General features: G+C 41.5%; 3 protein-coding genes across 5 annotated transcripts; 2 read left to right on the top strand and 1 right to left on the bottom strand.

Annotated features, from left to right (window-relative positions):
- Positions 1–1,061: 1,061 nt before the first annotated feature.
- Positions 1,062–19,880, top strand: BEND3 (BEN domain containing 3). Of its 3 annotated transcripts, none has more exons than XM_050315798.1 (4): positions 1,062–1,239; positions 9,534–9,578; positions 9,966–10,186; positions 15,046–19,880. In XM_050315798.1, exons 2-4 carry the CDS (start codon positions 9,545–9,547, stop codon positions 17,317–17,319), a joined length of 2,529 nt encoding a protein of 842 aa, XP_050171755.1. In that variant the 5' UTR covers positions 1,062–1,239; positions 9,534–9,544; the 3' UTR covers positions 17,320–19,880. The 3 variants fall into 3 exon arrangements, with proteins under 3 accessions (XP_050171755.1, XP_050171756.1, XP_050171757.1); XM_050315799.1 differs by lacking the exon at positions 1,062–1,239 and adding an exon at positions 2,141–2,485; XM_050315800.1 differs by lacking the exon at positions 1,062–1,239 and adding an exon at positions 6,801–6,817.
- Positions 19,881–27,903: 8,023 nt separating this feature from the next.
- Positions 27,904–32,230, bottom strand: MTRES1 (mitochondrial transcription rescue factor 1). The gene is made up of 4 exons (XM_050316343.1): positions 32,149–32,230; positions 30,256–30,688; positions 29,374–29,446; positions 27,904–28,329 (listed from the first exon to the last, which is right to left on the bottom strand). The coding sequence occupies exons 2-4, from the start codon at positions 30,678–30,680 to the stop codon at positions 28,153–28,155; spliced, it is 675 nt and encodes a 224-aa protein (XP_050172300.1). The 5' UTR covers positions 30,681–30,688; positions 32,149–32,230; the 3' UTR covers positions 27,904–28,152.
- An 11,482-nt stretch (positions 32,231–43,712) lies between these two features.
- On the top strand, positions 43,713–48,538 carry CD24 (CD24 molecule). Its single transcript, XM_050316332.1, has 2 exons — positions 43,713–43,874; positions 46,488–48,538. The coding sequence occupies exons 1-2, from the start codon at positions 43,806–43,808 to the stop codon at positions 46,671–46,673; spliced, it is 255 nt and encodes an 84-aa protein (XP_050172289.1). The 5' UTR covers positions 43,713–43,805; the 3' UTR covers positions 46,674–48,538.
- Positions 48,539–71,227: the final 22,689 nt, after the last annotated feature.

Genomic DNA, 71,227 nt, shown 5'->3' on the forward strand with positions numbered 1-71,227 from the left:
TGAATTAAACCAACTTACTTTTTTTCTTTTTTTTTTTTTAAAGTACAGGCTTAAGCCTAAAGCGGCACCAAACACCGGCCTTTCCTACTTGGCGATAAGTAGAGAAACCCTCGTTAAGGTCACACAAAGGCGGGCGGGCAGCGCTCCCACGGGTGCCGCCAGCTCCGGGCAGCGCCGGCAGCTCCGGGGGCCGCAGCCTCCCGGTGCGGGCAGGGGCTGCGTGCGGGTGTCACGGCCGGCGTGTGCGGGGGACCCTCGGCGCGTCCCCCCAGCTCCGCCCGCGGGGCTGCCCCGGGGTGACCCGCGGACAGCCGGCATGGAGAAGGATGTGCGGGCTCCACAGCGGTGCGCCCGCGGCCGGGGGCTGGGGAGGCGCCGAGCGGTCCGTCCGCCGGCCCGGCCGGAGCTGGCGCTGCCTGTGGATGTCGCGGATGCCCCGCTCGTGCCCGGGCCGGGTGCTGGCGGGACGCGCGTGGGCGGGTGGGTGTCCGGAGCGCGCGGGCGATGCGGGCCCGCGTGCGGCCACGTGCTCGCCGCCACCTCTCGTCACCTGCCGTGGGCACGCGGCCGCTCGTCTCCCCCGCGCGCGCACGTGCGCGGCCCGCCACCGGACTCCGCGCGCCGCGTCCACGCGACACCGCGCGGAGCGGCCCGGCCGCGCGAGCCGGCTGGGGCGGGGGGGGAGGCGCGCGCTCTCCACGCGGCGAGCGCGCCCCGTGCCCGGCGGTCCCCGCGTCCGGTCCCGGTCCCGTCACGCGGGGCCGTGTCTCCGAGCGGTGGCGGCCCCACGTGCGGGCGCGGGGAGGGCGTGTCGCGGAGCGGGCGCGCGGCCCCCCCAGCGGTGGGGGCTCTGCCCGCGCGGCGCCGAGTGGGCGGCGGAGCGCGCGCGGCGCGGGGGCGGGGGCGCGCGGGGACTCCAGTGGGAACCGCGCGCGTTCCCAGTGGCAGCGCCGGGGAGGGCGGGGGTGGGGAGCAGGGGAGGGGGAGGAGCGGGCCGCTCTCCCCTCCCTCCCTCCTCCCGCCCCTGCCCCTGCCCCGGGGCGGCGGGTGGCGCTGGCCGCGGCGGGTCGGGGCTCGGTGTCCTTGTGCGGAAATGACACACGGTCCCGTCACGTCACGCGAGAGCGCAGCGCGCGGACCCTCGCACACAAAGAGCGGGGGGGAAGCGCGGGCACCAGCGGCGGCCGCTCCAGCCGCCCCCGCCGCCCCGGGGCTCCCGTGGCCCCGCGCGGAGCCGAGGTAAGTCCCGCTGCCGCCGCTGGCGGGGACGGGCGCCGCTCCACGCACCCCACGGCGAGCGGGGAGCGCCGCCCCGGCGGGTGGGGAAGACCGGGGAGGGGGGCCGAGCGGGGGCGCGGGAGGCGCGGGGCCGGCCCCTCCCCGGCCGCCCGCGGGCCGGGGCCGCGCTGCCGGGGGCGGGCGGGCGGGCGGGGGCTCTTTGTTCGCAGCTCCGAGCGGCGGCGGCGCGGGTCGCGCGCGTCCGGCCCGGGTGCCTCCATCTGCGGGGCTGGGCAGGGGGAGGACGGGGAGCGGGGAGCAGAGTGGAACGGTCACGGCGCCGTCACCTCCAGCCTCACCTTACCCCCTTCCTCCCGCCCCCCCTCCGCGCGCCGGCCACATAGATCCGCCCGGGCAGGGATCGGACCGGAAGCACCAACCGCCGCCGCCGCCGCCTCGGGCTCGTGGGTCTGACCGCGGAAGCGGCCGCGGCCGCGCCGCGTGCGGGGCGCGCGGGGCGTCCCCCGCCGCAGCGCCCGCCCCCGGGCGGGGCCTCCGCGCCGCCACCGACGCCGCGCGCGCCGCTCCCACGTGGCGGCCGCTCCGCCGCCCCTCAGCGCGCGCGGGGGGGAGCCCCGGCCGCGCGGGCACCGCCGGGCACCGGCACGCGCCCCCCGGACCCGGCACGGGCCGCCGGCCCCGCGCGAGCGCTCCGCGGGAGCGGCGCTGCCGTCCCGGGGCGCGCGGTCCTGCTGGAATCCGTGTGGAGTCGGGGTGGGTCACGCGCTGAGGGGCCGGGGAAGGGCACTGCGGGGGAACTGCCGCCCCTGTCCTGAGCACCTCCCGCTGCTCCTGCCCGGGTCACCGCTCGCTGCCTGCACCCAGATCGCCTCCCGCCGCCCCTGCCCTCATCATTGCCCGCTAACCCTGCCCACATCACCGCCCACTGCTTTTACCCGGGTCATCGCCCGCTGTCCCATCCCAGATCACCCCCTGCCTCTACCCTACTTTTCCCCGCGGTGTGTCCACACAACCTTTTGTAAATAGAAGGGAACAAACTCTGAACCAGCAGAATGCGAGCCGGCGACAGGCCAGCAGCCATGTGACGGCTTCCACATAGCGTTGACGCAGTCCCAGAGCTTTTTGGATTGAAGTGCAAGTAGGGTTTGTCGCTGCCACCTATAAACGCAGTGTATGCCTGACCCTTGGGACAGAGACGTTTAAACAGGGAAAGAAAAACCTTTTCCCTGCTTCTGGCCAATACCTGGTAATCAGATAATGAATTTACTTGAATGATTGCATCTAATAAAACAATTAATTACCAGTATATGTTAATACATTTTGATCTTCTCTCCTGCTAAATCAAACTCAGCGTTGGACCAACTAAAATTTTTGTCTTTGCTAAGTGTTTTCATAGCTTAGGTAAGTCCAGTGGATAAAAATGAAGGAAAGTTGAATGCAGTTTAGAGGAAATTCTAAATTATCTGCACAGGATTTTAGAATAAAAGCAAAGAAGGAGACAGGAGAGAGGAAAGTATTGAAGAAAACAAAATCTAAAAGACCCAAATTAAGAACATGCCCTCTAAGTCCTATTGGCAAAATGCCCTTGCTGCAGGCTGGCTTCAGTGGAGGCTTGAGGCTTCCTGTCCTATTCCCCAGGGCAGCAAAGGAAGTTTTCAAACTATGTAAAATATAGGCGTTTTTATCGTCCATAAGAGTAGTGCTTCCAACATCTGCTGGTTCTTTAAAAATATTTTTCATAGTTTTAGGACTTGTTATACATGTATTTGTAGTCAGAACATGTTTGTAATGTTAGAATGTTGTTTCCTAAGGTATTTAATATTTCAAGTGTCAGTACTAGATGTCAAGAATAAATTTTACTCAAAAACCGCACTATTGGGTCACTTACTAGCAGCACCCTAATACCTCAAAATGGATAGAATAGAAAGCATCTGCTTTTAGTGTTCTTTATATTGTATAGTTGCATTTTACTCATTGTTCAGTTAACCAAGGAAACATTTTATTTCACAGTTTATTTAAGATGGGTAGTCAATTTGAAATCAGTAATCTGTTCTGTTGTTTTGGTTTTGTTTTGTTTTTTTTTTTTATAAATGTGCTTTCAGGTGTCAGACTTCTTCAACCTTCTACCTCTTCAAAATTTGTAAGGCCTTGTAAAAATTGTGTAATATTTAAGGTCAAATCGTTGACCAGTACCTGAACAAAAGGCAATATTGCCTCTAAAAAATACATTTTCTGGCTCAGTCTTGGAGTAGTATTTATGTGTAATTCAGTTGAATTGAATTTGAGTTGCATTGTTTTTTACAAATTGGAGGAACCAAATGTACCCCGAGGATAATTGCAATATTGAAATTATTGAACCCAGTGCTACAACTAGGAAGTAAAAGATGCAGATTACTTGCCTCCCAAAGCAGAACCCAGAACTCACAGTTCTCTAGCCCAGCAGGAGAGCTTTCCAAGAGACAGCCTGGAAAGCAGCACGCACCCTGAACAGGAGGCAGCTCCTAGGCAGCCTGAGCAAAGGGCACGTACCTCCAGTCCTTTTTGCCTCTGGGACTGCAGGGGCCGGGTGTTGAGAATGGTTTCTTCCTCTCATTATTTCAAACTCTTACGTAGGAATCGTTCTTCTAAAGCATCACGAGGAACAGAATTTCATACTGTTGCCAGGTGAGCTCTTTGCTCACCTGCTCCATGGAACAGGGCTACTTCCACCTACCCACACCAGCTTTCAAGGCTGTGGGCTTCGCTTGGGAAGCACTGGTCGCTTTGTGTGGTTTATCCAGTGGGCATTTCTTATGAAATACAGGCAGAGACCCAGAGATGGGGAGCAGGACTTGAGACATTTGACTGTCTGCTGAGAGTCTAACTGCTGCATCATTTTCATTTGCTGAGAATGAATATGTGTACAATACTTTTGGTTGGCTCTGGGTAAACCACACTCTAATTACGTAGTGTAATACCATTGCAGTTTTGTGATAAACTCCTGTTGCAGGATGACTTGTGTAAGAGAGATGCTACTTTTGGCTGTTCAACAGCAGTTCAGTGTATACATCTTGTAAAATTTAGTCAGTGTTATCTCCTTAAAAGATCAGCTTTCTTTGGTGTTTCTGTCATTTATTTATTTCATAAGTTACTTGTGCTTTAAGGGATGTATCTTGTATCTTTTACTGCATGCTGAAAGCAAGGAAATTGAGCAGTTTATTCTGCATATGCTATTAAACACATATTTGATGTTATTAACAAACATATAGGTCTTAACTTCTGCCTGAAATGTAAAGAACAGTTCACCTCTTCAGAAACAAGTAACAAGTGTTACAAAATCAGAATTACTTTTCACATACAGCATGTGTACATTTTTATACTTTTCTGTATGGCTTTCACACTGTTTGTTTCAGTTGTCAGGACTCAGTACATTAAATATGGGAGCTCAAAGACTAAAGTTACTCCTGTAGTTACAAAGAGCAAAGCAGCAATTTTTTTTTCTAGTGGAATTTGTTTGTTTGTTTTTTAAGTCGGGACTTGAGAGTGATCAGTCGGGCTTTCTTTAAAAATTATTGCAAAGGCAGAGAGCTGCCTTCATCTTGCATTACCAGAAAGATCTTTTCTCTTTGCATTGTGCTTTTACAATGGTCACAATCATAAGACAGGGTGAGAAAGCATCCTCTGAGGCCAATGCATTGGTAATTGTTGGATGGGAAACAGGAGGAGAATGCACATTATGGGATGATTTAACTTAGGCTTGTGATTCAGTTTTGGTTTATAGATGAAGAACTAGGTACACTTCTATGCTATTTTTAAGTACCAGTATGCATTATACTAAATTATATGAGACTGAAATACAGTTACACTATGGGTTGCAGTTTGCTGCCTTATCGTAAAGTCTTTTGTACCCAAGTGCTTTAAATCCTTAAGACTTCAATGCATATTTCAGGTAGGCGCATTTTTAATAAATGGATCTCATTTTTTACTCGCAAAAGCAGCGTCAGGATGGTAGTTTTCAGTAAATGCACAAACATTCCAAAACCTCGTTTTTAAGGAGTTCTGTGCTTTGGAACTTGCAGCGTTGAACTTCTTTGAACTTCTCTGTTTGAACTTCTCTGTTAACCATGGTAATACCATTTCAGTGTTGAATGTTGTTACCAAAATGATACAATGATGCAATTAAGTGTCAAAACCTGGTAAGTTTTTTGCCTAGAGGCACGTATCTGAGCAAGAGTAATGGAAGTAGGGAGTGTTAAGTCCCTTCCCTGAGCTATCTTGTTCATTGTCTAATCTGATGAGAAGGGAGAGCAGGATCTGTGGAGAGCATGATTTTTGGGAAGGAAATTCAGCAAATAGTGACAGCCAGGCTGTACTGGGACTCTACTTTCTTTCCTTTACCTCCTTGGATCTGGTTATTGATATAATTACTGTCGTAGGTGTTTGGTGTGTTTTGGAATCCTCCTTCTAGAGGATTCATCAGAAAATAGGATGTACTGCAGCATCTGTCTGTATCGTAGGAAGAAAAAGCTGCCAAGGCTGTTTGCTCTGCCAGTCACAGTTGCAGGCCTGGTCTCCCCACTTCAGCACAGAGTGTTCACACTTTCCTAGAACTAGGTGACTGCTGTCCTCTAGATAGCATTGAGTCATTATTAGGCTGAGGGTGATAAGTATGTTTATCTACTGTTTTGAAAAAAGATTGAAATATGTTTTGTATACTTAACATGACAAAGAACAACTGCCAGGTGTTTGCTTTACTGTACGGATTTCTTACTCAATTGTTTTTTGCAGTACTTTGCCCCAAGATCTTTTAGGTCTTTTGTTAGTCCAGCTTTGCTTATTCTGGGCCACAGTGCTACCTCAAAACAAGTTTTACACTGATACCTCTTTTAAAGAGGCAATAATTATTATTCATAAGTACTGATGCACAGCAGAAAGTATTTTAAAGAATCTGAAATGTTTTATCTTTAGTGAACTTTAAACAATCAACAAAATTACTGTTAACCTTACACAGACAGGCATACGTGCATGGACATGCTCAGGCAGAGACTCAGACTTTCCCTCTTCTCATAAACCCTAATTTCCTATGGAAGCAATTGCTCTGTTGATACGTCTGTGTCCCTTCACTACTCACTGGTGGATCTATTGTGACCCAAATTTGAAGCAAGATGGTGGTATGATAGATAAGTCAGGTTTCATTGCCCCTGAGATTGACTCAGTTGGTTAGATCCTGGTGCTAATAACACCAAGGCTGTGGATTCAATCCCTATATGGGCCATCACTTGAGAGTTGGACTCAATGATCCTTGTGGGGCCCTTCCAACTCAGAATATGCTGTTATTCTGTGATTAAATGTTTGAATCAAGCCAGTGGCTTGCTGGTATATGGAGAGATTTTAATTCTTCTTTTCCATCCCAACCCTTGTGCATACTCCTTAGCTGGGCCTGGTTAGTTGCCTTACCCCTTGCCTCTCTGAATCACAAGGAAAGTAACTAAAAAAAAAAAAAGTGAGGTGTTTTTTTTTTTTTTTTTGCAGTTTATCAAGAAGATTCAGGTTAAGGTGGGCACCCATGCTTCACTGAGGGAGCAGGTGGGGCTGTGAGGTAGGAAATCCAAGAGGCAATTGAATCCTGTCTCTTGACAGAGGCTGTTATATGTGCTTCTTTTTCTCATAATACACGAGTTCTTACAAATCTCACAAAGAAGACAGGAAACTAGATAAGGAGACAGGCATTACTAGGTCTCCTAAAAGGGAAAAAGTTGGAGCTTGTGCTTTTTTTGGCACCAAAGAGTTCAGGTATGAAACCCCATCTTTTTAGGCCTCATTGGTTCTGATACTGGTTTTGACGGTTTGCTTTAATTGTATTCTGACAGTTTTTAAATAAAAAGTAATAACATCGTGCTTCAAATTCGTGAAACAACATTTTGACTTAATGTTATTTGACCTGAGTTCAGGATAGCTTCGATCTTCCTGATGTTGCCTCCTTCAGAAAGTTAACTGTTAACCAGGGTATATGCTTTGGTTTTCACTTTTTTCCAGTTCTGTAGAGTAGCTCTTCAGACCCTCATTTTTCTTCTCCTTCCAGTTTGATTGTATTCTCTGAGAGGAATTCTTCTTAAGCATTTTTCCTATTTAAATAGCAATAATAGCAGGAGTTAGAAAGAAAATATAATTCCATATATACCCTCCTAAATATTTAATGTTATTCTATGCGCTGCCACCTTTGTAGCCCTTCTGGCTCTGCGTTTAACATTTTTTAGTGTTTTGCTCTGATACATCAGCCTAGGATTATCTGGAAAACTATTTAGCTTTCCATTATAGAATATTCTTTAGTGGTAGCAGTGGATTTGCTTGCTGTCACCTCAGGCCCTCACCAAAAGACTGGGTGTTGCACTCCTTGAGCACTGGCACATGTTGGTCTTGTACCACAGCCCTCAGGGCTAAGCCTAGTGCAGGATGGAAAAGTGCAAGAAAGGTCTAGATGCTGAGTATCAATGTGTCTAGGATATCAGGGCAAATATGAGCAGTTAGTATGTTGTGCTTTTCTTAAGGTCCAGCATAGCTTTTTGATGGTGCTGTACAAAGTACACTGCTGTAGGATTTTTCATAAAGAGCTGTAGTGGCTGTGTTTAAATTCATAAATATTGTTCAGTAAGTAAGACTCGGTATTAACCCATACCAGTGCTTATCAGGTGGTTTAGAAATTGGTGTGGGCCACTTAAGTTTCATGCTGTTATGTCTCTACAGAGTTTGCAAAGTTAAAGTGATGTGATTATTGTACTGTTAAGTTGTCATAATTTGTATACAGATCAATTAATAAATGTAAATTGTGAAATAGGGGATTATGGTGGTAAAAGGAATAGATGTCTGAGGGGTTTGTAGTAGCTCTGTCCAAGCAAGAGAGACTTATTTTTATACATGATGATGAAGACAATTACATGTCCCTTGAGGATGCCCTTTTCAAGGCTTTATATGGGGGCCCTGTGGAAGATCAGCACATCAAAGAGTATTTTGGCTTCTAGGGTGGCCCACTATGAGCTGGTTTTGTAACTCTATACATCTTTTGTGTGGGTGCTACCCATTGTAGTGCAATCATACAAAATCTAATCCAAAATAGGACCTCATACTTGCCATTACAGCCATCAATTGCTGACAAATTAAAATTCATATCTATGCAGCATTCAAGTGTTTACAGAGGTCTTTAACAGTATCTTGAGATTTTTAAAAAAAAAATGTCATTCAACATCGTTCAGGAGAGCGTACAGACTTTTTTTTCTTCCATAACAGATTCTCTTTTTCTCCCCATCTCTTTTAAATTTCATTAAAATTCCCAGTCCTGGGCTGTATGTACACTTTTGATTGACTGGTTTTATTCACTTGCACTTGTAAAGTAGTAATATTGTGGGGCCAAGTAAACATAACACTGTGTAGATGAACATGAGCAGAGCGTGACAGTTCACCAGTCACCAGTTTAACAGTTGAGAGTGTCAGTTTGCATCTGCATGCCCTGTAAGGGTCAGTGAGATCTGATTAAGTTGTTTGTGTTGTAGATCTCCAGAGATTTAGAATATCTTTCAGGAACGTGTTCAGAGATTGATGTTTGAAGCCAAGTAACTTGCAAAATTAGTGTTCAAGTAAATAGAAGTACAGCTGAGTTTTTCATGTGAGAAGTAATGCTAAAATCATGCTAGCATAATATGTATATTTGTTTTTCCTTGCAAGAAATACTTACATTTTTTAGAGGCTGGTAGAAAAAAAGGACTCATTGTAGATTTATCTGCATTGTTTTGCTTGAGTTGATGCAATCCGCATCTAAAGATCAAAGATTTTTAAATGAAAAGTTACTCTAGCCATGTGTATTACAGTTTATGATGAGTTTTCTTTTTATGATGACTTTGTGTTACCCACAATGACAATATGAAAACATTTGACTGTAATAAGAAGAAGTGACTTTGTACAGGATGGAGAGTTTAATACAGTTAACTTCCATTTATATACTGCCAAGGTACTTTATAGAGGAGGTTAGAATGACTTCCACTTTTCTCCATAGCAGAAAAATAAGTAGGATTTGAAATATTTTCCTGACTGCTGTCTGTTGTCTGCAATGTAGTTTGCATGTTGACAGTTCTAGAGATGGCCATGAAATTTACTGAAAATAGGTAGTTGCTACAAAAATACTGACTGGAAAGACTGGAAATTATCTGTGGGCTGTTAATGCCCAAGGCCTCTAGATGAAAAGTAGTTATAAGAACAGATGTATTTTCTGATTCCAGAAGATGCTGATATTTATTTTCATATTTTTGTTTTGGTTTTTTTAGTGAGATAGAAGATGAATTCAGCTGAAATCACTGATGATGATGAAGGTAAGATATTATACTCAGTGTAATTTTTTATCGGGCAAAAACTCTTGTTGAATTAAAACCTTTGTCATCTGATAAAGAATAAATATGGATCAAGATGAATTACATTAATGTTTCTTAAAAAGCTATCTAAAATACACCATTATCTTCATTATTCATTATATTTTCTACTTGACATCCTTTATGCTTTAGATTCTTCTTTAAGGAAGAAAGAAACTGTCACTTACTGGAAAACTGAATCATTTTGACATATCATAAAGTCATAAAAAATGATGATGCTCTTCAAAACATGTTTTCATAAAAAGAAACAAACCACAAAAGATTGTATTAAGGGTGTCATGGTTTTCTGGAGAGAGTGCTTTATCTTTACTAAACCTTCTCTTTTTCCAGTAAAAATTCCTAAAAAAAATGTGAAAGTAGAAACAGAAAATGAAGATGAAGCTCTAGACTGCTCAGTAACATCCAGATCTGCTGAGAAACACTCACTGGATGGTGCAGTTACTTGCCTGCAGGATTCCAACAAACGGAAACAGACCTCAGTTGGTTGTGATGGTTCAGGAGGCCAGCCAGATGCCTTACCCAGTGTGAAGAAAAGACGCTTTACGCAAGAGGTGATTTCTCTATACATCACTGTGATTTTTCGGTTCATATTTCTTAGGCTGAATTCATTGCTAAAGTAAAATGCAAGTCTTTTAACTAGGTTTGCATTGATAATGAATTTTATGCAAATATGGCTAATCTTAAGCCAGTTTGCACGTCTGGTATTCTCTAAATAACATGGGAGCAATCATATTTGTGAAATACAGTTATAGGGTAATTCATTCATGTGAAGTATGTTTTTGTTGTTCATCAGAGAAGTAGGAGCAGGCAGTGATTTGGAGTAACTGGGCTTGACTGATTACAATCCTTCTCATGTCACACAGACCTTCAGCTGGATCCTCAGTGGTAGAATCAGGGCCGTAATTCTTCCCCTCTGTGACCTGGATTTAATGTCAGTGAGAGAAGTATAAATTTGCATATTATTTGAAAGGTAAAAATGCAGGAATGCAGAAGACTTCAACATTTCAAAAGTGGAATGTATTACATTTTCTAGTGCAGCATCCCACTTGTGGCAGTCCAAATGTTTCTCCAGCTATGAAGGAGATGCCCAGTGTCTTCTGTTACCCTGATTTAGTGTTTCATCTCTTTAGCAATGGGAGATTTTAATTAATCTTTGCTGCAACTGAGCAAGTTTCTTTTTGTCCTTGTTCTTTTTAGTAGAGGGAGCAGTGATCATCTGTTCCTAGAAGAGTCTTCTGCATGTGGGAAAATTCATGTATGTTGTCCACCCTCAGCCCTTCCTGCCCAAGACTAAAATTCTCTTTCTTCAGGTCTTCTTCAGGAGACACTTTGTATTTTTGTTGCTCCTTTTGAGAGTCCTGAAAGAGTAGTGTCCAGTGTTAGATAGTCACATCTCTCCTGACACCCTCTAGAGCAGTATAATGACCTCCTGTTTTCCACACTCAGCACTTTATTAAAATAACCTAGATTCAAATTCATCCTCTTTTGAATAACTTCAGGCCCTGGGTTATATTTAGTTTGTGACCTACTCTAATGCACATATCCTTTTCTGCTGTTCTGCTACCTAGCCAGTTGTATTTGCACATTTCATGTCTCCTTTCTAGCCATAGCTCTCTGTATTTCTTTTTCTTGACTGTCATCTCTCTGACTTCTCAGGGCTGTTTTTATCCCTGAATGCCTGTGGTAGGTAGGTTTTAATCTTATTACACGGTTTCTTTCTTTTCCTTTATCTTTTTCTTTTTACAATTGTTTCCTTACATTCAGATTCTTAAAAGAGCTTTATAATGGTCTCTGAACTGTGCTTGCTTTGTATTTTACTGTTTTCTGCTTGCCATTAATAAATTTTTTAGTTTAATTTGAAATGAATTATAACTTTGGATTTATAATATCACCAATTGACCCAGTAATAACGATGAAAATTCATTCTTGGCTGACCCCAGTGAATCAGCATGTTTAGTTAAATAAAACCAGAAATAGTCCTCAATCTTAACAGCATTTTTTAAGTTAATTACTTTTTTAGTACCAATATTTTGTTTTAATTGATGACTTCATTAACTATTTCTGTTTAAACAGTGGACAAAATCTTAATTATTTTCAAGAATGTTGGGCTCGTAGTATATTTTTACCACACATTGCATAGGCATCTATGTATAATACAAACAGAGCTGTATTTTTTATTGGGCTGGTGATCGTATTACTAAATTATTTTCTATCTGAAGACATTTCATTTTTTTAAAATTCTAAATGCCACTGTATAAACAGAAATTAATTTTCTCCGATTTTCTTTTAAAAAAAAAGATTGTAGGTTTAAAAAACTTATGGGCAAGACTTTTTGAAGTTCTTATGTATTTGATAAAATTTTTCTATGTTTCTCGCTCGTATATTTTTTTTTCTTTATTTACATACTAGAATATTATGTGCTGTATTCTTACAGATATTTAGACTTTGTTTATTAGGCATATTAAAGGTCATAAATTAGCTGTACTTGAGCACTGAACAGAACAATAATGAAGCAACTTTTAAAACTTGGCTTAGGACTCTGAGAAAGAATGCGAGAGACTGTTTCCCAATTTCTTGTATTGGTCAATGCTTTCCAAAATACTGCCTTTTGCAAATGTTCAAAGAATGTTTAGAACATAAAAACTTACTGTGTAATTGCAGTAGAAAAAGCAGCACTATCTTGTGTATGTTCAGTCTCATAGAGCAATATCTTTGCTTCTTTTTTGATGGTACGTGAGAACTGATCATCTTAAATGGGTGTAGTATTATCTGAAACACATGGATGTTTACAGATCAGTGTTACAGAAAACAAATTAAAAATATAAATTACTGGTTTAATTGGAGAATTTACAAACAGCTATGTATTTATGGTATGGGTAGTGCTGTTCCTGGATGGAAACTGTAGACAAGATAATTAAAAGCAAAAAGAAGGAAAATAAGAATGCATCTGAAGTAAACAATCCTTAAATACAGGCCCAAATGTTTTGTTTTCTGTTAGCCGAACACTGATGATGTGTTTCTCAAATATAGATAACCAAATCTGTCACAGAACCAGATCCAAACACTGTGAGCTGCATCAGTGGAAGGGCAGAAGTTCTGATGCCATTGCAGCAAAGATCTGCTGTAGTTCTTAGCCTGAGCTCCAGAGCATCGTATCCAAAACTGAGAATGCAAACTTTCACAGTCTCACTGTCAAAGTTCAATAAGATACTTCAGGCAATGAATTTGTGTTCTTTAATAGACATTTTAATATTGCTTTGCCCTGACATTGCGTGTGAGGTGTGCATTCATAGAAGTTACTCCCACATTGCCAAGTTTTATTATATAATTAATTATTGAAAATAAACAGCAGGAGGTTAGATGAGAACTGACAGACACCTGGTGGCCCACGGCAAAGCTATTTGTCAGAATAGGAATTGAATGAGTTATACGCTGTATGTGAAGGAATATTTGGGATATTCTCTGTTAACAAGAGTGTTAGTGGAAGAACTAGCTACTTAGGTAGCAGGTCTCAGTGTAAGAAGTGTTTTGTTTTGTTGATCTAAAACAGTAAAATAATTTGTAATTCAGTTTAGGTGTCTGACTGGAAAGCAGTACTGTGTTTATTGTCAGTGGACATTATCATGGGCTGCTCTCAGGTAATGTCTATTTGATGGAGCTCTGTTACCATCTGGAAATACCACTGTTTTTCCACTGACAAGTATAGGTGTATGATAACTTCAGTCCCAGAATAGGAGCCTACAGTTAGGTGGGAGCAATGTGGGTCTCAGTTTGCTCACAATTTCGTCTGTGTTCTGCTATTTTACAAGTCACAAAGAGCTGTTTTAGTTAGTGTGTCATACCACTCTGGGGTAAAAGCCACTGTTTAATAATTGGTGGTGTTACAGGCCTCTGGTTCCTCACTGTCTTCATAGCAAATGTGCTTTACTGCAAGTGGGACAGCCTTCATTTGATCATCTCTCCATCCACACAGCTTTGGATGTGAAAAGACAAGGTTTCATATGTAGGGTTGTATGATGTGAGTAAGAGCAGAACTTGGAAGCATAGCTTCAATTTAATTGAGGGCTGGTTTCTAAACTTGGAGTGGAAATGAGCTTGTTCTTTCTGAGCCTCTTTTGAGTATACTTGCATTAGAATTTAAAAAGTAATTAGATTCAATTTGTCACTGCAGTAAGTAGATGCCAAGTGGGAGTACACATGGGGACCACATTGATTTCATGAGTTACAGTCTATTTTCTTCGGAAAGAAACCTTAATTCAAGTTCCTCACTGTAGGACATAGTGGGATCTTCACTAGAACTTCAAATTTCTTGTGGCTCTCAGCTCAGACCTCAAGTCTGTGTTTTAATACTTGAATGCAAATTCTGTAGTTTTTTAGCTAATTAATGTTCTGTAGAACGAGCCAAGAAAAATGTTTCAGTACAGTCTTTTCTAAAATATGGGAGTGTTTGCTCATGTTTGAATTATGTATGTTGGATTTTGATTCTGTTGTATCTGCATAACTTCCTAAGAATTATTTGCAATAGTTATATGTTTATAAAAAGAAACAAGCTCTGCATATTTGCTGTGAGATGCGACAGTGTTTGGCATTTCAAGCAATGAGGAAGAATTACAAATTATTGAGAATATTAATTCTTTAACAGCTTATTACTGTTTTTATATAAATAATTTAGGAAATTAGAAACCCATGAGTCTAAAATTCCCTGCATTTCAGAAATAAGGAAATCTTAGGCTTCCTTTTTAAAAAGATAATACCAAGGTACTTTTCACTGTAAGTTTTTATCATTTAAATAGAATACCTTTTAAAAATTCAGTAATTTTTAGAATTTGTTTAGGAGTTGTGCGCCATTATAAAGATTTTTTTAAAAAGCTCTATATAAACTTTTCACATCAGAAAGAAGAGAATAAGCATCATTTTTGTGTTTTATAGCCTTTGTGACATTTTAAAAGTTACCATAAAGAGAGTGCTGGAACATTTGTTGGAGTTGTTGGAGGCAGTGGCAAGGTCACAGGACTAGGAGTCAGAAAATCTAGATGCTATTCTTGGCTCTGTTGCTGACTTGTTGCCACCCAAATTCTCTACAGCCCAAGGTCCTCATATGCAAGGTGAAGCCTAATGATACTTAATTTGGGAGAGTATTTAGAGCTCTGGTTAGAGAATACTAAGAATTATTACTGCGTTTCTATTCCATGGAGAAGGCCATGAGCTGAAAAGAAAAAGAAAACCTAAATAATACTTTACTGTGTTTTTATTTTTACTAGTGAAGTTACTAATTTTGATTGTTTATCACAAGTCCCCTGAAGAACGTTTGACTTTGCATATTTATGTAACAGTGCCTGCTTAAGGGGCACATATCTGTAGCTAATATTTTTAAGGCAGTCTTACTAATACATTGTTTATTCATTTGAAGGGCTCCCTTTCAAACATGAGGAACAGAGATACTGGCTCACCCACTCAGGTAAATGCAGAGCAGCCAAACAAGAACAAGAATTCTAATGTGACATGGCTCTCTGAAGAAGAATCTTTCAGTGACATAATCACTCCATCTTATAAAAAACCTCTCTATGGCATCTCACACAAAATCACAGAGAAGAAGAACCCACCAGGAGCAGAGCAATTTGCTTCTTACGAGTTGTTTGAAAAAATCAACCCCAGCAGTCCCTCACAAATTCGGACTTTGAACGACCAACGCAAAAGAGACTCGGCCACAGCCATTGCTGTAGCAGCAGCCACAGCAGATTCAGACTCAAATATATATTCTTTGATACAGAAAATGTTTTACACACTTAACACCCTCAATACCAATATGACTCAGCTTCACAGTAAAGTTGACCTGTTGTCTCTGGAGGTTAGCAGAATTAAAAAGCAAGTCAGTCCAGCAGAGTCTGTTGCAGACTTCAAGCCTCCCCCGGAGTACCAGCTGACTTCTACGGAACTCAAACAAATCATGGATCAAAGCACGTCAGGCGGAGACCTGGCTTGCCGGTTGCTAGTGCAGCTCTTCCCAGAGCTCTTTAGTGACGATGAGTTCGGCAGGAGCTGCAGTGCATGTGGCTTTCTCAACAAAAGGAAACTTGAATCTCTTCATCTGCAGCTTATCCGTAACTATGTGGAAGTTTGTTATCCTTCTGTGAAGAATACAGCTGTGTGGCAGTTGGAATGTTTGCCTCAAGTTAATGATTTTTTCAATAGATTTTGGGCTCAAAGGGAAATGGAAAACAGTCAGCAGAATGTGCAATCATCCAATTTTTATGAGACTGAGCAGGTTGAATCCTCTCATTTTATGGAGGATAAAGAGCAGGAGGAAGCCTTATCCTTGGACAGAAATAATGTCATTGCCTCAGATTACATGCTGGATGCTCAGGATCTCAATGAATTTTTAGATGAAGCTTCTTCACCAGGGGAATTTTCTGTTTTTTTGTTACATAGACTGTTTCCAGAACTCTTCGACCATAGAAAATTAGCTGAAAGGTATAGCTGCTTTGGAGAGTCTGGAAAACAACTGCTGGATCCTCATCGGCTTCAAATAATCCGTAGGTACACTGAAATTTACTTTCCAGATGTGCAAGAAGAAGAAGCCTGGTTGCAGCAGTGTGTTCAGCGAATAAATGATGAGCTTGAAAGTACGTATATGGATGGAAGTGAATGTGATCAGATGAGAGATGACTGTTACGATTCTTCTAGTTTACCAGATGATGTATCAATCATAAAAGTGGAAGACAGTTTTGAATATGAAAAACCTGGCAGGCGGTCAAAAAAAATTTGGCTTGTACCCATAGATTTTGACAAACTTGACTTTCCCCCTCCCGATTTTGATGTCCCTGTCCCGGATTACCTGCTGAACAAAGAACAGATTAAAAGCATATATGAAAGCAGTCTTTCCATAGGCAACTTTGCCTCTCGATTGCTTGTTCTCTTGTTTCCTGAACTATTTACTCATGAAAACTTACGAAAGCAATACAACTGTAGTGGATCTTTAGGCAAGAAACAGCTCGATCCCACTAGAATTAAATTAATTAGACATTATGTGCAGATACTGTACCCTAGAGCAAAGAATGACAGAGTGTGGACATTGGAGTTTGTTGGGAAGCTTGACGAGAGGTGTCGACGAAGAGACACAGAGCAAAGGCGCTCATACCAACAGCAACGGAAAATCCACGTGCCAGGGCCTGACAGGAGGGAATTTCTCACCTATGCAATAAACCCTGAGAGGTTTCGAGAAGAATTTGAAGGGCCGCCACTGCCGCCGGAAAGAAGCAGCAAGGATTTTTGCAAGATACCACTTGATGAACTTGTTGTTCCTAATCCAGACTTCCCTGTGCCTTCTCTGTATTTACTGTCTGATAAGGAGGTAAGAGAGATAGTGCAGCAGAGCCTGTCGGTCGGCAACTTTGCTGCCAGGCTTCTCGTAAGACTCTTTCCTGAACTCTTTACTCCAGAGAATCTGAGACTGCAATACAACCATTCAGGTGCTTGTAATAAAAAACAGCTTGATCCCATCAGACTGAGACTGATCCGTCATTATGTGGAGGCAGTTTATCCTGTGGAGAAAATGGAGGAAGTATGGCATTATGAATGTATACCGAGCATTGATGAAAGATGCCGGCGACCTAACAGAAAAAAGTGTGATATACTGAAAAAAGCAAAGAAAGCAAAAAAAGTGACAGGCTCCTTAAATTGCTAAGACTTTGACCACTAAATTATTGTCAAGATTACGCTTTGGCTTAGACTGAAGGACCTGTCGGAAGCTGAGGGTGCTCAGCATCTGGGACAGTCAGGCACTAAATTTGTTGCGTTTCAGTGTGTGTGTTGCATCTCTGTTGGCACCGCAGCAGTGGGAAGTGGCTTACTACATTTGTACATGGGTAAAGACCATCAGTGACAGAGCTATCAATGACTCACTAAGAGCATGATTTTCACTGGTGCAAATACGTGTATTGAAACTATTACTCCACTCCCCATTTCTGCGTCTTCTTTTTCTATCACTTTCTAATAATAAAGAATTTTTTTTTTAATGGTTGTGCTCTTCAAGGGCAGTTTTTCATTATACCTTATAAACAATATCGTTAATTTGGATTTTGAAATGTCAACTAAACAATTTAAATTTGAAAGTGCCATGTTCATTGAAAATCATTGGAATATTAGACTTTGCTTCTACAGTAGCTGCAGCTTCACATTTGTTTTGTTCTTCATGAGGTACTATTGAGGTACTGTAATAATACTGTGTCAGAGAATGGGTCAGAATGGTGTCATTTGCATTTTTGACTGTTACCCAGGTTTTGTTTCTAAAATTTTAACTGTTGAAGAATTGAGATGTTGAGCATAGACACTATGTGAATTTTTTTTTTTTTTATATTGACACCACAAACTTGATCCTGCCCCTGAGATTTCTTTTACTGTTTTGTCTGGTGTAATGCCTGGAGTGACTGAGGATTGCTCATCTGAGTAAAGCCAGCAGAACAGACTCAAGTCTATACCCATGCAATGTCTTCCCATCACTTGTTTGTAAAATAGTAACAACAACAACAAAAAGACCTGAAACAAGAACTTAAAAAAAATAACCTTACTTTCTATCAAAATCACGATTCCAAAGGTTTCCAGTGTGCTTATATTGAATTGCATATATAGAAAGTATGTGCAAAGTTTGTTTTTGTGATGAAACTCAGTGTTGCAGGGTCCCAACATATGAGCTGGGGTAATGTAACTCCTTCTTTGGGTGAATGCAGCAGTATCTGGATATTTTGGGTGTAGGGACACCGAACTCCCTCACTTTGCCAAATTGTTTTAGTGTAATTAGTAGCTATTTGGAGACATAACTGTGTATGTATAACTTAGGTTCGTACGGTCAAGTTTGCATCATTAATATGTTCAAGTGTAACAGAGACCACGCAGAACCCAATGTGAATTTGCTGTATGACTTGTCACTGGAGAGTGCTGCTTTAAAACCTGTTTTCTCTTTCTTTTTTTTTTTTTTCTTTCAATATTGATAGAAATGGTGAGAGAGAGTCAAACATGGATTTTTAAGACAGTAAAGACAGTGATTGCTTACAGACCATCACTGGAACACCTTGGAGTAATTGTTGATGTTCTTTGTGGTCCTTTTCTGTTGTTTACTTAGATGGGTCATAGTAGCAAATTTTAAGTCAGTTCCAGTGTAATTTTCTATTTTAGTATTTGTAAGAAATTACAAAATACTTGATATTTTTACTTCAGATTTTTAGAATTTATTGTTTGTAGACTCATACTGATCCCTTTAAAAGGAAAACAAAATGTTTTTCCTGGTGGCAAGAATTAGTAAAAGTATTATATTAATTCAGGAGTAAATCATAGGTAGTAGCATTTGCTCGTTTTGCCCATATGGTAGTAACATTCTTAAAGAATGTATGAAGAAAGTCATGAATGTACTAAATAACACACTGATACTGTTTATATCCATTTAAATGTTTCCTGTTGGTTTAAATAATAGCAGACCATGCTCAAAATGAATATCAGAGCAAATATGGCTATAATAAATCGAAACCATTTACCAAAGATAAAGAACTGATACCACAATGTCTGCATCTGTTCATTTTAGTGCATAAATTTAGCAAATTGAATGTATCAGAAACCAAGACTTTCTCTTGTATGCTACCTAGAACCTCTGTGAATTTTTTTTACATGCACTTTTATGGGAGATACAAAATAACAGAAGATATTAACAACTGTTTGATTTGTGGTTGCAAATGGCTGGCCAAAAGGTAAGAAATGCAATTATATTTTCTTATCTTAATGTCATACATGTTTTAATACTTAGTGATGTCAAAGCTCCCAGAAGAATTCAATATATATTACACTTTTATACAAGTTATAGACGTTACTAGCTAGCATGCAAGTTTGAGACATACTGGCTTTTACTACACATGTTGATATTAAGTCAAAAAATCAGTCCATTCATATTATCTAGAAAGTAGTGAAAAAAACAATTTTCCCATCATAAAATGACATTTTTGAAAGTGAGTATAAAAATATTTTTGTTGTACTTTTCTCTCTTCTAATTGCTGTGTACATTCCTTTTGTCTCACTCTTTACAACCCTTTCATGATTCATTTGATTGTATGTTTTATAACTGATACCAAGAAAATGCAGACATATAAATAGTGACATAGTTCACTAACAAAAGCTCTTGCAGTGCATCTGAAGTACAGCCACTTCATCCAGCTGGTCAGTCTTGTAAATAAATTAAAGGTATATTATTTTCATACAAGGGGAATGTTGTCTGGTGATTGATTGAGTACAAGCAGGATTTTTTCCCTGTAAAGTCTGTTACTAAGATCTGAGATAACCTTAGTTAGTCAGACAAATACGTAAATGAAAACATCCCAGTTTGCTGGAGCCATTCTAAAATATTTTTCTTTCAGACTTTTTCTGTTTAAAAGAATAAACCTTGAAAGTGAAGCTATGATAGGGGAGTTGCTAGATATTGAAATGTTTGGCACATATGTAGCCATGCTCTGACTTATGGATGGGCTTTACTTTCTACCTACCACATCAGTAAACCCTGTTAAGGTGAATATCAGCTTTCAGTAAGTATTGAGTAGCCCATTTCTAAGCTTTCTAACAGAAACAGCGTAGTGTATCATAATGATTTTTGCATCTTACGCATTTTCTACGACTTAAAAAAAACCTGTAAAAAACTTAAAACAGCACATCAAAAGGGAGATGCAGTATGCATCAGTTCATTGCCTGTTAACTGTGTTCAGCTGACAGAATCAACAACAAACGTGTTAGCAAATGAGACAAATCTTTACTTGAAATCACTTTGTTGTGCTGATGCAGCACAGCCAGTAATGTTTCGTATTCTAAGACGTGTTTGTGACTGGGTTTTTTCCGTATCTTCAAAATGCATATGATTTATTTCTAGGTTCATTTTTTTAAAATCTATCATTTGTGTCTTTTCAGTTATTGTTTGATATTCATGTTATAGCAGTAAGAAACAGAATTGTGTGCTCAATGCTCTGAAAAGGCACACCATGTCTAATTTCATGCTGGAAAGGGATAACATGAATTCTGCATCCCCAAGAAGCCCAGAAAATAATATGCAGGTTTTATTAATAATTTACTTCTATTCAGATTTTGTTTCACTAATTAAAGGGATGTGAAACAGATGGAAAATTCAATGTCTTCAGCTTGCTTTGAGGACAGGGCATAAACTGACAAATGTTCTTACTTATCAACCACATTTTATTTGATTGCACTTAAAATTTATGGAAGAACAAGTGTGGCAGGTACAAGTCTACAGTTTTTCTGAGTAAGTGAAACAAACTCTATCACCATCAGTGCCAACATTTCTGTACTGCCTTGGTTTGCCTTTCTGATATTTTTCCATTATGACTGCAACTCTGGGCCAGTGGACTCACAGTTCCTCAGGAACATTCTGAAAGCTGCTTTTTAAGTGTACTTGAAGTGATAATGTCAATAGATGAAGTGATGGTTTAGTTTCCTCTTTTAATTCTCTCTTTTAAAATTGACTTTCATACGAAAGGCAGAAAAAGTAAGAAATACACATTTGTTTCTCTGCATCCTTTCCTACCTACTTTTTTGTTCTAGTAAATGTTAAGATGGATAAATTTCTAGTGGTAACAGTGCTTTTGAAATCCTCATTTTGCTCCCTCCATTGTAAAATCATCCATCTAAACTTCTCACTGCTAGCGATTGTCTTAATTTCTTACAGAAGTGTCTCACAGAACACGTAATACCCATCTTTGCTGCAGGAGAGATGACCTCTCAGAACAGGATTTATGTGAGATGTGACAGAGTGCTCGCTGAATGAGCTGCCCTGGGTTGGGCAGTTCCAGTGCTGGAAGCAGATGACTCCTGTGAAATCAAAACTCCATCACATTAACATTTTCCATGTACCTCATCTGATTGGCAGGAGATTAGCCCTTGCATATATTGTATTTTTTTTATTAAACATACCCTTTTTCATTTTTGTAATTTTTTATATGCTGTCTTTTCTAGCTAGTGGCTGTAAAAGCCTGTGACATAAGCAGACCACTTGCTTACTCCATTTCCTCATGTGTTCTGTCATGGAACTGCGGTCCCCACTGAGCATTTTTCTCTGATTAACAATTTGGAAAGAAGAACTTTCCCTCCCATGGGAGGGGGGAAATAATAGAAGGGAAATAAAGCTGTTCTTTCTCCTCTTCTTCCCTTCCTTCCCCTCCATCCCAAGACAAAAGTGAATAGAGCAAACCTGGTTTGTTTAACTGTTTTCCTAATTTCTGTTTTCAAATTAGGTGGAACTTCCTAGTCATAAAATGGGCAAAATCACTGCATGTCCAATCACACTAAAACTGATGTTAATAGATGTTAATAAGTTGTTACTGAAGACTGCAGGAAGATCAGCTAATTAGTATCTACAGACACATATCACATGCACAAATGTCAAGTAATCATTCCCAATTTCCTTCACAAACTTCATTATAGCAAAACAACTGTTTGTTGTTGTTTCCAGAGGCATTTTATAGTCTTTTGTATTAATGCTCACTTCTCTGGAAGGCAAAATATTCCTTTAATCGTTACACTTTCAGGAATGTACCGCTTTGGTTAGCTCCTAAGGTAGTTTGTTAGCAAGGTCCACAAATGCTTCCTGTGAAAAGAAAATCCCAAGGTACCTGTCAGCAGTAGGAATGAGTCACTTAATAGGATCACATCCTGCATTTGAAATCAGACCCCTTGTATAAAACTTAAGAGTTTGGTATTATGTCATGTAATGGGCCTTGTTTCTCTTGCTCCCTATCTCTCCTCTTTCCAAGAATTAGAACAAAGCAGGGTCTCCCTCGTTGCAGTGCTTGTCTACCTGCAGAAGCACTGGAAACCAATTAATTTAATAGTACTCAGATTTGCATGGCTTACACATACAGCCCTTTTGCATTCCTTTCCCTGGCATGCCATCATAGAGAGACCATCACAACTGGCCTGCACAGGCTGTTGAACACTGTAATTTGGTACGTGATTTAGGCAGACTGTCCTCTTCTGACATGCCATTACAGGAGAAAAACAACACCAAGGAAAAAAACCCCAACACTAAGACACAAAATGACAAAAAACCAAACCAAACAAACACCAAAAAAAAACCCTAAGCAAACAAAAACACACACACACAAAAAAAAAAAAAAAACCAAACAACAACAACAAAATAAAACACCAGAAACACTTTGGTGCTTTTCTGTTCTATGAAAAAAGAATTTTCCATTTTGGGTGGCCAGAGGAGTAAGGGTATACCCCCTCCTCTCTTCTGCCAGACCCAAGTCCAACTCCTGTGTGAGCAATTTCCTGCTATTCCTTCATGGCACCTTCCCTCTCACACCCTGCTCCCTTAGCACAGGCTGTCCCACGTGCAGCAGGTGCTGCAGGTGTGTAGCGTTGCTCCTGCAGTGGGTGAGACACACAAAGCTGCCAGATAATGCTGCATGCTGTGCCAGTGACAATGAGATCCTGTACCCACCATCTGAGTGCCTGCCTCTTATGGGACAAGGCACAGTCATCTGGATCAGGTCATCCCTCTGCGAGGACAGACAGGCTGGCCATTCTGGGCTCCATGCCTGACAGGCAGCGTGAGGTTGGATTTGTCTGTGGTTAATGCAGAGGTGGCTTGGACAGCACAGTCATCTGGGCAGCCTCCTGTGAACTTGTCAGTCACTTCTCAAGGCATCCAAGTCTCTCTTTGACCTCAGCTCTCCAGGAAGGAGTCCTTTCATATAGTTCCTCCACCATGCAGACTGAGAAAGGCAGAAACAGTGATCACTTATCCAATTCACTGTATGTGACCTGAACTCGCAGGAGTAAAGGCATTTGAGTGTCTCTCACTACTCCATGGAGAGTGGGACTGGAGGTTTGGTAGTTGACCAGTGGCAGATTCTGTGTTTTGGAAAGATCATTAAATTTTTCGTTTGATCACTTCTTACTATTTTACCATGTCATCTGACCAGACACTTGACCATGTTATTGATGGACTCCATAATGTTAAATTCGTGGTTTATGAAAGGAAGATGCTCGGCTGACTCCCAGATCAGTTTCTATGTGCTTTACATGCACACAGTCTGTCTGAGCCCACCTTGTCTAAAAGTTGTCTGAAGGTCTGGCAAAAGCTGTCTGTTCCTACACCTGCCAGAATGCATGCTGCCTCCACTCGCTCAGTCAGTAACCAACCCTTGCCTTTCTTTAGCTCACAGTTTTAGCTCACACAATGTTTAAAGGCTGCAGAAACAAGCACAACCTGCCTAGCAGTGTCTGACCCCAATAAAAATGTCTGATCAGTAGAGAAACCTATCCAGGACAGATCCACATAGCCAAGCGGAACAGCTACTTAGCTTCCTCCTGTCATAGTTTTCCTCTGAGATCACCCTGCCTTGTGACTGAAGCTTTCTATTTTGAAGCACATGGGTACAGTTCCCTCTCCAGCCATTTCAATCCTGAAACCACAGAGGGTTGTCTCACGTGTCACAAGACTTCTTAGGAAGTCTGCCTTTCTTTTCCTTTGCTCGTACCACTAGTGGATCAACACTTAAAACCTATAAAAGCCTGTTTCTACCTTCCACTGTCAGTGAAGACCTGGTTTTGGTGGCAGATAGAATCACAGAATGGTTTGTGCTGGAAGAGACCTTTAAAGATCATCTAATTCCAACCCTTTCAACTCCCCCTGCCATAGGCAGGGACACCTTCCATTAGACCAGGTTGCTCAAAGCCCCATCCAACCTGGCCTTGAACACTTCCAAGGATGGGGCATCCACAATTTCTTTGGACAACCTGTTTCAGTGTCTCACCACCTTCATCATAAAAAAAAAAAAAAAAATTCTAAATTTATCATCTTGTGGTTTAAAACCAATGTCCCTTGTCCTGTCATTACAGGCTCTTATTAAAAGTCTCTGTCATCATTAAGAAAGGGCTAGATCTTGATTGCTTGTGCTCTTACCTACTTTAGTTTCCAGCAGGCTGTCCCAAACACTAAAAATCTGAGATTTTGGCCTAATATTGTATTCACATTCTGTCCAGATCAAGAAATTACCCTGCTAAGTGCTCTTTCTTATGTCACTGGCTTTCAGGGATGCAATTTACCTGCCCATCTTGGATTCCAGGAAGGTGTTGACTACTTTGTTGTTATTGTTTTTATCCTACAGAGAACAGACCCTTTCAGAAAGTTAATTTCTTCACATCCATACCTTATCTATCATCAAGCCCCAAAGCATTCCTGGCGTTCATGAGTGAGGCCTTATTTTGTCTGTGCAGTCACTGGTGTAAGTTACTGCTGCTGGAGGTGACCAGCTGACAACCATTTGACAGGTTGCTGACCAGCAACTGGAGCTCACTGACATATTACAACACACCTTTCTACTTGTTTCTCTCAACATCCCTGGAAATTATGGGAGGCACTTAGAATAGCAAGGGTAAATGCAGCTGGGGAACAGAGGATCCATCTCATTTATTTCCATAGCAGTACGTGCAAGCTCCAACAGAGTGGAGAGAGCAATGCCCACAATGGAAGTACAGCCTGCTGTCTTCCTCTGGGTGTTTGCTATGCTGAATCCCTTCACTTCTGCAAGGATCACCAAAATCCCCTATAAAAGCTTTCCAGGATCATGTCCTCTCAAGAATAATTTCTTTTAAAGGTAAAATATTAACTAGACATGTGTCTGCATCTGTAAACTTCTACACAATCAGAAAAACAAACACACCAAACCAAACCAAAACCCAAAAACCAACTATATAAAAGCACGCAAAAAACCCCAAACCAAAACCTCACAGATTTTAGCTATGCCTGAAGAAAACTAGAAATTATTTTAAATCCTACACTCAGCAGTCACCACTCCTGAGGCTGTGGAGAAGTACAGCCTGCTTGAACACAGCCATCAAGTAGCTGTTGGCATGAAAGAAGAATTGTCCTGGAGTGTGCTCCTGCTGCCTATTCTGGGCTACCTTCTTCCCTCTGGGCAGACTGGATGAACAAAAGTTATCTACTCCTACTGTCCAGCTTTCCTGCAGACACATACCTGCATGTGGCTGTCTAAACATATATAAGCAGAATAAAAATTCTGTGTGCTTCACAGTTCATTCAGCAAGTTGCCTGTGTTAGGGGAAGCATATGTTTAACGTCCCCAGTGCTTGTGGTTAGTCCTGAAATGCCTCTCCTAACCTGACAGTATTTTCCTGTAGTAATAGAAACACGAGCTTTTCATCCCAGTATGGTCTGACTCCCAGGTAACAAGCGAAGGCTCTTTACAGCACCTAAGTATTAAATATCCTGTTAGATGCCACAATGAAATTATTGTGACAATATCAGAAATTTCATTTTCCTCTGCGTGGTTACTTAAACAGTAAAAATCAGCAGTACTACGCACATCTCCTCACTGGTCTGTCTTCTCCATGAGAGCAGAGTATCGCTGCCATGCTTCACTTGTAACGTCCTGACACACCTGGTGAGAGACTAGCCTGGCTGAACAGAGAGCTTTGGCTGGATCTCAGGATAGAAAGGAGAGCTAATGACCTTTGGAAGAAGGGATAGGCAACTCTGGAGGACTACATGGATGTTCTGAAGTTATGCAAGGAGAAAACTGGAAGAAACTAGAATTTAATCTGGCTCCTGTCATGAAAGACATTAAATAATGTTTCTATAAATGCATTAGCAATAAAAGGTGGGCTAAGGAGAATCTGCATCATTTATTGGATGGATGCAGAGGGAAACGTAGTGACAAAGAAGGCTGAGGTACTTAATGCCTTTTTTGCCTCAGTCTTTAATAGTAAGACCAATTGTTCTGCAGGTACCCAGTCCCCTAATCAGTCCCTAATCCCCTAACAGGGACAGGGAGCAGTATGAAGCCCTCATAATTCAAGGAGAAATGGTCAGTGACCTGCTACCACTTAAGACATACAAGTCAATGGTGCTGAATGGAATCCACCCAAGGGTACTGAGAGAGCTCATGGAAGAGCTCACTGGGCCACTTTCAATCATTTACCAGCAGTCCTGCCTAACCAGAGACATCCCAGATGACTGGAGGGCACCCAGTGTGACACTCATCTTCGAGAAAGGTTGGAAGGTAGGATCTGGGAAACTACAGACCTGTCAGCCTGACCTCAGCGCTGGGGAAGGTCATGGTGCAGATCATCCTGAATGCCATCATATGGCACATGCAGGACAACCAGGGGATTGAGCCCAGCCAGCATGGCTTTGTGAAAGGCAGGTCCTGTTTGACAAACCTGATCTCCATCTGTGATAGTGATTTCTTGTTGTCTACCTGGACCTTAGTAAAGCTTTTGATGCCATTTCCCACAGCATTCTACTGGAGAAACTGGGTGCATGTGGTTTCGATGGGTACACTGTTCCACTGGGTAAAAACCTGGCTGGATGGCTGAGCCCAGAAAGTGCTGGTGAGTGGTGCCACGTCCATCTAGTGGCTGGTCACCAGTGGGGTTCCCCAGGGCTTAGTACTGGGGCCAGTCCTGTTCAATATCTTTATCAATGACCTGGAGAAGGGGATCAAGTGCTCCCTCACTAGTGCACGTCAAAGGCTGTGTTCAGCTTTGGACCCCTCACTACAAGAAAGACACTGAGGTGTGGGAGGGCAGTGGAGCTGGTGAAGGGTCTGGAACACAGGTCTTAATGAGGACCAACTGAGGGAGCTGGGATTGTTTAGCCTGGAGAAAAGGAGGCTTAGAAAGGAGGTTGTAGGACGTGGGGACTTGGTCTCTCCTCCCAGGTAACAAGCTACTGGACAAGAGGAAACAGCCTCAAGTTGCACCAGCAGAGTTTTAGATTGGACATTCAGAAGATTTCTTCACTGAAAGGGTTGTCAAGCATTGGAACAGGCTGTTCAGGGAAGTGGTGGAGTCACCATCCCTGGAGGTACTTAAATGACACGTAGATCTGGCACTTAAGGACATGATTTAGTGGTGGACTTGGCAGTGCTGGGTTAATGGTTGGACTCTATGATCCTGTCTCTTCCAACCTAAAATAGAATTCTGATTCTATGATTCTCTGTCATCATGAAGTTTCCTGCTTAGAAATACACCACTGCAATCAGTATCACCCTTATGTATTTTTGGTATAGCAGCTGTGGGGTTGATATTATTAACTAAGACTAGACTAGTAATGAAAAAGGAAACAATTTGACATAATTGGGGCTTTTAGCCCTAACTACTTCATGAATACAGAGATAAAACAAAGCCATTCTGCTTGTTGTGATGTCAGCTTTAATGTAATCTTTCTGATTAACAAAATTAGACAGCAGTTAAATAGTGATCAAATTAGTCTTTATTGATTCATTATTTATAAGAAACTGCCTGGAAATGTAAGTGTTGGATCTTTTACCAGCAAAAAGTGACAGGTTTATTGCATGATTATTGATGTACGCAGCAGAGGGAGATAACATTCTGACACAAGCCCTTAAAAAAGGGTACTGCAATTTTGTTTAACCAAAATTCATATTTAACAAAAAAATATGGTTTTCTGCAAAAATCTTATGCTACCACATGCAACCCCCTGTTACTTAAGTACATCCTGTTTGGGCACTTTTAAGTTTTTCCAACGCCTCAAAATTACTTTGTATTTTTCACTCTCCGTTTTTTCAGATAATTTTTTTAAGACTACCCGCATAACCACAGCAGTTCCTGTTTCTTTGTCTTCGCCTACTAAGAGATCCAGTGTGTCACCAACTTTCACCTGGAAACAGAAAGAGAAGACGAGTGATTATAAACATTCCTGGGGGAAAATAAATCCCCGCAATCTATATCCAATTTAATTTTTGTTCCTTTTTTCCATTTAATATTCTTATCTCGCAGGAGAGGAGGAAGGCAGCCAATACTACACCCTTATAGATCCTCCAGCTATAAACTTCTAGGAAAGCCAAGGCAATATGCAATTAAATGTCTCATGACCTTCCCTGCCAAAAGTTTCACCCTTCGTGTTACACAACCAACACCTAATTTGTGAAAAAGGTGTCATGTATGGGGGTTTTGTCCTGAAGTGTGCTTCCCACCAATCTTCTCTATCAACACAGACACAAAACAGCAAAATACAAAGTTCTCACTCCTGCCTTTAAAACAGTTTAAAGTGTTTTAAAGAACAGAGGGCTCACCAACTGCTTGTGCTCCTCTCAAAGGTCACAGAAGCAGCACACCTTTCGAAAACTAGCCTTAACTTTATGGGATCAGGAATCAAAACTTCTCATCATACTGCCCTTTGATGACCACCAAGGATCACCCTTATATAAAGTAAGGGTGGGCAGAAGTATGTTTGCCACTTTGAGCTCTGCTGTCAAAGGAGTATGGGGCCTGCAACCCTTCTGGCTCTTCTCCTAACTGGTCCTGAGTGCTCTATTACAGATACAATAACCTTCCCTGAGTTACCACACTTTCAAACCCTTTCTATCATCAAACTTTGCCTTCTTCACCAATATCTCAGATGTAATCATTTGTAATCCATCAGCCTCATGTATATACCATCACTTCTTTCAGCAACTTAAAACGTTCTGTCCTTGCTGCTTTCTCCTGACTTTCAGCCTTAGATTTTAATCTCCAACAACACAAGTCTCCTGTCTGCCTTAGGGAATAACGTTTAACCAGGGGAATCACAGTCACAAATACCCCTCCAAAGCTGGAATGGTGCTATGCATTCACATGTGCAGGGTGACTTAGAGGGAGAAGGTCATGCCTTAACTATTTTCTTGTACTGTATTAAAAGGATTTAAATTTTAAAAAGTCTTACAGTTCTACTTTTCTTCCACAGTTTTTCTCCATTCAGCCTGAGTTCGTTATTGTAGAACGCATCTTCTACTTTACTGAAGAAAAACAAGGTCTTATTGCAGTTACAGCATGCAGCAAATAAAATGCAATTGCTTTTCTGCAGATACACACCACCACTGAATATTCGCATGCAAGGCACATTTCCACAACTCTAATTTATGCATAAAGGACACCTTTTTTATAAGGTCAGTACAGACCTGAACTGGAAGAAAAAGTCTTTCACAGATATTAAATGAAATAATAGCACATAGTTGCTCTGTGCCAGAAAAGCTGTTTCTAAAGATCTGTCTCCTGAATACCCAATGAATAATGTACCCTTTCCTGCACCAGCCAGCTTAATAATTTTTAAGTGATCAAGTTATATTCTGTTCTAACAACATTGAAATACAAGGCTTCTGTAGGTTGCATTAAGATCAAACGCGTGACACGTTTACAGACTGCACATTTACCTGTTGGACCTGGTACATTAGGTCTGTATTTACCATCACCTATTTCTCCAGCCATTATTTTACTCCCTCAGTCTCAGATTAGATCCTTTTTGTATTACTCAGTATTTTGCATTTTCTTCATTTAAAAAAAACAAACAGTAACTGATAGAGAATGACTCCTCAGCAATCTTAGAAATACTGCAGACAGGAAAAAGCAAAGTCAGGCTGTTTCAAGGGAGGTAAGCTGAAACAAACAGGAACAGCCATACACCCAAAACATACATTTAGACAATCAAAACATCTACACCAAAAGAAAATCCAAAGACTGGGTTATTCCAGCAATAAAAGGTTATCAAAAGTCAAATTTCAGATGCATGACATCTTTCTTACCAGCAAGTTGTTTCTTCTGTACTTACTTTCTTGCCATGTCTAGACCAGCTTTCATGATCACATCATACCGAAGAGACTGCACTACTTTTTCAAGATCCTTGTAATCTTTTACTATGTTGGGGTCGTTTTCATATTCATCTTCCAAATCGCTTTCCTCTTCATCCTCTTCTTCCTCTTCCTCTTGTACAGTTTGTGTGCTCCTTCTAGAGCTTTTATTACTTTTGTTCCGCAGGGAAAATACTGATATATACTCTGGAGAAAGTCTTAGTGCGCTGAGTTTGACTGGGGAAAAACTGAAGCATCTTCTGTAGTTTACTGTGCTTGCTTGACAGCTACACAATATGCTTCTCCTCCAAGTGGGATACAGTCTATTTGAGGGGAACTTCTCCCACAGTCCGAACCAGACATTTAGTTTTCTGAAAGCAGTGATGGGGAGTCTGAAGCCAGTCATAGCATACCCTAAAATAAATCAAACATTCATATGTAAAAATGAGCAACTGCTTTGACTACTGGAAGGATTTCCCCACATATGGAAGAGTAGTTACTACAAAAAGACGATTATCTAGTTCCCTGTACAGCAGTGCACCACCTAAAAGCACAAGGCTTTAGGTGGTTTTATGATCTGCCTTTCTCATACACTATTCACCATTACAAAGAGCTAAAACACCAGATGAGAAACAAACAAACAAACAAACAAACAAAAAAAAACCAGTGGAAAACTCCTTTTCTGGTGTTCAATATTAAATGTCAAAACACATTGGTGGCACTTTCCTCCCTACATCTGAAATACAGTTCACAAAACAAACAGAAATTAAGTTAACGATGTCATAAAAAGCACAGGGAGATCTGTATCTCTCATGAGTCATTCTCAAGTTCCTGAACGCTGAAAGCAAGCAAACACAGAAAAGCCAAAAAGCTGCTTAAGTTCAGTTTCTGTTTGGGCCACAACACTGCTGTGTGGCAGAAAGCTGCACAGTGTCCCCTGTTTCTCCAAATGGTAGCTGGCACCACGGCAGAGTTTGGGAGAAATAACACAGTTCTGTGTACTGGTACAGGGCAGACGCCAGCAACAGCAGCCTCATGGGCAAGCTCCCCGGCGCTGCTCCCCTCCGGAGCCATTCCCAACCTGGGACGAGTCGGTGGAAACAACCCACAAAACCCCCGATGTCTTTCAACGCCCTGAGAACATGATTTACAGTCCTTACTGCGTAAGGGTGCTGCGCTGGCTTTTATTATGGTCTATAGTCTTATATCCGTGGAAATACGTGTTTCTCCATGAGACCGGAGTTTTCCCCACACCCAAATGACCTCTGCTGAAACGTGAAATGAGGCGGTTTTTGTGGTTGCGGAAAAAGCCCTGATCAACGAGGGCAATTACTGGCCAAAAAAAAAAAATAACCACACCACCTCCCCTCTTTTTTTTTTTTTTTTTTAATTTAAATGTAAGACATATAGCTCAAATTCTAGGATGGTACAATCCTCGCAGAAGACATCCGCCTCTCCTTAATTCGCGGACAAATTCCTTGAGCAGTTACATGAGCGTGCAAATAATTATTATTATTATTGCTTATTTTTAGCGCTCGACCTTAGCTTGTTCCCCGCTGGCGAGCGGGTACAAGCGGCCCAAGGAAGGCCGTGAGGAAGGGTGCCCCCTCTGCCTCGTTAGAGCCCTCGGGCGGGCAGAGCCTCACCCACCACCCTCTGCCCGGGCGGGCCCCTGACCCGCCGCCGGGGCGCTCGGGGCCCGGGCCGGGCAGCTCCGCCTTCCCTGCCCGCTGCCCCGGGCGGACCGGGCCGCACAGGCCCCACCGCCGCCGGAGGGGCCGCGCCGGCCCCGCCGCGCCCCGGCCCCGCCACCTCGGAGCGCGGCGCGCCCGCCCCGGCGCTGCCGCGGGGCGGCCCGGCGGGCACGGCCTTACCTGGGAGCCGCGGGCGCCTCGGGCCCCGCCGCCGCTGCCGTCCCCGCGCCGCCGCTCGCCGGCCGGAGGCGGAGCCGGCGCAGCCCGGCGGACCACACGATTCCTGAGTCTCTCCAGTGACGGAGAGTTCGCAGCCTCCTGAGCAGCCCGTTCGGTGCAGGGTCACCCCGCACACTCAAGAAGTTCTTCCTCGTGGTCAGGTGGAACTTCCCGTGCATCAGTTTCTGCCATCGCCTCGTGTCCTAGTTAGTGGTTGGCACCACCGAGGGGAGCCCGGCTCCATCTTCTCGGCGGCACTCCTCTGATATTCGGCGGTGTCTCTCCCCTTCTCCTCCCCGTGCCCGCCGGTTCGGGAGCGGAGGCCGGAGGGGACTGGCGGAGAGGCGGAGGGCGGTGGGTACCCTGCCGTCCCCTCATCAGCCCCGGCACGGGAGAGCCCCAGGAGGAGCCCCCTGCGCTCCAACCTCTGACCCTCCTCGGCCGGGAGACCTGCCCAGCCACCGCTGCTCTGCCGCCTCACCGTCAAGCCTCCGAGCTGGTTCCCTTTTTATTTTTTCCCGGTTTTCTAGGGATTTTTCCCCCCTGTGTTTTCAGACCCTCATGCTGCGCCCACATGCCTAAAACAGAAAACAGTGGAAATGCTAGATTCCCGACCACAGATTAATTTGAAAGGCTTGGTCAGCATGACAGTGTAATCCAAACCCCACTGTGGCCTGGGTTCCCTCTTATCTTTCTTTCCTTCACACTACATCTCCCTCTTTCACTCCCCATCTAATTACCGATGGTAATTCCTTCTCTTCGGAGTTCAGAAACTAGGAGAGGTCCATTCCTTCTTCTACCTTCTCCCAGATTTCTCTCTGCCGTGCAACAGCTGCACCCCTCTCTTGGTGCTTCTGAATGCTCCGATTGCTTAGCGTTTGGGGAATTCTCTGTATACTAACAAGCGGGTAGAAAATACATCCCTGCCAGATTGGCAGCATCTTGCCCTGAAGTAAATGGCTGCACAAGGTCGAGGGTAATTCTGGCAGATGAAGCAGCTCCTTAGCTTTACAGTTCTGCTTTAAAATGCTCCTGACAGATCAACCCTCCCTTGAAAGATTATCGGCAAATCTGAAAAGTGATGTAACTGTGGAGCTACTGCTGCACAGCAGCTGTGCAATGAGCACATTATAAGTGATTGCTTAATTTTACACCTGTATAAATTTTGCCATAAAATGTTTGAATGGGAGGTTTTTATGTCAGGGGTATTTTGTAATGGAGTAAGTCATTGACAAAGCTATTTCCCCTCCCTAGAAACCTCACTGGGAAGGAAGCTTTGAATGTCTTTATGTCTTTATCTTGAATGTTCTGGTGCCTCGCTATGAGACGTTCTGACCAATATCAATTGGGAGTATAAGTGCTAACTTTTTAGCACTTTTCCCCTATATGTCTTAAAATATATATACATATTTACTGAGGGGAAAAAAAAAGTCAGTAAGAGTAACTTTCTTGCATTCATGGTGGCACGTAGTGAGTCAGAACAGAAATTAATGTCTAGAACAGCAGGGAATCCCTGAGCAGAAATGTTACCTCCTCTATGGGGGAAAAAAAACCCACAGAAAACTGAGCGAAAACCACCCGAAACCTAGCTTTCCATACACCCCATTCTTTTCAGATCTCTTGGAATTTGATTTGTCTCATGTAAGATAAAAGCCATGATCTAACGTTGATAAGAGTGAAGTTAACTTACTCTTAGTAAAGAAAGGTTAATCACGCATTATATATTTTATTGTTCCTTCATATTGAAAGGCAAGGTAAAGAATGTGCCTAAAATCACTCTATCTTCTACGTTTTCAAGTATGATGATACAGTGGCATCTTACAAAAGCAGAAATTAATCAGCCACAGAGCAAATGTGACTTGGATGTCATGAACAGGCATCATTCATCTGATTTATCTCATCATTGCACAACCCCAAACAGGGACATCTTGCTTCATTTCCTAGTCCAGCTATGTGGGTGACTGTTCTAGTTTTACTAGCTAGAAGGTGCACCATGTTATTATTATGTCTCAGCCATGAAAGCAGATGCTTACCGAGCGGTTGTTTTCAGGATTCATTCAGACTGGGACCACAGAGGAACTTCAGTGTCCCTCGGATCTTACTGTTAGATTCTCTCCATACCACAGAGCGCAGGGGCCATGAAACCCCTAGCACAAGATTTGTACTACAGTTGTGTGAGGGCTTGGGAACTTCCAACCTGAGTCAGTTAAGCGCATTTTTTAATTTAAAAAAATGCAAAAAAAAGTTAATAATCAATAATTCTTCTTTAATTATATGGAACTGTAATTATAACCAAAACATTCTGACAGGGTGAAGACCTCAGTGTAATTTTTCTCTTCTCCCGGTTTGCCATTAGATGGCAGTGAAAAGCTCCTCTCAAAGCTTCCACGGGCTCAGGCTTCCTTTGCAAGAGGCTTTGCTCAACCACAGACCGGTCATACCTATTTCTGAGAAGGATGTTCTTTAAGCTGCTTTCAGGTCATTTGATTTTTTTTTTTTTTTTTTAAATCATATGACACCTCAGCAACATACAGTCGAATGTTTCAGCTTTGGTAAGAAACAGTGATCATTCATCTCTGGCAGATTAGTGGCAGTCTAATTTTTTTTTTTAATTAATTAGTCTGACCAAGAGTTATTCTTCTTCCCAGAGCTATTCTCATAGAAATGCTTCTTCTTCTTTTTTTTTTTTTTCAGTAGAGTCATCTTCTCTCTAGGAAGGGTAATTCCTGTCTTGTTTATAATTTTCTTGTTGTGTATTTCCATATACTCCCTTTGACATTCACTCACAAGAAGGCTAGTCTTTTAGGTTTGGCTACTCAGAGGGAAAATTCTCAATAGCTTTTGACCTGTGTGTTGGGTTCTGTAACTGGGAATTCCCTCCCCATTGCTTGGGGTTTTTTGTTGCCTTTATTTTCCTGCAAGGTCTGTCAGGAACAGGCTCCCCAGGGAACTGGTCACAGCACCAAGATTGACAGAGTTCAAGAAGCTTTTGGACAATACCCCCAGGCACAAGGTGATGTCTTGGGGATGGTCCTGTGCATGGCCAGGAGTTGGACTCGATGATCCTTATGGGTCCCTTCCAACTCGGCGTATTCTGTAATTCTGTAAAGTGACAGCAGTAGATCTGCTGACACTCATTGCCTCTCAAAGTAAAGAGCACCATGTTGCCATTCAAGCCCTGTGAGTAGCTCTGACTAACATTCTGCAATGCACATCTCACCAGATTACTTGTCACTGCAGATTTAGCTTCAGCATTGTGTTGTTGAGACCACATGCCTTTTAAGTTGCACCGCTTATTTCAAGGTGTACTGAGAAGGTAATTGGGCAGTGGTTTATGCATGTTTATGCTGCCTGGGAAAACACAGTGTCCCCATGTGAGCATCGCCTTTAAGTTTGTCCATATTCATTTGAATAATGAGTTCCCTGACTGCTAATTCACCTCCTCCAGTGTTACACCTATTGTAATTGCATGGATATTCTCTTTTCTTAGTCCATAGTCTAGCAACAATTCCCCTAGCTGGTTAGTTGTATCAGGTCTGTGACTTAATAATCTTACCAACTCTTTCTCTAAAGCCCCTCTCTGAAAAATAATCTTTCGTGCAGGAGAGGCTCTCTTTCTAGCCCTTCCAGTGCTGCCTTTCCAGTTGGCACTCTGCTCTAAACTACCCTTTTCTCACACATTTGCCCATATAATCTACTGTGCTAGTTTTTACTATAAAACAGTGTGCTTATTCTCTTTAGGATACCTTTAATGTATCCAGCTGTTATATACACTGAAACTTGGCTCTGTTTCTCTGTACTTACCAACTCTTCGTGTTGTTGTTTCATCTCTTGCAATAACAACCGCATTATGAACTTCTCTCCATTTTTTCTTGCAGCCACTTTGGCATCCTGCACAAAGAATCTCTTTCCAGAAGCAAGCAAGATTTCACGAAGCACCTTTGATTGCAGCCTACTTATTCCTTGAAAACTCATCTTAGACATTAAAGATGGAGTAAGGTAAGGTGGAGGAGTTTCAGGTATTGTTGTGTGTATTTTGTGTATTGCTAAAGTAGCGTTCTCTTTTTTTTTGTTCCTGTCCTTTTCACTACCTGACTAATTTGGCTTTTGTCTGCCTGCTGTCTTTTACAGTAGAAGGCTACATTGAGTCATAAGAAGAAAGAAGGAAAGTGCAGACTGCTCTGATCAGCACTGCAGAAGCAATAGAGGGCACCCTAATCAGTCAGAGCAGGGCGACCCACCTAAACCAGAAATACATAGCTGCCTTGCCATTGAAAACTGGTGTTACATCACTGGGTAAGCAAATGAGAGAAAAACAGTGAGTAAGTAACTTCAGTCAGTCTGGTATTAAATCCAGCTACACTAAAATTAAAGGCTCTACAGTTCCACTGCTTATTCTTAAATTTCCCAGTTTGGTCAGAGGCTTACAATGAGATTTGTTTGGTTGTTTCCCCCTCGCTTTCTTGTTTGCCACTTCTCTAAAACATGATTTTCTTTTGTAGGAAAAGTTAATATACTCTTTCCTAAAAAGAGCTTTGAGACTTTCTTTGCTTTGTAGTGGATGTGCTCAGGCCCTGCTGGTGTTGGTTGCTGCTCTAGGATTTATCTTGTTACCACTAACAGCGGGTGGCAAATAAAAAGGAAAAGCAACCAATTAAGCAGTCATTCTTTTAACCTTATTTATTAGCCATAAAACAATGTAGTCCATGAGCAAATGTTAATTAGTTTGAATTATTTGTTTACTTCTGTGTTGCCTCTGTATTCTCCTCAGATTAATGACTTTAGTATTTAGGAAATTATGTTCTCTTCTCTAATTGATAGTAAATAGTCTAATATATACACAGGAGAAAGGCTGTGCAAAGTACTTCAGCTTCCATTGTGATTAAGGAACAAAGTTGTCTTGATTAGCATTTATAAACATTATTGCATTAGGAAAGAAAAATTTAACTACTGGTGTCAATACACCTTTGAGATATATATATATATATGTAAAGAAATAATGTAAATGAAGGTGCAATAGGGAGGGATAGAATGTCAGAATAAGCATATTACTTGGTGTCAATGCTATCTCATCCTTTCATGGTGTCCAGCTCCAGAGGTATAAAAGATGTGTAAATTGCACAGTGGAAGATCTGGGATGATCTGTCTCCCATGGAAGTGTGTCCTTGCAACACTAGCTGTCTAAACTCTGGGAGTTCTCATCACTCTGTGACTACCCCTTCTCTGCTCCTCTCCTAATGATACCCGTGATGCAGCATTCACCATCTGAAAGATACATGAAGTCTTAACACTCTTAGTGACACATGATACATGTTTCATTAGTTCATCTTTTCAAATCCTAGACTGGTCCATTTTTCTATTGTGAAATGGGAAGAAGAGCTGATCTACCTTCTAGAATTTGGCCATTTATACACATTTTAATCATATTTGCTCTTATTTTGGCTTATAAAATAAACAGTTCCAACTTAATATCTTCCTGTTTATCAGATTTCTTGATGGTTCATTCTCATTATTTTGTTGTCTCTGCCTGTCCCGTACTCAAATTAGAAATTACCTAGAAAATGTTACTAAAGAATAAGCCTTTCAGGATGCCATCCAGGAGTCATGACTAGGAGTGAATTTTGAAACTGAGAACTCTGTATGGTAGCTTGCCTTTTCATGTAGACTATCTTTTTGATAACCATGTGTAAAAATCTGCCCTGTCAAGTGGCAAAGAGAAGGCAGCAAATAAAGATAAAAAATAAATTACAAAAATCAACAACCCCCAGACAAACAAAAAAAAGCAAAACAAAACCAAAAACAAAACCAAGCAAACAATAACAAATAAAAAAGGGAATCAGAAGCATACTAGATTCAAATTGCAAGGTACAGATGTTCAGCACTTCTTAAAAGAAGGTAAAGGCTTCCATTGCCACCAGAAAAAAAAAAAAAAAGCTTCACATGCAGGGCTGAAAACATAGGTCTTGAAAAGTGTCAGGTGTAGAAGAAATCCCATCAGTCATAAACTAATGGTAGTGGTTAAAATGACTAATAAGGATGTAGAGGTTTTCAGTGTATGTTTTTTTGTTTGGAAAAAAGCCCAATGAAGTAGCAGTATAGGATGAGGATAACTAACTTTTTATCCATTGGTAAGAGAAGTAATGCAAAAAATCATATCCAGTGGGAGAAATCACAGGCTTACAGAGCTAGTGCTCAGGCTAATGGTGAGAAGAACTTGGTTGCACTACTTGCAATTACTAATAAGTCATGATAGAAGAAAAATTCAAGGAGATGGGAAAAGTGCTAACATTGCATTATTGCTCAAGACCTGGAGTGAGATGATCTCAAAATTGCATCAGACCACAAACATTATGAAGCTGATGAAGGGAAAAAAAAAAAAAAGACAAATTTCTTTCCAACCTGCATCAGCAGAGTTGTCGAATGCTAAACTCCCATCTTGAGCAGAGTGTGCTACTTTGAGAAACATGGTCTAATGAAGACAGATTTGAGAGAATACAAAGGAAAATGACAAAAATGCATAGAAGTCCTGTGGAGAAAGGTTGAAGGAACTAAATCTGTTCCTCAAAATACAGGAAAATATAGTGGCAAATGTCTGAGCTAATCGTCTACACTCTTGTGGCAGTCAGTGAAGAGATGTCGTCATCTTAAGGATGCGATTAATCTGTTTTAGATGTCTGTGTTGAAATGAGGTGAATTACCTCATAGAAGCACTTGTTTCCCTTCATCATCTATCAAGAATTTCCAGGGAGACTCACTTAGATGTAGATGGCTGCTGTCATGCAACCCTTCCTTTCTCCTCTCAATGCAAAGTGCTTGATACGTTCCAGTAAACACTTTGTTACAAATCTGGTCATATTATTATCTGTGTACTTTACTGTGCAATGTGATAAATCATTTCTTTAAATTTGCAGCAAAGAAGACTTTGCGTTAAGAGAAATATTCTGCAAAGATAGTTTGGCAAAGTAACAGGAGGCCTATGGGCCATGGAATAATACTGTTCATTGATTTTTTTTCTGAGAGTCATGTTTAAACTTGCCTCAAATCAGAAGATGGAGTAAATGACCTTTGATCATTTTTACTTCTTCATGTCTATAGACCAGTTATCTGACATTATGCCTCATGACGGAAGGAAAGCCCTGTCTTGGTTTTGCCCTATTCTAAGTAGTATGATCCCAAACAGTTCCTGACCATGATTCAGGGGTTGGCCCAGGCCAGGGACAACTACCTACCACAGCCCACTTAGATTCAGCCTCCATTTTCTGGAGGCTGAGGGAATTTAATAGTATTGACAGGGCTAGACATGTCAGTTGGCCTCTAGGCCAAAGAACAGGCTCTGCTGCCATTTAATTTGTTTGTATTGATGTCACCTAAGAGTTTGTTGACTTAGGGAGAAAGGTGTGCTTTCAAGCAGCTCTGAAGCCACACCTAATTGTGTAGGCTGACACAGTCCCTTGAAGTCTACTCAGAAGTCAAAAGATTCATGGGCATTAGGACAGCAACTCTTACACTTTTCTTCTTGAGACTTTTTGTGAAATCACGATTTCGCTTCTGCTCAGACTTCTGGACTTATGATTCCGTGGCTGGAAATCATGGCTTTGTTTAATTCCCTAACTGTATACCGCTGACTAAGAAGCTTTTGGTCTCGGACACAGAAGGGAAACAGTGGCACTGCTGGGATCCTGGTGTAATGAGGCTCTGCATCATGGCAGCAAGGCCCATGTCTGAAGACATGTATAGTGGAATCCAATCAACATTTATTACCAAGTGGAGATTTACAGTACCACCAATCATGCCTTACATTAAAAGTTCTACTAATATAATTTTAGTATCAACCCTCCACTGGAAGAGGAAATACAATCCTCAATACATATTCCAAGTTCTTACCCAAGACACGTGCCAAGCAGCTTTGTCTAGTTGTCTAAAATCAGTTTCAACCAGTCAACTCCCATCAGTATTTCAGTCTTGTTCTGGTTTGACAGTGAATGTGCAACTATAAGGAAGGATGCTTCAAAATAGCTGGCAAATTTTGATTATATGGCTGGAGCTGCTGCAAGATAGGTCTTTCCACTAAGCAAGCAGGCGAGGGGCCAGCCTAACTACTGAAAAGGCAGTGCTCCTATATGTTAGAAAATACTGACCTTTTTCTCAAGGCAAAATCAATATGCCAAAAATTGACATCCAGGAAACATATCACCAGATGATGTTAGCTTAGATCAGCATATATGGGCTAGTTGATGCACACTGCAAAGCTGGATTTCTCTCTCCAAGTCTGTCCTTTGAAAAAAAAGACCAAGTTCTAATATATAAATTTAAGAGTAAATTAATGGTTAAGTCAAAGTTATTTCTCATGAATTCCACATAATGCACTTATTTTGCTAAAGCATTTTATTTTAATTCAGTGTGTTTAAATACATTACTTATATGTATGTCTCTGAGACTATTTCTCTGCGTCCTTTTACAGACAATTTTTTTTTTCTCTTCCAGTCATTTTAGCTGATATTTTTTGCTAATGCATTACACAAAACAGCACAAGTTTTGCTTCTGTTCACCGAACTGAAAGCTATGCCTATTGCAAAGTTCAGTTAACTTAAAAGTCACTGGTGGAATATACAGAATTACATTTAACTCAAAAGATGAAGACAATTTTCTCCCTTCTCTTTGCTAACCTCATGAAATACTCTGTATTTAACTAGGAGAGGTGCTGAGACCTATTCAACACTATATCTCAGCATGATGAAAACTAAGAGCACGCTGCTATCAAAAGCTGATTGATTGAGGGAGTATATCGTCTTTTCTGACAGAAAAATATCAGAAGTGACTTTTGGCCACCAGATAGCAGTGCTTCACTTTGTACAGTTCTCAACTCGCAGTGTTCCTTGCCTTGTAGAAAAATCCATATATTGGATTCTGGTCTCTTTGCTCAGATACATCTTTTGCAGACTTCATTATAGACTTCAGTTGGGAAAAAAAAAAAAAAAAAAAGTAGAGATTTTGTAATTAGAAGTGCAGGTGATTTATGTGTTCAGGAGGAATCAAGGACACTGAAGATTTCCAGATGGGAAAATTTGGTTGTATAAATCTAACAGAGCGTAGGCATTATAATTATAATTTTCAATGACAAAAGTTTCAAAGAAAATCTTGGGCTTAAAATATTTTTAGTGCTTCTCCCTTGCTGCCAATACATTTCCCTATCTGCATTAGTATTTCAGGAATATTTCAGAAGGGAATGTTTTATGCTTCAGAACATAAACTTAGCATAGTTTTATTATATCAGTAATTTATAATTTCTGCCAAATGTGGCAGAAAACCTCTGGATTATTCTTATATTTTTAAATAAAGGAACAGATTTTACATTATTTTTAGCAAAAAGAAAGATATCCTCATTTTCACTGAAACTTGCTAAACTGCCAGAAGTGCAATATAGTATATAATAATAATAATAATAATAAGTTGTATAATGATTGTGTTTGTTCATGTCACCTTATAAGAACTGTGCATCATCCTAATTTTTTACAGATTCAGTTCCAGAGCACAAGCAAGATGCACAGCTAAAGAGAACGGGAAAGGCCCTCTGACAGTTATTCCCTTATTCTTATCTGTCTTGGTGTTGACATTAAAGTGTCTCAGCTGCCACTTTAACTTGAAACAATCAGTTATGATCCCTATGGGATCATGCAACAGCTTTATCACTTTTTTTTCCTTACAAATAAGGCAGGAAAAATAATAATGGAAACCATCCCTATCAGCTTTACACTAGAATATTCTTTTCTTTGCCTATTTTAGAGCCCTACCTGGATTCCCTTTATTTTACATCTCCTCCAGGGAATCTGTTGTCAGGATGGTGTGAGCCTTCACTTTATTGTTGTGATTCACGTGACTTCCCTCACAGGGAATTTCACCCTTGTGTAGTAGGCTTGTCTACTGAATGAAACGGTGACCTTCTCTCCTGTTTGTGATTCATTTAACTGTGACAACCAAAGCAAAGTGTTTGCAAGGAAAAGTAGTGATAAGAATGTTTTCAGCTTTGTCACCCCTCTCTTATTTTAGGTCCATTGCAGTTTCCTTTTTTCTCTCCTTATAGCTATAATCAGGACAACCCATCTTCTGATTCGCAGCTTTCAGCATACAGCTAATGAATATTCAGAGACATAAGACCCTCAATTTGATTACTGTTACCATAGTTACTCTAAAGATAGACTGTGCCTCTAATATTTAGGAACTGAACTTGATTATGATCAAGGATTTATTAAAAAAAGAGGGAAATGTTACTTCAAAAGTACTTCAGACTTAGTGTAGCTCTCAGAAGCTCTTTCATCTTGGTATAAAAAACAGATTGATATCTTGAGTAATACAGCTTATAAATTTCCTTTATTCCTTGGGAAGAAAAAAAAAAAAACAACCCTATACCTTTGTCAGGCATTCTGAAACAATTAATGTGAGACTTGGTATAGAATGATGTATTTTTGCCTAACACAAGTCCCAGTATCTGCAATGCCTCTCTCCACGTTTCCTGTGCTTTGGGACTGAGTTCTAGCAGTGCCCTTGGAAAATCATCAAAAGCAGTCCTGCCCTTAAGGATGGCAAATGAGTTATGGAGTGCTGCACTTGGATATGTCCTCACACTTTGTTCTGAGATAAATACAAACCTATCCAATTTTGAAATCAGTTGATTAGTCTGAGCCAACAGGACATCTTCCTCATCTTTTATATAGAAATAACTGTTTTGTGACAATAGAGTCAGCACACTGGTGTCTCTTTTTTTGTAGTTTATAATGTGGACAAAACTGGTTTTGTTCATTTGTCTGTACACTTAGACACTGTCTGTGATGGATTTGGTGAGGCATTGGCACAATATATCTTCAGTCAGTTAAGGGAGGAGATACAATATAACTATAGCATTTACTGTGCCAGAACCTAACCTACGCAGAGGTTACAGCTGGAAGAACCTTCAGTTCCACTTGTTACACAGGTTTCTTTAAGGAATAATGGTAGTAGTAACATATTCAGATCCAAAGAGTGCTTGAAATTGCAGCCAATGATCTGAGAACTAGTGGTGAGGCAGCTCTGAACAAGATGGGATCTTAACTCCTCAACCTTTCACCCACTGCTCCCGTCATTGCAAATACTTACGCCTCTTTTACCTTTCCTTCTCTCACTCATGGTTCGAGTTTGTTTGGGTTTTTTAATAGAAAAAAAATGGATGTTTGTATACACATAAGCTTTTCTCGGCAGCTCAACCTCCGCGGCCCCGTGCCGGTCCCTCCATACCAGAACCTGGCGCCGTCAGTAGAGAGGGACCACTGCCCGTAAGACCTAAACGGGGGGCGGGGGGACAGAGCTCCCGGGTCTGCTGGAGACAGCCCGGGAGGGGGAGCAGAGCCCGCAGCGAAGCAGGACAAGGGCCGAGGGGGAGCTAGCGACTTGCGGGGCGGCGGACACGGAGGGCGGGGGCAGAGGTGTGGGGCGGGGGAAGGCGGTGGCGGGGCGTCACGGCAGCCCGCGCCGCTATAAAAGGGCCGTGCGCGGCGGAGCGGCGCATCCTTGGCGCTCGCAGCCACAGCGGCAGGAGGAGCAGCAGCAGCATCACCACCGTCGCGGCGGGACAGCATCAGACGGGCATGGGGACGGCGCTGGCGGCGCGGCTCGGCCTGGGGCTCCTGCTCCTGGCCCTCCTCCTTCCCACGCAGGTGAGTCGCGGAGCGGCTCGGCGCTTCCCTCCGCCGGCCCCCCGTGCGAGGCAGGGAGAGCGGCCACGCCGAGACCCTCCTTACGTTTCCCCGCCGCGGGAGCGGCGGAGGGGCGGGTTTCTCCGAAGGGAAACTCCCGTCTGTGTGCGCCATCCCGGAGCCCACCGTGGGTGGCTGGCGGCTCCTTCGCCCCGGGGCGGCGGCGGCCCGAGAGAAGCGAGCCCGGGCAGCCTCGGCGGGGGATGGGGCGGGGATGGGATGGGCGCGGACGGGCGGCGGGGGCGAGCTCGGCGTCCTAGGATGGCGGGGGCGGTGCCGTGACTTACCCCGATCAAATTAAAAGATGAAGTGGAGGTCGCCGCCTTTTTTCCCATGGGATCCTCGAAGGAAAGCCGCGGAACCGAGGTGTGCGCGGCGGCGGAGCGTTCATTACCCCGCTGGTGAGAGGGAGAACGATCCCTCCAAATCCGAGACAGCCCCGGGAAAGCACGAGTGTTACAGCTGGAGGGCAGGGGGACCCTGGTCTGAACCTCTCCCGACGGAGCGCGTTGGGCTTTGGGTCCGGTTCTGGGGCTCGGTTCACGGCACGAATGCATAGTCGCCAGCATCTGGCTGCTGCGCTGGCCAAGCCTTGCCCTTGGCGCAAAGGTAATGGATGCAGGAGCGATCCGCTTCTCCTTAAGCGACCAAGCCGAGCGGGACTCCCAGATTCCGGGTCCGTGTGTTGTTCCTAGAGACCACCTCTTCCAAAACGTCAATTACACAGTATCAGAAATATGAACAGCAAAGGAAATGCCGGAAGGTGTTTTAATTCCCCCTTCCCCTTGGTTTGCAAGAAAAGGCGTTATCCTTTTTCCATTGTGCTCAGTGGAGTCTTGCCCTTGGCAGTGATGAGAGCAGGATCAGACCCCTTGGGTTACTGGTATTTGTCACACTCACGTTAAGAAAATCTCCGGGGTCCCACCTACTATGATGTTGTGGAACTTGGCTATAAGCCCTTTTTCTTCCACACACAAATCCAGAAAAAAGGTTTTCTGTTTAAAACTAAGAGAACTTTAAAAATATATAACCAAGTGTGGAACGGTTGTGGAATCTTTGTATGAAAGTTCTGGGGTGGGCTGGGACTTGCCTTTTAGGTTATTAACTCTGCAGTTCATTACTGATCACTTTCGGAGCGGTTTCAACACAAACTTCCACACAGCGATTTTTATCCTGCAGTTCTAAATTGCTTCTAGCATGGTGCCAGTGGCCAAAACCCGTAACTACCAGAAGCTTTACACCATCCTTACATTGTCTATGGTATGCTTTTTCAGTAGAAAATACTGAAAGAAAATGTTTATGCAATTTTTAAAATAAATTTAACTTTGACTTCATGGCTTCGATATTAAGGGACAATTTTTTTTTTTTTTCTAAAAAAATTTATTTTCCCAGCAGTACTAGAAATACATGAAAATTAGGACACCCTTTGTGGAGAGTATTATTTATTAAGTGAACCTCTTAAAAAAAAAAAAAAAGAAAATGTTTTTACTTTATTTAACTCTAAGGGCTTGCCAGAATGCTCTAGTATAACACAAGGTTGCTGCTACAGAACTGAAGCTAAGCTCTCTGTACTGTGCTCATTTTAGGAGAGCAGCTTTGTGATTCTTGCTCTTGTTTTCCATTCTTGTCACATGCTTTTTTCATTGGAATAAAGGAACACTTAAGCTTATCTTTAAAAGTTTTCTTGTGCATATATAGGAATTAGCTTGATATTGAAGTTATACAGAGTGGTTTTGTTCTGTCCCTGTCATGCAGAGGTATGAGGAAAAAATAATATTTTTTTAAAATTTTGGTTTCTGTCAGCATTTTTAAAAATTTGCTAATATTCTAAGGTCTTTCAGCTGCACCTTTTTTTTTTTTTTAAATGTTCTAGCATGCTGATAGGTTCTGATTTAATCAGTATTGTTCCATTGTTCTTACTTATGCAGTTCAGTCTACCACAGCAATATAAGAGAGACTGAAATATTAAATCCACTTGCATAAGCCCCACCTTCCTTGAAAGGAATCCACAATCTAGTCCCAGAAACAGTATCAATAGATTCTTGACCATTGTTTCCTCATTTCTGTGGCTTAGTCTGCATGGGCAAACTGCAATTCACGCAGTTGGTTGATGGTCTTTCTTATTCTTAGATTAGTCTTTGTATATCTATCTATATATATTAGTCTTTGTATACATATTTTTGCTGTGGGTTTTTGTTTGTTTGGTTTGTGTGTGTGTGTGTGTGTGTGTGTGTGTGTGTGTGTTGTGTGTCCGTGTGAGGTTTTTATTTTTTTAAAATCTGCTTATCTTCTATTTTAGAGCAGGATTTTGATAAAGTGTTAGTTATGTAAAAACATTTAGAAATATATTAGATTTATTTCTTTAACAAATCCCCCACGTACAGTTCAAAATGTCTTTGTCCTTAACTGCACAATGAGAGGCACGAGCATTTGTATGTATTGTATCTGAGTACTGTAGTACTGTGACTGAGTGTTGCTACACATTGTTCATTACTACTAATTTGTCTTTTAGTTTGAAAAAAAAAGGCAGTAAAAACCTTTTTGTTTTTCCTTCCCTCTCTCTCCACCTTCTAGATCTACTGTGATCCCACTGGAACAAGTCCAACACCTTCAAACTATTCTTCAGCAAGTTCCACTTCTCTGTCAACTGTGACAAATTCAGTGAACATTACCACCACTCACGGACATGGAAATTCTCTTCACTCAACCACAAGTCTTTTTTTCATTCTCCCTGTTTCTCTTCTGTATTTTTGCTGTTAAGAGACTCTGGCATTGAAATGGCTACCACTCTCCACCCTGTTTCCTGAACCATCTGAGATGGCTAGATCTCTAACCCAGCATGAGAATAAATCAGTCCAAAATCCACACCAAAACAGCTTGGTTCCACTCCATACTCAAATTAGTACCAGTCTGACCTAGAGAAGCACTCAGTATTCTGACTTTCCAAAGCTGACCAGTGCAAAAAGACCGGCTTCAGCAAGGAGGTAAAATGATGAGCTCTTCCACCAAACGAGTTGGAATTCTGAAAAACAAGATGGAAGCAAAAAGAGACAGTATCAACAACCCTTGATTTAAAGCTAAGAAGAAATGCAGTATCTTATAATAAGGATGGATAATAACACTCCACTGAGGAAAAAAGGCTAGAGAGTTTATCTACCATTTAGAATAAGGACTCAAAGAGTTTTTATTTTTCATTTAAATTCAATAAGGTCAACAGGCTCATAGAACCCCTAGAAAACACAGAAAAGCTCAAATGATTTTGTTTCTTGCACAGCCTATACACTTATAACTTATGGGGTAGTATGATATATGAAAAAGTAACAATATCAGTGGAAAGGGTTTATTTTAATTTTCATTTCTATAAAATTCTTACAAAGCTAGAATAGAATACCAGATTTTTGTAAGAATCTCTTATTTAACCTCACTCCTAACCAAATGGTTAGCCAGGCAGGGCTAGTTTTGAAATAGCTAAAACCCCACCAGTTTTCATAAGAGTGGAATTATTTATGGTGGGAATTTGAATTTGACATTTTATTTAAAGTGTTTGTATATTAAACCATATGTGCCAGAGAAAGGAGCTGTGGAAATATTGGAAGAAGTACCAGGAGCTTTTGGTAAATGAAGTTCAGAAAAGAACAAACAAAAAAAACCGTCAAGGGATAAATGTCTCCTCTTTCCCCTATTTCTCCTCCCAAGTTCTACAATTTGTATAAGTTATTTTTGCTCCTGGAACTTTCCTTAATTATGAAGGATTTATGGAATCTTTTGAGTAATGTTCTAGTGCTGCTTTTTTTTTTTTTTTTCCCCTCACAAGGTAAATAACTGTTGTTTTGAAGAGTTTCACTTGTGATAGTCTACTTTAAACATGGGCTAACATTTGCGGTGGGGAGAAGGAATGGGGAGAGGAGAGCAAACCGCCAAAAAAAGAAAAGAAATTAAATGATTAGGTGTTTGGAATATGAAGACTGGAGTCTTAATTTAATCACTGAATTAAAAAGTTGTCTTTGTACATACTACTTTTTTTTAAAAAATTTTCTGAATCAAAATTGCTATACTTGCACAGATTGTTTCTGTATCATCCAACGCTTTAGAAAATAGTATCTGGTACTTGATCAAAACAAGCTTTGTTGAGGAGGTTTAACTACCTTGATGATGATATCTTGTCAGACAGAAATTAATTATGTTGATATGATCACATGTGAGTGTACATGATCATACCACTGTCTGTTGATATTTATCTCATTATAAGATCATGTCAAACATGAGTGGCTCTCTAATTTTTTTTTTAATACACATCTGTCTTTCAGTTACATTACCACCAATTCACAGTACCATATATTAATAGCAAACTAACAAATTCATGTCAGAGAGCGTACATTTCCTTATGCTTATCATTTGTATTCAGTAAAATGTTAATGATTGTATTTTTGTGTTTGTGTAATTATGCTTTGATTTATTAGCTACTGATTTTCATTGAAAAAACTGTAAATAAAACAGTGGACAGGCAATGCATTCTAGATGCCCTTCCAGACAGTTCTACAAAAACTTGTAACTTGCCTGCGTTAAGTGAATGACCTGTTAAGCAAGATGATGTATGTGATTAAAAACCTCAAGGTCTAGAAATGCTGAAGTGTAACTAGTTTTATTTCGCTGGAAGGTTTAGTGGCACTGGGAGTCTGGATTCCGCTCTGAAACCAGTGACTGAGATTTGATTAACATCTCGAGTAACTGCAATAAGTTTTCCATACTTATTACAACCTCTTCCCTTTCTAAGTATTATTATTGTTGAGGAATCCGTCTGTGCAGGTAGCTCTGCTTTCATGTTAGACAAACAGTGCTTAAACAGTGTTCCTTTATTTCCTTTTGTGGCAGTGAGTAATTTCCCTCACAACGGCTAAAGCTGTTTTTCAGCTTCTGGTTATCAAATATGTGAATTTACTGCTTGAGGTTTCTGGCTCCCACAGACACACTAACATACTAAGAATATCCTAATAATACAAGCTGCACCATGCTTGGCAAAGGACAGGGGCTGGAAGCAGTAGGAGTTTATGCAAAACTTTGCTGAAAAGCAAAAATTTAACCAGATGAGAATTCAACAACAGATTGTCACAAACTGTAACTTTCCAAATCTGTGTCTTTGTTGTTTTTCGAGTATGCTCCTTTCTAATAATCCTTATAAAGCCCAAGGGTCTTCAATATTCTGTGTGATTATCTTTACTCCCTAAATGCGGAGAAACACATTTAAAAGCCCCTGAGCACTTAGGCATGCTGCACAGGGGTCTGTGTTTGTCAGTGGGAAAGAGGCCCCCGGAGAGGCCTCCAGAGGGAATGTGGCTCGGCAGGCCTTTGCTTATGTTCCTTTACTTTTCCAGTAGGCTGAACAAAGCCAAGGAGCAGGATAAGTTTATCAAAGCTCACTGTTTGACTAAATCTTGGAATGTGCGGGGAGTATCAAAGCACTTTGTTCCCTGGTTTAGCTTTTCTCCAAATGCTCCAGGAGAAAGCATGAAGATCAACCAACCGGCCTGGCTGTGTATCTTTTTAAAAAAATGTAACATTGAAAGTAGCCTCTCTCCAAAGACAGGCAGAGAATGAGAGAGGCTGCAACGATTATCCTTAATTCCATGATGTACCAGTACAGTAAAAGAAGTATAAGAATGTGTTTGAAGTTTTTGTTAAGCATTCAAAGGAATTGGGGTGCTTGGCTTATTTAGTAGCATGCCTTTTTTTTTTTTCTTTTTTTTTTTCATGGAACCAAATTGCTCCTTAATAGCATCTAAGCATGTTTAAAGTCTCTCAAGTTTTTGAGTTTTCACCAGACCAGATGAGTGATTTAGAAAAATGATCTGGTAACCTTTTTTCCATTCCACCACAGGACAATAGAATCAGTGATGAAGAAATCCACTCAAGGAAGGAGGATGTGATGGATGTAACAAAATGGGGAAGGAGGGAAGGCAGGACAATGGAGCCCACACATTTCACTACTATTTATTTTTCTTTTAAATTACACCCATAATAACTAGAACCAGCTCTCACCTATGTCTCTCACTTTCACAAATCTGTCCAGCTGAAGTGTGTCTGGATGTGTATTGCAATAACTCTGAAACAGTTCTGCTTTGTTTGATGCATGGCACTGCTTTTGTTGTAAACATATGCTCGCCCCATACATCCTGAATAAAGTATAGTGTTATTATTTGAATGAAATAACCTCAAATGAGAACTTACAGTTGGTTTGCAGTTTACTGTTCCTTCCTTCACCACATCATACTCTGAATACCCCATAAATTTTTTCAAACTGCAGTTTTCAGTTAGTTTAGAAATCCACAGTGACTTTGAATGAACAACTTTCATTCAACAAAAATCTCCACAAGGTGAAGTATTTTGGGCCGGATCCAATACCCGTAAGTTTCTACTAGTGGCTTCCTTGTTTTCAGCAGGATGCAGCCATGTCCCCCGAGCCTTTCTCCACACGTGACAGCAGTGTGCATGGTGATGCAGTGTTGTACTAAGGGTAGTCACCCTTTGTCTATGTGGAGACAGGACATTATTAACACCTCAGTAAATGACTTTCCACATGAACTCAGGGTTAGTTTGACAAGCTGTTACCAATTCTTAACCTAATCCATCAAACACTTAGGATTTGCCTATACAATGCAAATATTCTCAAGCTAGCTGGGGTCAGCAGCATACTCTGTAATGTTAGTAGTACAGTACCTAAAAAGGAATAATTTCTCCTGAGAGTAGTTCTTACACAGCCTGTTGGCCTGTGGAAGGGCTCATGAGAACAAACATTTGCAAGGCCAGGCTCTTTGTCAAGGTCTTTCCAAGTCAGCATTTCCCTGTGCTCAGGTTACAGCGGGCTCAGCAGGGAGCTCACAATGACACCCTGTATTTGAAAGCGAGGATCTATACAAACGTGCATATATTAGAGGCAATTCAGGGAGATTTGCATTTTGTGTGCATTCAGGCTTATAGGGATTTGATTTCCCATACATGACTGAAATGATTTAGGTAGCGGACTTTATCATCCAGCATCTTTATTGTAATGGATACAATTGGGAATGTTTCTTGTTTTTGCATTAAAGATAACTTTGAAACAGGAGCTGTCAGCTCTGCCTTGTAGCAGCACAAAGCTCTTCATTCTAGAACACACACTACATTTGATGCACTCTAAAGGTCTACTGTGCCCCAGCAGATGAAGGGGCTGGTTATTTTAAATCCGTCAGTTTATCTACAGCAGTTTGAAGAGCAGTACTAGGCTTTCTGCCATATGTGCTTTGAGATGTGTTTTCATCATTATGCAGTAGCCTCAGGAAAGATACTCGAGCCTTACTTTGGTTATCAGCCTTCAGTTTTCCAAGTGAAACCCTCAGCATCCTGCTCATGAATGCATAATTGCTCTGGTTTAGACTTCATCAAAATGTCCAGAATGAATGACCTGGAGCTGAAGAAAAAGACCTGATCAACTCCATACCACCCAATCAAAATCCTAAACTAACAAAATCTCATCTGCGAAGCGTCATTCATTTCTCTCTTGAATCCAGTAATACTCCCTGCAACGTATGTGCTGCAAGAACATGAATAAAACATTTTCAGGCTTTTCAGAAGTGAAACGAGACTCTTTCTTTTATGCTTTCAGCTTAGCAGGAGCTATGCTTTAACAACTGATGGGTGTACAATATGAAAATTGAGCACACAGCAGAATTAAATCGTGGTAGCTTGGGTTTGCTGCATAAACTGAATGATTGCATTCCACCAGAATCTCTCTTGAATGACCTAGTGTGAAAAGTATTCTTTATGTGGCACAAATTATTAAAGGAAGCAACGCCTTTGTAAAGCAATTGTTCTGTTTCACTCTTTTCAACAACTCTGACTGAAAGCACTGCGTGGACTTTTTTTCAGATCGCTTAGTGTGCATAATCTGGATTTAAAAATCTGTGTTGATTACACTGAAATATATAAACTTCACATGACAAAAACTGTATATCTTTTATACTGAATTGTATAAAATGCAGGTGGTTTTTGAAGGGTAAGACTGAACTTTGTGTTCGGAGGAATATATACACCAGTACAGCAACAAATGCATTTGTGTGATTGTTTGGACTAGTAGGATTCAGAATTGACTGAGTACATACAGCTGATTATAGCAATTAGAGCCATAATAGCAAGGATTAAAAAAACACCAATTTTAAAATGGGTAGAAACCACATTGTGAGAACCCTGATTGTTTCAGGAGTCAGGGAGAATTCCCTCTGAAAGCAGATTACCTGGTAGCTATTCAGTTACAAAGACAGTCTGAGGCAGTCCATGAAAATGGACTTCACTGAATCATAAAACATGATATATAATATAAATTTGTTGAAGTCTTTGCCCGAACAGGGCAGTTTCAGTGTTTTAATGTGTAAGTACAAGGAAGTTTTTGAACAATGAGCAAGAAAAGTCCTTGGATAGGGCTGTGAGAGTAATGCAAAGAAGTCATGGCACTGTTATTCTGATAATGACGTTTGCTATCATGTATCTACTATATACAATTTTTTACATACATTTTCTAGAACTTGCTGTCATTTAGTGTCTTTTTATGTTTCCAACAGAATGTTCAAATTCCTTTTTAAGGCTATTGTCACTACGGTGATTTTGTTATCTTTCCTGTTTCAGGAAATTAACAGAAAACTACATGCAATGCAGCAGTTTCTTTTTCACATTGAAATTAGTCATTGCTTCCATTCCAAAATTTTCAGGCTTCCCTAAGGTGTGCCCTCTTGCAAAGTGCCAACAGTAAATGAGCCAACGTGAAGCATTAGCAGGATGACAGACTTGATTCTTTTCCCCTGCTAGTCTGTGTTTTTACTGAAATTAAAATATCAAAAGAACATTGAGCTATTTTCAGAACACAAACTCCTCAGTAATTTAACCCTGTTAATCTGGCACTGATCTAAGCCCTCTGAGCACAGTGGAAGAACTGGATGAGAGGTAAGGCATCCACACGTACTCCTGTGACCTGACTGAGATGTCAGTTTTGATCCCAGTATGTGTGATTCAATCTATCAGGGATTTATGGATTTTGCTAGGTGGCTGATAGGGGGTCTGTGACTTAAATTAGTATTTCAGTTTGTTTACATATAGCGGGTCTGTTCTTACTCAGCAATGCAGGCTGACACTGTTCAACTTCTACTTCACTCCTTTTTTTCCCCCTCTCCAGTCTGGTATCCTGCATTCCTCAGAGCAGAAGCAGTCTTTGCTGAGTGCCTGCAAAACTACTACTAAGCATTAGGTATTCGTCAGCAGGTTTTATACTGCTTTCTGTAGCAGCAGTAATTAAAGTCCAGGTCTTCAAAGGCAATTTGGTGCCTGACTTGAATTCCTATTGAGATCAGTGTCCTTGCAGGTTATAGTCTGACTGCCTTCCATGTAAAATTAGTATATAATACTGAAATCTGTTATGGACCTCACAGGATCTCTGCTTACTTTTCAGAGAAGCAACATTTAAGCCCCTCTTTTGCTTGTCTGCTTGTTTGGTTTCTATATTATAGAACCTACGATTGCTATGGCAGAAGGAGTGTTTGTAAACACAGTGCCACCAAGGTGGTGACTTTGGTTCAGCTGGGTTCAGAGTTGCCTGGTCTCCACAGCCTGCCTGCACTCCTGTCCCAGGCTCTCACACACGAGGGTCAGTGCCATTCCAGAGCTGCCATACTCCTTCAGTGTTCCAACCCAGGGACAGCTGAGGGCCTCAGTTGTACCCCAGTTTTGGGCTTGAGTCAATAATTGCACTGAAGACCTGAATGATGGGTTTATACTGATTTCTGAGATGACAGAAGGAGGGGCTGAGTGAGAAGCTGATGAGCTGGGAATATTGAAAATTGCATTCTTTTTCATCTGGACCCTTCAAATTTGGTTTCCAGTAACACTGAAATACTGTGTTTACTCTTACTTATCAGCTAAGTAGAGTTAATTATAGCTAATATATTTAATTTTTATATATCCATATTTTTATATATATATAGCATATATAGCTAGTACAGCTAATTATAGCTAATAAATTATAGCTAAGGGCCTTTTGAGATGGTCTCAGCCCTGAAGAGCCGGCAGTCTTACTTCAAAAACAGACACAGCAGGTGGGTAGACAAGAAAAATGTGATTCCTCACCAACTCAGCACACCCCAGCCTTTGGGACGTGAGGGCAGTGGACGGCCTCTCACCTCCTCACCTCCTACCTGGAACAGGCAAGGCTCCCCTGTCACGCAAGCTGCCCTGAGGCAAGAGGGAACTGCTGGCTGGGGATAAGGAGCAGGGCAAACGCCCCGGGTGGGACCATGGGAACAGCTGTCACCCTAGGGTGGAAGCTGAAGCTGAGGGCGGGGAACACCCTGCCTGTGCCCCTGCGGGGAACCGGGAGCCTGTGGTCATGGCATGCACTTCTGAAGCCCCTGGCTCATGAGCATAGCCAGCAGGTCATGGACAGGCTGAGGGAAATGATCACTACCCTTTATTCATCTCCCATGTGAGCACATTTGCAATATAGTGTGCAGTTTGGGGACACCAGTGCAAGAGTCGCCTGAGAGAGGCCAGATGAAAGACACTGTGGTGGTCTTGATTCTGGAACATGGAGAATATGAGGAGAGGCTTGGGGAGCTTGGCTTGTTCCGTGAGGGAAAGGGAGGAAAAATTGGGGTTTAATTGTTTTCTCGCACTACTTACATGACAGGGGCATCAGGGAGGTTGGGGAGAGGGCAGGAGTTGGGCTGGCAGGTAGAGGATCTGCTGGGGAAAAGGAAAGCATCATGGAGGGACTCAAAAAATAAAGATATGTCTGAAAAATTCTTATAGCAAACCCTTCAATGGCAATCTTACAAACTCCAAAGAAGTCCTGTGTCCAGTTTTGGACACTGGAATTAGCGGATATGAACTGGTAAAATTCAGAGTAGAGCAAATCCCAGGAGCCATAGATGCAAAAAGTAGAAAAAGTGGAGCATATTTAGCTGCAAAAAGAGAACTAGGAAACATTATGAAACCTGTAGGTAAAAGGCAGTTGCTGAGATACAGGGACAGAGCCTGTCCTTCCTGCATGCTCTGAAGGTAACAAGTCACGTTCCAAAGCATTGAGCTAGTTTGCTTGGGGGGGAGCTTGTGGATATTTCTGAAAGCAGGTTAGATAAACATCACTTGGTAGTAGTTTAGATCTAGCTGATCATAACTTTGAGAAAGGTGAGGCCTGGAGGGCCTCTCATGGACCTTCTATCCTCCCTGATTCTAGTATAATATTGTTGATGCAATCCCAGAGCATGAAGAGTATACATTCAGGATCTCTCCCTTCCACTCAAAAGAAATTTCCCTTTAAACAAAATAATCAGGATTAACAATGCCAAGTTGTTCTAGTTTCCCACTTTTGCGAGTACTGCCTTCTTGAATTAATTACTTCAGTATTGAAAATTCAGAAGGATCTTCCAAGACTGCCAGCTGGACAACACAAACAAGCTTATATGCAGCATTTAAGTGAGACTTCACTTTTCTGTGTGGCCAGTATACAGTTCCTTGTTTCTGCTGTGTAACAGTAATATATACTGGAAGTGTCTGTCCTCAGCTGGCGGTAACAAGACCTGTGGATATCTCCAGCTCAAACCCATGCCTCCACTTAGCAAATTCCTAGAACTGTGTTGCCCATTCAAGTGCTTGGAGTAGCATACCCAAGTGCTACACTGGGTATGTTTGAAAAAAGGGCAAACCAGCACAGCTCCAACAAACACAGCCCTAACCACAGGAGGTGGAAGGTGTGAAGACGTGTCATACACAAACAAACATTGGTCTTCCAAGGCAGGAAGGGACAAATCTCACCATGCACTCTCTGGAGCAGCAGATCTGCAAAGCATGTGTCAGAAAGACTTGTGTCACCATAGCAGATGGTAATATATGCGATCTTTGCCTCAGGTCTGCAGATAAAACTTGTGTAGTGGGAGACGAAAGGGCAGAGCCTCCAAGGATTTGGGGGATATGGAGAAGTAGGACTGGAAGAGTTGTTTTAAGGACAAGGGTGAGTAAGGAAAGACAGACAGCTTGTGTGGGTGAAAGGTAATTTTAATGATGCTGCACAGTGGGGATAATGAATTGTTATCAAATCACCATTTCACTACTTTTGAAGTTAACTTTATTGCCGTTTAGTGAGCAACCCAATGAACACTGAAGCTAGGGGAATTCTGGTGTCTTTCTGTGTGAGCTGAGCCTTTAGAAAGGCTCACTGTCTCTCACATGGGACAAGCGTATACTGTTCCAAATTTCTTAATTAGGGTTTTTAAAGGATGCCTCTCTTTCCCTCAGGTTCTCTGTTTTCATGGGATGAGCAGGAATATAATTCTGCTTATGGCTTTTACCACCCTGTAAAAGAGCCTGTTGAGATGGGCCAGTGGGTTCCAACACATGAATTAAGGAAATGTGAAGATGTACATGCACCACATGGTCATGTAAACTAACACTTTAATCAGTTAGTCAGGCTGGAAATTATGGGAGCTTTAAGTAACAAAAAAACTATTACGCCTTTGATAGCACAAGGGAGACAGTAAGGAAGAGAAAAACAAGTTCAAAGAAGTTGTTTCTTAATGTTTGTCTCCTTGAAATATGCTTCTCTATGTAGCAACACAAACCAAATGGTGATAAGGCACTTGCCAAATGGCCCAGATTTACTGTGCTTGAAAACGGAAGAGGAGTTACTGAAATTTTAGTAAGTGCTCAGGAAACCTGGAGCTCATAATATACTATGAAAGGTTTGTTTGTTTTGTCTAATTTACATCTCTCAACCTTTCATTTTCTGCAGAAGGAGATAGAATGTGAATTCCTTTTTAACACAGCAAAGATTCTCTGAAGGTTACTATAGTCTCTATAGTCCATTCAGCACATTCAGAATGCAAATTAGTTCCACATCAGAGTCTTTTTGTGAGGCTTTTCATTAAAGGGGGACATGTAAAGCACTCGAATTTCTTTTTTAATTTCAGATAAAGGTGGATCAAAAAGTGGATAGATCTCTTTATTTGTATTTTTAAGAGTCTTTTTAATACTTTTTCTTATCGAACATGAAAAGGAAAATAGTTGAATTTCTAGGTATTTGGGGACCCCTTTGAAGCACTGAGCAAAGGAATGCTTAATACTTTGAAACTATCTATTATTGAAACTATCAATTATTTTAACATTTTTTCAAAGGCAAAACAGGATCCTCGCTAGACCAGCTTTGTGTCTTGTATTTCTTGTTCTAAGAGGTTGTCTATCTTTGGTGTTACGAGAAGATCGTCAGACTAACTTATTGTTTAGCACAAGATACTTTTCATCTTCAAAATGCTTTGTGAACATCAAGCAAGCAAATCAACTTAGGTTTCTCCAGTGAATACTTGTGTTGAATACAAGCGACAGATCACCACTTTTGTAAAATCTTGTGGGAGTCATTATATACTAGTGTTAATTTTAAAACCTTCCAAAAATTAAACACAGCAAACTAAAATAACACCTCTCGGATTTCTAATGATAAGTAACTTTGTCTGCTGAAGGTTTAGTATCACTGAGGCCCGGTTTTGTAATTTTAACTTGGGTTTTGTTGAAGGCAGACTGCAGCACTGAATTCTTTTGAAGCGATTGTTTTGTTATTGCAATGTGTGGGGGTTGATTAAGGCTATTGTGACTCCTTCCATTATCTTGTTCCTGCTTACATTTTACTACCACTGTCAGGATGCATCAACAGAGATGAAAAATCTACCTGCAATATATGCTGGGTCCTTAAAAGAAGGGCACAGGGAATATACCATAAAAACCTTATTCTCTGAAGAGCTTAATGAGACAATATGTAAAGGTTGTGGTGCTAGGAATGATCATATAGAAGAAACGGACCAGTTAATTGTTCAGTTCTTGATATCAGATGCTGCTGGATGCTTTTTTGATAAGACTTGACTCATTAAGTTTGTAGTGGTTATAAAAATGAAAACCTTTTCATCTCGAAGGAAGAAATAACTTGGAAAACCTAAGGAAACTACACCTGAAAGATTTCTAAGGAGTAGTGACACTGCTGCACATGTTTATATTATTGAACTTTTGACATATTTGTGTAAGCAAAAATGCAATTGTGTACAGAGAATTACAAAATAGGATATAAAGTTCTCTGATTGTGTGTTTTTTGGTTTGTGTGACCTTTCTTATTTTCTTCTTATTTTCCATTAGAAACAATCTCCTTTTGCTTTTCCATCCATTTTCTTCTCTACTGCTTTGTTCTGAATGTTAATGATTTTTTTTTCCCTGTGATATTCAATGCCTTAACCTGTGCCTGGTCTTGACGCTATTCAAGTTAGCCATAATGCTCCCCTCTCTCAGTCTTAAATTGTACATATTTTTATGACTATAAACTCATATGATATTATAAAGACTTGTTCCCCTTCCTTTTTGACCCATTCCCAGGATATCTTTTTTTTCCCCCAAAGAAATTCTTACTTTTTAAATAATTGTGTAGAATTCATCCTTTTTTAAAGGGATCTGTAAAAATTCTATTATCTTCCTCTGTTTTAAAATCATAAGCGCATAATGCAGATGTTGAAATATTCTGAAGTGGTTGAATCACTACAAAAGGTCTGTAATTACATTTATTATTAATGGTTTTCATTAGCAGATTCTTTGAGTTTACATTGCTCCTTTCATCCAAAAGACTTCTGGTACTATATGGTAAAACATCCATTACAGCTTAAGACATCCCTGGAAGACAAATGAGTCCTCAGACATGTCTAGATGTGTGAAGAGGAGCTGAGGCAAAGACTGCTTACAAGACAGGAACTGTGAGCCAGTGTCAGAAGGAAAAATAATTCTCATGGCTTTTCTTCTCCCTGTACATTTCAACCATCTGAATTTTTTTTTTTTGAAGATCTTTATCTACATCTCACAATGTCAAAAGCATTGTTGCAGAGGGAACAGCCTCTTTCTGCTAAGGAGAGAATGAGAACTGGAGGATAAGGAAACGGGGGATTTCTTTGGTCAGACCCTGAGCAACAGATCCTGGGATCAGAGAGGCTTGTGCTTAGCCCGGTGCAGTTCTGTGTGACTCCTTTTGCTCAGCACATGGGAGACACCACTGCCAGAAGCTGGAGGCAACACTATTTTGATATGTACCTGCATTTCCTTCTGAATTTAAGCCCATGATACAGCCTTGCTTTGGCAGCACTCCCTGACACCCTTGAATGGAGAAACACATACTGATATTACATCAGATATCACTAACCTGTGACAAGGAAAGAGAGCCAGAAATGAAGTCACCAGAACTAATTGTTTCAGCTATAGCAGATGTGCAATTTTTTCTTTTAATAACAGAGAGCAAAGGTGTTCACAAGACCTTGTTTGGGTTTTTTTACCCACCATGGCACTGGAATACTGAATAGCTTCCAATTAATCACAAATTTGCTGGAGCTAGAGCAAAAATCAACATCTACTGTTCTGGGGATGTCAAGTGCCTCAGCTATTTTTCATGGATGGCTTCTGTTAATGGCAGATATGCTAATCGCATGACATTTTATCTTACAAATAACCAGAAGATTTCATTGATCCATGGAAGTACAAGGAAGGGCAAGTTACCTATTAGATACTACATCTCAGTAATGGACAGATTAAGCTTCTGTCCATAGTACTTCCTTGTAGTGCAGAGACTTTTTTTTGTCTTTTGTTTTGTTTTTTTTTGGTTTTGTTTTTGGTTGCTTGGTTTTTCTGGTTTTGTTTCTGTAGTTTTTTTAACTTGGTTAACCTTTTTGTGGTTTTTGTTTTTTTTTTTTTTTTTGGTTTAGTTTTGTTTTCTTTGGTTTGGTTTGGTTTTGATTTTGGTTGAGTTTTGGGGTTTTGATTTTGGTGAGTGATATCCTGGATGATAGCAAGAATTCAGACACTGACACCTGAACCAAGGGCATAAAATACTTCACTTGGTGCACAGTTGCTTTTTACACTTTCTAAACTGGAACCTTCTGTACCTTTTTCCATTTCATCACATTAGAGCAGCTTGACTCTGATGTTTGAGCTTAAGCAAAGGAAATATCACAGCCTTTGAGCTGCTTTCCTCCGAGGAACCTCACTTTGCATCTGTTGGAGGAGGACAAATTTCACTATTGCTAGTGGAGTCCCTCCTCTTCAGGTGGGGTTGAAATTATTCACCTACTATTTCCTATGGAATGCAAGGTTCACTGATCAGATGAAACAAAAGCAGTATTTCCCAGGGGCCTGGAAGTGGTGTTCTACAGGAATTGGACTCTCTTCTGCTGAGCCTAGCAATTTCTTTCACCGTTCAGACTTGCCAGTGTTAGACTGCAGCCATGCTGCTTAACCCATTCTGTTACTAGTCTAGGTGGCACTACTAGGAGTACTACACATGGATTATAACCCTGCTACCTGCTGCATAAGCATGAAGCAAGGTGCTCCTGCTGCAATGACCTTACACTTGGAGAAGCTACCATCTGTTGTTGCTTTGTTGCTGTTTTGGTGCAGACACCTGCCTCTTTGTACCTCAGTGTTCATTTTCACCCTCTAACTTTAATCTCAGTCCCTCATATCTGACAGATTTTTCTGTTAGAATTATCAAAAGAGTATTCTTGATTTCCCCCACACACACACACACTTTGGCTGCCCATATTCTATAAAAAATGTGATATTGTGAATAAGAGTAATCTCTTTGCTTTGAAAACCGTGACATGTTCAGGTAACCTTCTCAGGTTTGGGCAGCTTGATAAATATCGGAAACTTTCAGCGCCTTCTCAGTTGCTGCTTTCCTGTATTTCACTGCTGGAAGTGAGTCCTTCAATTGGTGACATCCATCCATTTCTTTGTTTTAATGGAAACTGTTTGAGGATACTAAAAGTGATGGAGCATTTATATGGCAGCTCTTCTCAGACATTTGCTAAACATCACTCACAGTAATCCATTTTGGTTGTGTGCAGATACATAAATATGCTATCTGAACTGAATGGGGATGCAGAAATGATTCTTCTGCACTGGCACAGCTCCAGGTGTGGGGCTGGAACACTTATAAGTGTGAAAGCCACTACTGCAGCTTGATCTGAGTCTGCTCAGCAGGCTCAGAGGCCTCTGAGTGGTGGTGCAGTGGGGCCTGAGCTGCATGACTCCCTTTTGTTGGTGTTTTCAGTTTGGCTGTGGTGTTACAAGAGGTCCCTCTCTCTGCACACATGTTGGAGTATGGTCATGCATTTGATAAAGGGAACTGCAAGGCCGGTACATCTGAACAGGGACAGAATAAAGGGAAAGTTTTGTTTTTCCAGAAGCGCTCTCCCACCTGTTTGGTACCTGAGAGCTCAAAGCAGACTTCACACACACAAGAGCTAAAGGGAGAGGAAGAGGCCATCACATTGTATCAATCCGTTTATGTCTGGCCTGTCTTTTGTCTCTCGGAAAATTATTTGACTTTAATTATTTTGGTAGAGTAGTTTCTTATAAATTTTTTCCTCAATCCCTATCTCCAGTCAAAAATACAATGAACTCACTACTTCAAGTGGGGAAATCTTTTTACAGTAGATCAACAATATATGAGATAAAAAATAACCTATTTGTGCATCATCTTTGACATGAAACTACAAACAATTTTCTTCTGAAATCTAGCTTCACCCTTTTGGGCTGAAATAATCCAACTTGTCATTCATTCCCATTAGAGAGTCACTTGGATACAAGCAATCAGAAAGCTATAGATAAGTTCAGGAAACTCTAAACAAAACACTTGTTATACTTACAGTAATTTCGACTGACCATATGAAACAGTTTCAATGTAAGGAAGAATTGGGATAGTGACACAGGAGTCCACCTGACAGAAGAATAACATGCAGTCTGTTCAAAATGAAAAAAATTATGGCATCAACCTACATTCTGTCCTGATTTCAAATGCAAATTACACTCAAAAACCGTGAAAGGCTAAAAGGTAGATAGAAAATGAGAATTCATTCTTTGTTCCTGAGAGTGCACATCATGCAAAGGCAACATTTTCTGAATCTTAGTTACACTTTTGACTCTAATCATATCAGTATTGAAGGTAAATAATTAATTTTTCAGAATAAAAAATCTCAATCTCTAGTCCTTTTGATTGATGAAACAGACTCCTAAAGTGGTGGGAATCATCATGCAACAGAAGGACTGTGGGATATTCTTAGTCTGAAAAGTTTCCATCCAAAAGAAGACTAAATTGTGTGAAATAGATTGATGGTAAGGAAAACTGAGTCCTGACAATAACTGTCAGGGAAGATATATTAATGTACAGTAATGGAGTAGGAGATAGCCTTTTTTCCCCCTTCTATTGCAGCTTCAGTAATTACTTGCACAAAATGTCTAGTAAGTGTCTCTTAAAAAGACATAAACCAAGTTACACTATTCCTTACATAAAAGCTTGAAGGAAACTGAAGACTAATTGGACCACACGTAGGAAGAGAAACTGATACTAGAGGTTCCTGGATACTTTGTAATCATGAAGCATACTTTCATACAGTGATTTTGCTTTTCTTTTGGCTTTTTAGGAGAACTTGGCAAAATGTTCAGTGATTTCTTGCAGAACCTGCATCATGCTTTCAGTCGCTCTTTCTTGAATGGCCAATGCCGTTGAAGTGAACGCCCTTATCTGTGCACCTCTCCTGCGAAGTGTTAGAGCAGGAGTGGATGAAGAACAGCCGTTCCATCCCATGGAAAGTGCTTGAGATTTCTGAAGTCTTTCTGTATCTTTTGTGGGAACAAAATATAAAGTGACCCCTTTCAAATGCCTCTGTGAAAAAGAGCTGGGTTGAAATGCCTAGTTTGAGATCAAAGACCTCAGGTATGCAGATGGGAGTTTTCATTCTGGTCACAAGCAAAACTCACTCAAAATGCTCATGGTCCTCTGAGATGTTTCATCTTTGATGCAGTGGGATATTTGGCTAAATACCACTTTGAAAATGTTCTGAGCAGGTCTATGTTTTTGGAGCCATTGTGCTAGGATGAGAGGAACTTAAGTGGAGAGAGCTGATGTTGGAATGAGGAGGAATTATGAAAGACCTGAAAAAGGAACATGAACACTTAATAAGGTGTTAGGCCTGTTCAGGATCCAGCCTACCTAAATTGAGACTTAGGAGCCCAGTGCCTAAGGCTCAGACAGTTACCCAGTCTGTCTGCCTCCTCCACTGCAAGGTGCCTCTGTACCATGCTTGAAAATTTCCTGGGCACTTACTGCAGTAATCTATTCACTCCTAAGAGCACCTGTTAGAAAAGAGATGGGTAACTCCCACTCCCCAAAGCTGTCATGGTTCAGGCAGGCAGGCACCTGAATGGCATGGCTGCTCTGGGGTGGCCTGAAGTTCTGAATGTGGCCGGGGCTGTGACTCCCTCTGGCCGATGGGTTTGTGTGGTGGAGGGACAGGACAACCTGCCCCCGAGGAACAGTCAGACTCAGCTGTGGTGCCCAAGTCCTTGTGCTGTGTGTCTGTGCACAGCAACCTACAGAGGGTAGAGTGAAGGCTTTCCCCCAAATTCTCCATGGCCAAGCTGTCTTCAGTGTAGAAAGCCTAAATTCAGTCTTTCTTGGGCTTATCAGGGTTTAGAAATATTGTATTTTGTCTTACAAATACTATTATCAGGAGGGGATGGAGACATCTCACAGTTACCATCAGTTCTTTCCACTAACAATAGAAAGGAGCAACTTCATTGGCAGAAAACTTCCCTGTACATCTCCAGAGAACATGCTGGGAATTTATGCAGTTAGGACAGGTGAACCGGCCAGTGTCCTGCCAAGTGACCTAAAGCACATGGGATTTTTGCACAGCAGTGTGTAAAATGAGCGTTTTATTACAACTCTTACAGCTCTTTATTACAACTCAGTTTCTATATCCTTCAGCCTTCGTCATCAGTGGTGGTAAGATCAGGCTTTTCGTATGCTGCAGCCTTGCAAACATACTGATGTGCATTCATAATTGTAGCTGACGTGACACGTGGTGCAAGTGACGCCTCATCCTCTTGCAAATGCTGGGAGTGGAATGCAGTGATTGTTTTAAAAGACATCTGTGTTTGTGTAGCTTGTATTAGTTTTATATTATACAAATAAGTGGGCTTGAGAAAGTACAGTCTTGTGGAAATAGAGGTATAAATAAAACTAATCGTAGAATAGTTTGAATAGGAAGGGACCTTAAAGATCGTCTTCTTCTAGGCTAGATACTCACAGCCCCATCCAGCCTGGTCTTGAACACCTCTAGGGATAGGGAATCCACAACCTCTCTGGACAACCTGTTCCAGTGCCCTACCAACCTCACAGTCAAGAATGCCTTCCTAATATCTAATCTAAACCTGCCCTCTTTCAGTTTAAGGCCATTACCACTTGTCCTATCACTACATGCCCTTGTGAAAAGTACCTCTCCAGTCTTCTTGCAAGCCCCCTCTAGATACTGGAAGGTTGCTTCTTGGAGCCTTCTCTTTTCCAGGTCGAACAACCCCAAGTCTTTCAGCCTATCTTCACAGGAATTAGATGTTGGATGGGAGAATTTTCATGTTCTGGTCTACTGCAATTACAACACCTGTTCAGTATAAGGGCAAAGGGGAAAAAAATAGTCCAGGTTGCTAAGGTTTGGAAACTCATGGCTTTGTTCCATGTATAATAATCTAGATGAAAAAGCATGTCTCTGTGAATTACATCTTCAGACACTAAGAGAAAATCAGGAACCCAGAAATAAGCTTATTTAAGATGTTTCATCACACACACACAAATGGAGCATCTGGATGTGAATGTCACTATCTGTGGTGCACCCTTCCATATAGAGACTAAAAATATTTAATTTTCACCACATAAATAGATGGATATAAAAGCTCAATCATACTTAGAGATTAATATCTAGTCAACTAGGAAATTAAAAACTGCTCTTCAAAAGAATTACACATAGAGATGGAATTTGTGAGTTCTGTACGGCCTCACAAGATCTTTCAGTTTTGTCCTAGAGTTTGCCTTAGAAAGATGGCTTGGTGCCAAAGATTGTGACAGGTATTTATATTACTCAGTTAACTTGGTTCCAGCTCTACTCTATTACATCTTTGGCTGAATGGTTGTTTCTGTACCCTATTCCTCATTTGTAGAAGTGATGTCATGTGTCTTTTCCTCCTAAAGTGTAAGTTCCTCTGCTCTTGTGCTGCCTTTTATGATAAGTATGGAGGATGCAATCTTCTTTACTGCCTCTGAGCTTCCACAGTATGCAGTTATCAATGTTAACTTCTTTAAATTGAGGGAGTGATTGGATCTCGCAGACTGCTTTGTTGTTTGTGTGTTGTGTAATTATCAGCATTCGTTACCAACAGGTATGTCTAATTTTTCCAGCTCTCAGCAAATTGGCTACAATGGTGGTATTATGGGTTGGGTTAAACTGACTGGAACTGGTGAGTGAAATGGCTGCCCTTCTGTTATGAATAAACGCAACAAACACAGAGCTAGGCAGATTAAAAAAAAAAAAAAAAGGGATGAAAAAGGGACTTGTTCACTATGTGAGCTCTGGATTTGAACTGCTCACAGAGGAGTTGAAAGCATGGAGCTTTGGTGGGATTTCCCAGGGTATTGTTTAACCATGTGCACACAGCGGTCTTCAATGGGCAAACAGTAGGTGAGAGAGAGGCACAGAAAACAGCAAAACTGGAAATACAGTCTAAGAAAATATATGCAAAGAGAAAGCATTTAAGCAGTGTCACTGGGAACTGAGAGCAAGCAGCAAAGAATCACCTGCTGTACCAAGAGATACTGGGTTCTGGCCAACCCACATGAGTACACAGGGTTGTATCAAAGAATCTGTCCTCAGCTGAAGTGCTCCAGCAGTAATATTTCATCAGAAAAAGTATTCTTGCTCAAGAACATTGCTGTGTAACTTCTCCGAGGTGCAAATGGAAGGCTGAAGCTACACTGATGGTCTGCCCGATAAACTGCTTGCAAATTTATAATCAGTCAGAAACAAAACCTAGAAGGAAACATTTTGTAAAAAAGAAAATCTCCTCATACCTAAACATATCTAGGGGTGATAATAATTAGAAGAGAGAATTATCATTATTCAAAAGAATACCTGGCCATTGCTTCTTCTTTCCCTGTGTTTTCCCTGCTTTGCTTTAGTACAGGTGTCACAGCTTGACAAAGATATGTGATGTGCTCGGAAGCACAGAGTCCATGTTTTCAGGTGTGCAGGTTCACCCGAATCCAGAACAGCCTGTACCCCACCGGACAGCCACCAGTTTACAGCATAATCACAGTTACTATGTGCTGGAATGTGGTGGGAGGCCCTGGGGACACCGGGAGGGAAATCAGCTATGCCTGTCTCCGGTGCCGTGCCGGTGTGCTGGGAACCAGAAGGGACTGGGTGCATTGCCCAGGGGACCGAGGGCTGGAAAACAAGTCCTGCCGCTCCGCTCCGTGCGGACACAATCGCGCCTTTGTTCTCTGCGGTGGGAAGGAGAGCGGCTCTGTGCGGAGGATGCCGTGGGGAGGGTTGCCAGGTGGCAGGCAAGGCCGCTGGGACGCCCTGCCCGGCACAGGGCTGCGGCCATCGCTGAGTGTGGGAGAGAGAGAGAAAAAAAAAAAATTCAGACCTGAAAAGCTCTTTAGAAGTACATTACCCAGGAAAGCGCGCAAAGAGGCACTGTCACTGTTTGGAAAACCAGGGCAATGTTTCATTTGATCTCGATAGCAGGAGAAGGCAGAAAGTTTTTATTCTTCATTCATATACTGGGGGGTGGTTTGGCTGGGGGGAGGTAAGCCGGGTTCTGGGCAAGTTTATATAGGTTACTGTGCCAAGAGAAATTACGAGGTGTCATAGAAGGGCAGTTTGGTGTATAGTACAGCTGTTAATAAAGGTAGATGTTACTTGTGTGCCACTACAGGTAATTCCTATGTGCCTTTAATTTTGCAGCTCAGAGCACAATAAAGTTTATCCAGCTAAAATGTTATCTTGGAATATACAGCAAGGCAAATTTTGTTGCCCAGTTATTCAGCTGAAACAGATGAAACTCTTTACATATAGTAGGCACCAGTCTTGACATTTGCCCCCACCAAAGAAATAACCTCTTGTTCACACACTTCCTAAGTTTGATACAAGAAAAACAACATCACAACTATGGATTGTTCATGCAGGTCAAGGTCTGAACTGCAGGAAATAACATCAAATTTTGAAATCGCCACTGGTGACGCAGAGTAGCTGTCTAAAAGCCCAAGTGAGAATGAATTTCAAAGTTTTCTTGGCTGCAAACAGAATAAGTAAATAGTGGGCAATTTGAGGAAGTATTTGCTGTTGGACTTACTTTGGCCCCACTAATGTTTTGTTTGATTGCTGCAGTCAGTTAAAAAATAGTATCCCAGGCACAGGGTAGATTGACAAAGAGAAGAAAGCCCCAGTTCATCCTATATAAATGTTACCAAGGTTGTATCAAGAGCACTGAGACAATTGTTTGACTGTTAGAAAATAAACAAAGGGGTATTTCCCCTTGAGATTTAGCGTGCCCTTTATTTGTATTTCTGTATTTCCTACCATTAGTGCCAATGAGCACAGGCTGTATCAGGGTGTTATAAATTCCTCCCCCTTTAACCACAGCAAGTGTTTTTAAGGCTGGTTGGTGCTCTGAGGCCGGTTTCTGATCTCTGTTGCAATGAAGGAAATGCAGGAAGGATTTACTGTACCACCCAGGGTTTGCTCCTGCACAAGCAAAAGGTGGAGTGGGAAGTAGATGGGCAGAGGCTGCCAGAGAAACAGCTAATGGGGAGCAAGGATTAAAAAACCCCAAAGACCAAGAATAAAACGTACAGTAATACTTCTTTTTATGCATAATGTTTTGTTAAAGTCTCTTGATGATGTTTTGTGGGTGCTGTCTCCTGTCCTTTTTCTTTAGTCTATCATCATAAGAGCAGGTCATGTAAGGATTTGAGGTCTCTCTAACACAGACACTGCTTAAAAAGGTGACTGAATATTCTACTCTGTACTTTTGTATATTTGTCTTCTCTGCACACACTTTGCTCAGTGGGCTGCCCTCCCATTAGAATACCTTTAATGTTTTATTCGGATACCTCCTACTTGAAATGGTTTAACACATAAAGGTGCTTTGCTCATTTGAGAAAAAATTAAACTGATGCAGAGGCAAGATTGTTTGGGCAGCTCTCCTGTAGATTACTGTTTATGCAAATGGTGCCTTGGGAACGGGCAGATTAAAGTGTTTCAGGGTAGGATGGCAATGCAAATATTGCATCTACTTGCCTGGGAGTGCTCCCCTGTAAGAAGAGAAACAAGCTCTCCTGCATGTTGCTGACTTCTCTCTTTCTGTATGAAAGTTCAGGGACTGCCCTAGAAAATAATTAGCCATTTAAAGTAAGGGAGGAAATTCCAGAGTGCCTGTTTCTGAGCACTTTGCTTTCTTTAAGAAGGTAGATTCAAATATTTGAATCACTGTCTTGCTGAGGATGAAGTCAGGAAGAGAAGTAAAACTGGAAAAGGCGATGTAAATAAAAAAACAAACAAACAAAACAACACAACAAGAAAGAGAGCAGATGAAATCTGAATGTAAAAAAAATTTAAGTCTACACAGGTTATTTGTCTCGAATTACTAGAACATGGTTTTCTGCGACAATGAAAACACATCAGGTAGCTGCTTGTTGAAAAGAGCATTTTCCAAGCCAGTCTAAGCAAAAAGAGAGCTGCACTTTGGTAAAGGGAGGAGACACCAATTCAAGCTGAGAGGAGAGACAGGCAAAGAGTTCAACTCTAAAGATTCAGATTAAACTTTTTCTGAGAATCAGCATTTTCTAAGACTGCTTAGTCCTCATTTTAACATGCTTGGTGACTGTCTGCAAAAATCTTTCTCTAAATGTTCTTGTTGGGTTTTTTTTGGTTGATTGGTTGGTTGGTGGGGTTTTGTTTTGGTTTTGTTTTTTAATTATTATTTATCAAAGACTACGGCTAGTGGAAAAAATGCTTTGTGCATTCTAGGTGCTGCACACATGTAATTGTGTTGCCAGCATGCAACTGCTGACAGAAGTGTGGTGGGACATTTGGCTGCCTGCCCTGAAGGTCTCCTCCAGGCTCCTGCCAGGGCTCCAGACACAGAGATGGGGGTTTTTTTTGAGGCAGTGTGACACGTTTTTCCTCACCCAGTGTCCTCCTCTAAAGGCAGTGGAACATGCTCCGTGAATTGCTGAACATCTCGGGGAAAATCAAAGACCCTAGAATCCACCTGAAAAGTCTCTGAAGAAACTGGAAGACTTTTGGGGGTGAAATAGAGTTATCTCCAGCTCTGCTCCCTGTAGGGCTCTGAGCAAAGGCCTGATTCAGTACCAGAATTCACGCTTCAATTCAGCAGTGTCTGTTTATGCTCCATGGAGATGTCTGCAAGGGGCTGACTGAGCAAACTTCGTTTTTCATGCCAGCATTTCAAGATGACAAAAAAGGGAACAGCACCTGGGGGGTCTGGGGATAATTCAAACACATGGGTGTGTGTAGAAAAACCTTGTTGTAGCTACCAGTAACCATGGCACGAATTTTCTGTTTGCCACCCTTGCACAGCATTTTCTTTGTCACTGAATTAGTCTTCAAACAACTTGCTGTTATCCTGATTGTCAGTGTAGCCACGGAGTGCAGCAAAAGATTAAGGGAGGCACTGTGAAAGACTGAGACGCCACAGGTATTGCAAAGAGCTAATGGGACTTTCTTCATCGGAAAGAAAATCCTTTTACAGCCCCATTGAAAAGGCTAAAGCCTTTTACTCAGCTTCTCTTCAAGGAGCAAGATGTTGACAGCATCCCTTCAGAATGTGTTATCCCAAACGGTGCTTGTAAACCAGGCCTCTGCCACTACTATTTTGGAATGCCTGTGCAATAAGTATCTTTCCAGCTATATAATTGAAATATTATTGCTGCTTCTCTCATGAGCTCAGTTAACAGCCTGCTGCAAAACTGGAGTAAACTTGCAAATCTGGTGCAATGGTTCAGACCTGCTACGTCTGCCTGATTGAATTAAAATGTCTGGAAAACAGTCAGCGTCTGAAAAACAAAATGCCGTTTGCTATTGTGCAGTGACTCTTACTGGAATCTCCTTAACTACTACTGACAGAGAGCAGGCATTCACCTCTTCCATTTGCCCTCCCTCTCATCTGTCCACAGGAGGACAGTCCATTTCCTCCATTGATTTAATTAAGGACTGAAAATGCAATTTGAAAAGGAAGAGTGGAAGTGAAGATTTATTTTTGCAAAAAGCTGGGGGTTTGCTTGCTGGCTTTTTCTTCCCCCCCTTATCTCTGGTTGAGGAGGGTCCTCTGAGATGCCATGGCTACTTGGAGCCAGGTTTGTCAGAATACTCACTGTCCATCTTCCAGGCTGAAGAACTGTTAAGGCAGTCAGGGAATATGATGGCTTGAGTGCTGCAAAGGGGTGAAAGTAATAGTGCCTAGAATGAACAAACCATCATTCCTAAACAGCAATAGGTCTCCATATTTTGTCCAAAGCACTGTCCAGAAAAGCAAATGGAAGAAGTACGAAGAAAGGGAATACTGCTCATACTTACAATGTAATTCCACAGTCACTGCTCGCTTTTTCCCTTGAATTAAATGTTCGGAGCAGAAAAATGGGAGGGGAGATAAAAACTATGGAAATATGGCATAGTATATTAGTTACATCAGAAATAATAAGTGGTTAGATCTGAGCTGTTGAGTAAAGTTAAAGGAGGAAACTGTTAGCAAAGGACATGGGAAGTGTCTTAAAACCAAATTTTTGAGGTCTTGCTGAATAGTATTATATAGGATATTCAATACAAGCTAATGTGCTCAATAGGGAAGTCTCAAGTGGAAGTATGAGAACACTGTAAGTAGAACGATGGTGTCATTCCTTCCCAGCCTCTAAATTTCAAAGAGATTGATTTTTTTCGAAATTGAGAACTGAAAACACTGAAAAGTGTCTGCTAGCTCACTGTAATTATGTGGGGCTGAAAATAATCCTAAACCAGAGGTAAAGAGGAAGAAGAGATCCAGGTGCCTGGAACAGGTGGACACATCAGTCAGTCTGCTGTTTTGCCGACAAGTGAAGTTGCAGGTGTGATGTTCATGGTGCCTCTTAAATGCTGCCAAAGCACTGTAGTCCTAGCTCAGCCCACTGTGTTTTAAAGGGGCTTTCAGGTAGGAAGGAAGAAATCCTAAGCGTGGCTGCATTGCTGTGGCCAGCAGACATCTCATGGTGGTGGAAGGTGTTAGTGACTCCATTCATGGCCATCCTGCTAGCTGTCAGGGTACCAAACATCACCTGCAGCACAGCTTAGGATCAGGACTTCTGAACAGGGAATTTACAAGCCTGGCAAGTT

This window comes from Myiozetetes cayanensis, unplaced genomic scaffold (assembly GCF_022539395.1).
Source record: "Myiozetetes cayanensis isolate MyiCay16 unplaced genomic scaffold, myiCay2020 scf2-11, whole genome shotgun sequence".
NCBI lineage: Eukaryota > Metazoa > Chordata > Aves > Passeriformes > Tyrannidae > Myiozetetes > Myiozetetes cayanensis.

What these genes read in the sequence shown, in the direction of transcription:
- MTRES1 (XM_050316343.1), bottom strand. Translation starts at nt 30,680, where the DNA reads ATGACTGGCTTCAGACTCCCCATCACTGCTTTCAGAAAACTAAATGTC. An exon ending in GGTCTAGACATGGCAAGAAA is followed by an intron (nt 29,447 to 30,255) that starts GTAAGTACAGAA and finishes GTTTTTCTTCAG; the next exon opens with TAAAGTAGAAGATGCGTTCT. An exon ending in TGTGGAAGAAAAGTAGAACT is followed by an intron (nt 28,330 to 29,373) that starts GTAAGACTTTTT and finishes TTCTGTTTCCAG; the next exon opens with GTGAAAGTTGGTGACACACT.
- CD24 (XM_050316332.1), top strand. Translation starts at nt 43,806, where the DNA reads ATGGGGACGGCGCTGGCGGCGCGGCTCGGCCTGGGGCTCCTGCTCCTG. An exon ending in CCCTCCTCCTTCCCACGCAG is followed by an intron (nt 43,875 to 46,487) that starts GTGAGTCGCGGA and finishes TCCACCTTCTAG; the next exon opens with ATCTACTGTGATCCCACTGG.
- BEND3 (XM_050315798.1), top strand. Translation starts at nt 9,545, where the DNA reads ATGAATTCAGCTGAAATCACTGATGATGATGAAG. An exon ending in AATCACTGATGATGATGAAG is followed by an intron (nt 9,579 to 9,965) that starts GTAAGATATTAT and finishes CTCTTTTTCCAG; the next exon opens with TAAAAATTCCTAAAAAAAAT. An exon ending in AAAGACGCTTTACGCAAGAG is followed by an intron (nt 10,187 to 15,045) that starts GTGATTTCTCTA and finishes ATTCATTTGAAG; the next exon opens with GGCTCCCTTTCAAACATGAG.